General features: G+C 44.4%; 3 protein-coding genes across 4 annotated transcripts in view; 1 reads left to right on the top strand and 2 right to left on the bottom strand.

Annotated features, from left to right (window-relative positions):
• Positions 1 to 1055: 1055 nt before the first annotated feature.
• On the top strand, positions 1056 to 4970 carry metrn (meteorin, glial cell differentiation regulator). The gene is made up of 4 exons (XM_053637247.1): positions 1056 to 1605; positions 2351 to 2778; positions 3299 to 3358; positions 3479 to 4970. Exons 1-4 carry the CDS (start codon positions 1523 to 1525, stop codon positions 3787 to 3789), a joined length of 882 nt encoding a protein of 293 aa, XP_053493222.1. The 5' UTR covers positions 1056 to 1522; the 3' UTR covers positions 3790 to 4970.
• A 10759-nt stretch (positions 4971 to 15729) lies between these two features.
• On the bottom strand, positions 15730 to 28686 carry ccdc78 (coiled-coil domain containing 78). The gene is made up of 14 exons (XM_053637233.1): positions 27890 to 28686; positions 27248 to 27358; positions 24820 to 24906; positions 24287 to 24619; positions 24145 to 24195; positions 21816 to 21898; positions 21650 to 21728; positions 20825 to 20950; positions 17715 to 17896; positions 16708 to 16882; positions 16581 to 16609; positions 16397 to 16466; positions 16139 to 16239; positions 15730 to 15984 (listed from the first exon to the last, which is right to left on the bottom strand). The coding sequence occupies exons 1-14, from the start codon at positions 27959 to 27961 to the stop codon at positions 15867 to 15869; spliced, it is 1617 nt and encodes a 538-aa protein (XP_053493208.1). The 5' UTR covers positions 27962 to 28686; the 3' UTR covers positions 15730 to 15866.
• Positions 28687 to 44955: 16269 nt separating this feature from the next.
• ift140 (intraflagellar transport 140 homolog (Chlamydomonas)) overlaps positions 44956 to 61402 on the bottom strand; it is a 60855-nt gene continuing 44408 nt past the window's right edge. For both annotated transcript variants that reach the window (XM_053637073.1, XM_053637082.1), the window contains 11 exons: positions 60511 to 60688; positions 59578 to 59768; positions 59354 to 59449; positions 59058 to 59190; positions 58681 to 58953; positions 58081 to 58263; positions 57771 to 57977; positions 57264 to 57476; positions 56786 to 56952; positions 56536 to 56677; positions 44956 to 45548 (listed from right to left, as the gene is read on the bottom strand). In XM_053637073.1, the coding sequence (XP_053493048.1) occupies positions 45315 to 45548; positions 56536 to 56677; positions 56786 to 56952; positions 57264 to 57476; positions 57771 to 57977; positions 58081 to 58263; positions 58681 to 58953; positions 59058 to 59190; positions 59354 to 59449; positions 59578 to 59768; positions 60511 to 60688 (2017 nt within the window). In that variant the 3' untranslated portion in view covers positions 44956 to 45314. The remainder of the gene's footprint in view (positions 45549 to 56535; positions 56678 to 56785; positions 56953 to 57263; positions 57477 to 57770; positions 57978 to 58080; positions 58264 to 58680; positions 58954 to 59057; positions 59191 to 59353; positions 59450 to 59577; positions 59769 to 60510; positions 60689 to 61402) is intronic.

Raw genomic sequence — 61402 nt, 5'->3', positions numbered from 1 at the left:
AAAGTATTCGCCCTTAAGGTGATTAGGGCTGGTGGTCATGTCAAGGTCACCAAGCCAGTGACTCCAATACAACAATATTATCTCCATGTTTAGGATCCTGTTAACATTGTTCTAATTCAAATGATTTCCCTATCACATTCATTTTAAAATTACAGCAGTTTGTGGGAAAAAGTTGGAAAAAAGTGCTACAGTATGTGGTTATTTCAGTTTGGTACTGTATGTCATTATTTCCAGTTAATAACTAGTTATTTCAAAATATGTTGTAATTTCTGACTTAATATCTCATTATTCCAACACAGTATGTCACTGTTTTTAAATTAATATCTTGCCATTTCGACTTATTCTCTTAGTTTGAATTATACTTTTGTTATCTTGACCAAACCTGAACATATTTAAGTGAATAATCATTAATAGACTAAATAATATATCTTAATAGATTTTAGTTAAGCTGTTACGATGAAATAAGAAGATAATATGTCAAAAATAATGAGCTAACCATGCTGAAAAAAACCCAGAATCCATAACAGAAATTCTAATGGTTTCCACTACAAATACCATTACAAGCCATAACCTCACCATTAAAACTCTTACCATTACCAGTAATTAATGGTATCCACTAGACATAACATGCCACCAATAGAAGGCAACAAATTACCAGTAGAGACCCACAGACAGGGACCATTACAGCTTCCATTAAAACCAATACAATTCACATTATAACCATTAAAACCATTACAAATCCTGTGAAGGTTTCTATTGGGGGTTATTTCAGCAGGGAACTCAAAATAACATCATATTCTGAAAGAAAAATGACATTGAATTCACGTCATATTTCGAAATAAGAGTAATAATTTTCATGTTATTTTAACAGATTTTGCGTCAGGGTTTCCTTCTAAATTACACCAGTGAGAAAAAGTAAAAAGTTTATAAACTTAACTCATGAACACACCTTATTAAAACCAACCACCACATTGCCTCAGAATTTGGTGTTTTATAGACTTTTATTGTGCATTCGTGTGTTTATTCACCTTTACATCTTTAAAAATGAGTTTATTAATGAGTATGCTAACATGCTAACGTCCCTCGGGTTTTTATTTTTTTTTAACGATGAACCCCCACACATGACGTCACCGCGGGAGCGCTCTGAGGTGTCCTCGCGCACCCCCTCCCCCTACTTTGAGTGGTTTAAAGTTTCATCTCTCTGGCCGCTGATTGGTCCGCGCGCGCATTCCTCCGCACTGAAAAGTTGCAGCGCCGCTGTTTCGTCTCGCGCTCCGGTCCGCTCCAGCGGTTAGTGAGGAAGGCAGCGAGTAGCAGCGGGGATGCTGAGAAGAAACCGGCTTCGACACGTTTAATTAATGAAGTAAAACAGCGGGTCTGGCTGAAAAGTGGAGAATGGAGTCGGTAGAGTCGAGGAATATTAAGTGTAGGCGAGTTTTATTGTAATTGAGCTTCCTGTGGTGACGCTGAGGCGACTGAACCGTCCTGACTGGATTTATCTCAAGTTAGCTGTGTGGTAAAAATGGAGATTTTTGTGTGGATTTTTGTGTTAACGGCGGTGACTGGACCGAGCTATTCAGCCGATGAGTGCAGCTGGAGGGGAAGGTAAGATTTACTTTATTATTAGTCTGGTGTTAATCTCCTATTCAGGAAAAAGAAAACTTGAGGCTCGTCCCAAATCGCATACTATCACACTAGTTAGTGCGCCATGGTAGTGCGGACACTCCATTCACGCACGTGCACTACTTAGTGCACTAGTATGTGTTCTGGGACGGAGCCGTAGTGCGCACTGCTTTTCTCCCGTTTTCCACTAATAAAGATTAATCTTCGTTATTTTTTTATCGGTAGTAAGTACATTTCGCTTTATTTATAATGACTATATGTTAGAATTTGTGTTTTTAAAAGCGGTTAAATAATTAAATGCTTTACAAAAGGCTCGGATTCGTTAAAAAGTTCCGTTAAATTCCGCTACTCTCCACACGGGGTTTAAATAACCAGAAGTGCGCTCGCGCAGCAGAACGCTGACGCGCGCTCGTTTTGAACAGGGCCAGCGCGCACGCATGCGCATTTGTAAACAGCGCTAATGTTTAATTAGTAGATACTTTACTGGGTTTAAATGTAGTTTCTGTAATGTTCAGAGCTCAGTGCACGCAGAGGACGGTGCACTAACAGTGATGGCCTGTAGGTTAAACTGCAGGAGATGAATGAACGCCATTACAGTTACCATGTGGATCCAGTACTGACACCTTAACAGCTGTCAGGTTGTGATCACGTGTTTAGTTAAATGACTCTAAACTCTCTCTCTCTCTCTCTCTCTCTCTCTCTCTCTCTCTCTCTCTGTGCTGTGTAGCGGTCTCTCTCGGCCGGAGCAAGATGTCGAACAGGTGTTCCTGCGCTGCGCCGAAGGCTCCGTCGAGTTCCTGTACCCTACTGGAGCTCTGCGTCTCACACTCTTGCCCCGCCTACCCGGACACGGAGTGGGAGGGGCCAGCGGGACACCCTCGTCTGTCTGCGTCAAGCCGGAGCCTCAGTGGGGTGGAGCCCAGCTTTACCTGGAGAGAGGCGGAGTCCTGGAGCTATTAGTGAGTGACACAGCTGGTCCCTCCCATATTCGCTGTTTCACCATCACTTCTGGGGAAAGCCCCGCCCTGTTCCTGCAGGCCACGCCCCACAGCGACATCAGCAGGCGCATCGCGGCTTTCCGCTATGAGCTGAGAGGGGATTGGACGGCGCGGCTGTCCGTCAACTCCCTGGACGCTAATGTGGATAAGGAAGAAGGTGAGCGGCGCGAAACCGGAAAGTTCGGACGTCTAATTCTACGTTCTTTTAAGCAGTTAGGATGATCGCTAACATTTGTAATGGAGGATAAAAGGTTGTACAAGATGGCCGCCCCACAAGGTTTAATCATCTTCACCCAAACAGACCTCCATAAACCTGTTAATTACTGTAGCAACTACATTTTCCTTTAATCTACACACACACACACACACACACACACACACACACACACACACACTGTGGGAACAGGGAGAAAAAGAGAGAGAGAGAGACGGAGAGATTGATTGAGAGGGGGAGGGATGGAGAGGGAGAGAGTAGAGGACAAAAGCTCAGTATGGAGAGGGGACAAGTCCTTTCAACATACCGCATGAACGAGCCGTATCCGTGGTAACGGGGGGATGGTCAGCTGAGAGACAAGGCTTTTGTTCAGGAGCTAAACACACACACACACACACACACACACACACCGTGTGTGAAAGAAACTAAATGTTATTTCTCTTCCCCTGTGTGTGTGTGTTAGGAGTGTGCAGGCCGTGTAACGACACAGAGATGCTGATGGCAGTGTGCACCAGTGACTTTGGTGAGTCTCACACAATTTTACTTTTGCTCATGATCCAAGAACACAACACTCACTGAAAGCACACAGACACACAGACACACTCAAAGCAGATGAATAACACGTATCTCTGTGTGTGTGTAGTGGTGCGTGGGAATATCCGTGCGGTGGATACGGACTCGGAGCAGCGCGTGTCAGTGATCAGGGTGAGCGCGACGCGTGTGTACCGTCAGAAGTGGCCTCTGTTCTCCAGCGCGGGCCGCCTCACACACTCCGGAGAGATACGCACACTGCTGCGCTGCGGAGTCCGGGCCGGCTCCGGAAGCTTCCTCTTCACCGGACACGCCCACTTCGGGGAGGCCTGGCTCACCTGCGCACCCAGGTACAAGGACTTCCTGAGAGTGTACGAGCACGCCAAGCAGAACCTGCAGATCCCCTGCACCCTCCACACCTGACCCTCATACACTACAGGCAGAACAGAGTGAGACAGGACTTCCTGGTCCTCCTGGAGATACAGAGAGAGACACAGCAAAATCTTTATCTTCACGGAGAAAGACACACGATGAGATCTTCACAGAGAGAGGGACACGATGAGATCTTCACGGAGAGAGACACACGATGAGATCTTCACGGAGAGAGACACACGATGAGATCTTCATGGAGAGAGACACAATGAGATCTTCATGGAGAGAGAGACACAATGAGATCTTCATGGAGAGAGACACAATGAGATCTTCATGGAGACAAACACACAATCATGGAGAGAGACACAAAATGAGATCTGCATGGAGAGAGAGAGACAAAATCTTTATCTTCATGGAGAGAGATATACCATGAGATCCTCATGGAGAGAGAGAGAGACACAAAAGGAGATCCTCATGGAGAGAGACACAATGAGATCCTCACAGAGAGACTACCTAAGCGTGTATCTCCATGAAGCTGTGCAGTGAGACATGAGACCTCAGGACGTTGAGAGATGAGCTGTAAGTGAAGGAGGTGTAGTGTGATGTCAGTGTTCACACACGGGTTAAATATATCATATATACATTTGCACTGAGGAGGAGGGAGCTGAAACCAAATGAATGCAGACGATATGTAGCACACACACACACACACACCGGAGTGTTAACAGTAACGCCGTACACACCCTCGTTTACGAGGTGTGTTTCTATATGAAGCTAGCGTAAGTTCCATGCTAGCAGGCTAACGTTAAACCAGTAGAAAGGACCGGATCAGATGATGAAGCACTTTCACTGCACCTCCGTTAACTTCACACCACTTTAATACCTTTATTACAGCGGTGGTGGTGGTGTTGTTTATTGAAACTGAGCAGATGTTTATTTTTAAGCTGATTTTATTTACTGCACATTGCTTTGTGTTTAAATAAAGATGTGTAAGATGTCAGAGAAATATATTTAATACCCGAGCCGAGAGCACGCCCATAATCCGGGATATATATACACACCATACATCTCGATATTCATCTCTGTGTGTGTGTGTGTGTGTGTGTGTGTGTGTGTGTGTATTGTTGTAAATAAGATGTTTTAGAAGAGAGAATATTGTGTACACGTGACTGTGATTAAATACACATTTAAATGAATGAAGTCTCTTTGTGACATACGTATATAAAACACACCTCTCAGCCAATCAGAGACGAGTATTTCCCGGGGAGCTGCTACACAGCGTGCAAAAGTTTGCGTCCCCTCAGTTTCTGGATGAAAAGATATTTTTATAAAACACAGTTATATTTTAGTTATATTTGATATTTTTTATATTTTATTTTATATTTATTTTACAGTTTATCTATATATAAAACATTGTTACTGTTAATTCAGTGTTGTTTTCTGATTAAAACCTAATCACAGACTGAATATCACAGAACCAGAGGCTCATTAAGGAGGTTAATGACTTACAGCACATGTTTTACTCTGTTATTTAAAAAAAAAAAATCATTAAATATAGATCTTTCACAGAGAGAGAGAGAGAGAAGGAAATAAATAGATATCAGAGTGTTTGTGATCAGAAATGGGAGTGAAGTATCTGAGAGAAAGAAAAGAAAAAGCACCAGAGAGATTTATTTAAACTAAATGAGGAAATCAGAAAGGTCCTGAAAAAGAGGAATAAAAGAGAAATAAAAGTTTGTGTTTATATATCACATTCAAAAGAAATATTTACTTTTCACTATTAATAATAATAATAATAATAATAATTAAAAAAAAAAACTTATAACAAGTGAACATCAATAAAACTGAATTCATTTGTAAATGGAGGGTGTACAAACTTTTGCACTCAACTTTCTATTGTATACATTCTGTTGTATTGTTTTAAATGACATGACGTGTGTGTGTGTGTGTGTGTGTGTGTGTGAGAGAGAGAGATAACCCTGTAATCACCGTGGAGAACTCAGCCACCACAGGAACACCCTTTTTTTGTTCTTCAAGGGTCTGCAGATGGCCCTAATCCCCTAAAAATGCGGAGGGAAAACCTCTGTGTGTGTGTGTGTGTGTGTGTGTGTGTGTGTCATGGGGGGTCTTGAGGTGGCCATTCAGTGTTTCTCGTTTCCCGCCAAAATGGACAATGTGATAGAAGATTGAAGATGTAGAGGAGTGAACTTAATTGTCACTCCTGTGTCTTATGTCTCTCTCGCTCTCTCTCACACACACACCCACCCACCCACTCACACACACACACACACACACACAGTTAGGTTTTCCCTCTGCATTTTTAAGGGGATTTAGAATAAGTGGTGAAATCAGGCAACAAAGAAGAAACCGAAGAGTTGTGGAACTTTCCAGAAACGTCACAGTTCCTGGACGAGTTCCTGTTCTCACCACAGTGAAAATATCAGCCAGATCATTTCAGCTTGCAGTATTTAAACTAAGGACACCAATCAGGCATTAAAAAAACACATTTCGGTCTGTACCACATTTAGGAAATGTAACTTGATTAAAAAAAAATGTCTTTCATAACCTTCAGCACAAAATGATCAATAAATGAAGGCAGCATGATGTGAAGCACCGCACATTAATGTTTAAAGTCTGGTCCACAAAAAGCTACCGACTCAAAAGCACCGATCTGGTTTCTCCAGTGGAAATATGGCTGAAGTTCCTGCGTTCCAAAAAAAAGTTACTGTATTGGGAACATTATAGATCTAGTAGCTCGAGGACACACAGAGACACAGGAAATGGTGATTTTAAAGGCATCTAACATCAGGTTTTCTCTCACCTCTCAGACTGTAGCTATGATAGTAATGATCCCTGTGTGTGATGAGGTTACTCTTAAAATTCCAAGTTTTTTGCTCCAGTGCAACATTAAGGAAGAAAACGACCGGAAAAAAAACAAAACAAAAAAAAACATATCAATTGATTTACATTTATACAACAGAGCACTTGAGGGTTAGGGGCCTTACTCAGGGGCCCAGCAGTAGAAGCTTGGTAGTGCTGGGATTTGAACTCACAACCTTCTGATCAATAATACAACATTTTAACCACTGAGCTCCACTGAATGAGCGACTATATTTGGGGTAAAGGGACATTGTGTACATTTTACACGGCGTGATTTCGGAAGTGTTCATTATTAATTCACTGCAGCAACTAATATTAATGTTGAAGACTGTACAAGTGTTTGAGAAGAGCACATAACTTGTAATTCCCAACCCGGAAACCACGAAACGCCAAAGACGACGCCTCCTCAACCTTTTTACTTCACCTGGAGTTACTTCACAGTTTACGGAGTGACATCAAATCAGCGTAGCATCTGAAGTAGCACTTCTTACCTTTAAAGTACTGGCTTCATATCTATGACCATCTATAACACTACCTATAGAGGGCGCTGTATACATCACCATCACAGTTAGCTGGCTAGATTATTGCTAACAGAAGATGAAGACGAGGCGGCGATGTACTAAACGACGCCGTACTGACATGCGTGTTAGGAGGAGCTCAGTGGTTACGACACTCACTACTGATGGGAAGGTTATGAGTTCAAATCCCAGCACTACCACGTTCCTTAACCCTCAACTGCTCCGTTATATAAATGAGATGAATGTAGGTTGCTGTGGATGAAGGGGTCTGCTAAGTGCTGGAAATGTAATTTAATGTACACTGAATGCAGCGTAAAGACCTCATGAGTTAAAGACTATTGGAAGACGTTTCTAAACAGTGACATGGTACTGCTACTGATAATAATCAAACTGAACAACATTCAGGAGTGGACACACTGTAGATGCATATTCAGTAGTTGTGTGTGTGTGTGTGTGTGTGTGTCATCCAGGTGCCAACCGAAAGTACAGAAAGAGTTTCATCTCTCTCTCTCTCACACACACACACACAGAGTGGCTGCCAGGAGGGCTGACCGAAACTATCAGTCAGTTACACACACACACACACACACACACACACACAGAGTCAGGGGAAGATAGTGTGTCAGCCAGTGGAATGAGTGTATCAGTGTTTTTAAGCTCTGTGTGTGTGTGTAGGACAGGTGTGTGTTCGGGGTTGTTGGCCATTTTCCATGTGAAACCTCTGCATTGTTTCCTGACTGTAAAGGGTAAACACACACGGACACACACACGGACACACACACACGGACACACACACATGGACACACACACATGCAGACAAACACACAGGGTCCTTACCAGTTCCCCAACTCGTGTACACCTTATACTGATTCAGTACATACTGGACTAGGGGGAGCTGATCAAGACACACGCAGAGTCGGGTTACGCAGCTGCTTAAGTGGATTTTCTGAGCTCCACATTCAGATTATTAAAATCACCTGCCTGTAGTTCACACCTCCGTATTTTTCTAGAGTAGGATCGGGTTTCTACAACGCCCACAACAACACCCACAACAACGCCCACAACAATGCCTTAAAAAGTTTTTTTCTTTTTTGCTGTCTTTTGCTGTCAAATGTAATATGATTAACATAAAAACCAGAGACAATTTAAAAATGTAAAATGAAACACTAATGTGATGAGATGTGAATGAGATTTGAAGTAATTCTAGAAGAAGTCGAGTAAATCACCGATATATCACTGCAGGAGCAGTGCTAGGTGTAATGATCACATTAATCACTGGTTTAATTGAACAAAATGGCTTCCACACTCGTTATTCAGCGCAGAGAATAGAATAGCACTTGATCCAGCGCAGACTGTTATTTTACATTTTATTATTTATATCATGCTCTGACAGTTTGTAAAACTGAATGAAATCGTAATGCGTATGCGGGACGTAAACGATTTTATCATGCTTTTAATTTGCACTTTTGACTTGTTCAAATAAATACCATTGCCAATGTTATTGTTAATTTGATGTGCAGTGCTGTACAGGAAACGTGACCTAGTGCTCATCTGCTACGCTTACAGAGAACCTTCCTGAACAATTTGCATATTAATTGTTATAATTATTATGTGATCTTTACCCGTGTCCAAGATTTATTTTATAATGAAATTCTGGGTTCATGAGTTTGAACTTCTCTCGTGGACATGTCTCTCTATTTTTTCTTATTTCTTTGGTTTATAGTTTACTACATTACCCACAATGCCATGGGACTTCACCCAGGTGATAGCTTCACCTTTACTTAAAGAGAGCGATGCAGTGGTGCTTTAGTCCTTCAGTCTGTCCAGCTCTCTCACCTCCTCATCTCTACACTCTGCTCAAAGACTTCAGCTTCCATAGCTTCAACTTTCACACTAACACCTCTGTCATCACGATCGTCATCTCCTAGCAGTGCATTCTGGGACTTTCAGCCCAGCGTTTGCTCCATCTCCACTACTTCTACACCTGGAGCTAACAGTGAAACCCGACTGTGACATCATCATCATCGACAACAAATAATGAAAATATCGCAACAACCAACAAGCAGAATCACTAACCACATCACAGATACCTCACTACACCAGTCCACACTGCACAAAGTCGCTGCTCTTACAATTCAACCAGACGGAGTGTGTGCAGTGAGGAATAATCCCAGCAGCTGTACAGATGAAATCTCACTCACACACACACACACACACACACACACACACACACAGAACTACAGAACCAAAACAGTTTTCCCTCTGAGGATATTTTTTCTCTCCTCCTTGCTCCTGATCTGGAAACGACCCAAATCTCACTGTGTGTATATGTGTGTGTGTGTGTGTGTGTGTGTGTGTGTGTGTGTGGAGGAATTCACTCCTAATTGCGACACGGATTAAAGAGGAAAATCTCTGGGAACGGAGAGACTGTGGGAAACAACACCCCCACCCCCCCCCCCGCAACCACACACACACACAGACACTCACACATACACACACACACACGATCATTCAGCTTTCTCTAGCCCTTGTTCTCTTTCCAACTGAAACTCTCTGTCGGTCTCTCTCTCTCTCTCTCTCTCACACACACACACACACACACTCTCTCTCTCTCTCTCTCTCTCTCCATTCATCTTACACACTTTCATTTCTCTCTGAGTGGTTTTTGATTTGTATAATAATTTGATGCAGAAAATATTAGCAATGTTTGTATTAGCTGCAAAGTTCTCAGATTTAATGAGAGTTTATTATTAATGTGCATTATTTATGCCGTATGTCACACATCCTATTTATCAGGTTATCGGTGTACATACGCTGACTAATCCCATCATTAGGTTTAAATCTGTGTGTCTTTATCTGAATGCTTAAACTCTGTACTTGGATGTTATAGTGTGTGTTGCACTGCTATAACGCCTCTGACACCACAGCGGTGATGAGGTCTGGATTCTGATTGGTCAGAAGGGGTTGATTCATTTTCTATAACATTAACCTGTATGGAAGGAGTCTCCAGTGTCAGCACTGTGTAACAGTCAGAGGTGAAGCTGTAACTTTAAGTTTTCCCACATCTTCATCACAGAGGAGTTTCCACTTCTTTACTGTTTCACAGTAACACGACAAGAGGTATTTTTTTTTTGTCTTATTAATTTAAATTGAGGGAATAGAGATAGAGAATAGAGAGAGGGGATAAAGATAGAGAATAGAGAGAGAGGATAAAGAGAGAGAATAGAGAGAGGGAATAGAGTGAAGGAATAGAGAGAGAATAGAGAGAGAGAATGAAGAGAGGGAATAAAGAGAGGGAATAGAGAGAAGGAATAGAGAGAGAATAGAGAGAGAGAATGAAGAGAGGGGATAAAGAGAGGATGGTGAGGGAACGAGTGTTTATATCTGCTATAACGTAAGCGAGAAGAGGAACTAAGTTGTTTAATGGAAATATTAATCGTATCTATAAATAAATAAAGATTACAGTGTAATTGTTGGCACACTGCTGTGTTATAAGAGGAATAAAACACTCTGAATGTGTAACTCTGGTGTGTGTAGATAAAAATGTTTAAAAAGTCCTTAAACTTGATTGAAGTTTAAAGAAGTGTACAAAGTTCATATTACTATAATATTTCATCAGTTTTATCTGAACTCTCAAAGAAAAGTTCATTTTGTTAAATTTTTATAATTTCACAATAGAAGCTGTCAAAAAAGTGTGTGTGTGTGTGTGTGTGTGTGTGTGTGTGTGTGTAAATCAGCACTTTGTAATCTAAAACTCAGACATGCTGGCCCTGTTGGTCCCATAAAACCAGTGTGTGTGTTGGGGGGGGTAATGTAGGAATTAAAGTGGGGCGCACAGTGGGAAAACTTGGAGCTGAATGAGACAGGAATTCAGGGTACAGCACAGAGAGGAAGCACATCGCACACACACACACACACACACACACACACACACACACTGCGGACGTGAGAACTCCTCACCGCAGTGCTTTTGTTTTCCCCCAAAATTCTTGGCTGATGCAGGCTTAATGAGTGTGTAAGAGAGAGAGAGAGAGAGAGAGAGAGAGAGAGAGAGAAAGAGTGTGTGTGTGTGTAATTGGCACAGACAGGCCTTGTGAATGAGGTGCAGAAAGAGGGGAAGCTTTATGGGAAAAGAAAAGTGTGTGACAGGAATTTCTGTCTGTAGAAGTGACATGATCAAGACAGTGCACTGTGATGTCACACTTAGGCCCCGCCCATATGCACACAGATATTAAAGTTAAAAAATAAAAAACTAAAAAACTAAAAAACTAATGTTCTCAAAGCTGGAGAATTTTTTTAAACTACTGATGCCCATGTGTGTATTTAGCGTGTGTTTAGAGTGTGTTTAGAGTGTGTTTAGAGTGTGTTTAGCGTGTGTTTAGCGTGTGCTGTATATGTGCTAGGACTCGGTTCATCACGTCTGCTGATCAGGCCGTTACTCTGTAATTTCTTATTTGATAAGATGTTTATAGTTTAATTTCACCTTGTTTTGTTCTGACAATCAGTAGTCATAACACACACATCAGTCATAATGTCTTATCAGATTATAGTTCTAAAGTTTGTGCCCCCTCTATTGACTTTATTTTGATTAAAGGTTTGATTATTTCATATTTGTTTTATTGTTATTGTGAGAAATATTAGATTAAGTTAGATTAAATATTAGATTAAGTCTCCATGTCAAATATTTTCTCTTAATAATCATCTAAAACCTTTAAATCAGTTTCATTCATATTTCTGATTGTTGTTCATTGATGTGTAACTACATGTTTAAACTTGTTGCCATGGCTACATTTCAAATGGCTAGAGTGATATAGAACTAAACCTTTAGAGGAATCCGATCAGAATTGAGTAGTCTCTGTCTACCCAGATATTAGAGACTCCAGCATGTTCTTAGAGCATATAAACACTGCGTGTGTGTGTGTGTGTTTGTATGTGTGTGTGTGTGTGTGTGTGTAATGAGATTACTCTCGCCTGTAAGCGAGTTTTTCTTCTCTCTGATTCGTGAAATCAACTTGAGCTTTGCAAACATTCCACACATAGTTTCTCAAGAGTACACATCTCCTCTCTTACTCACACACACATACTCACACAGAGACTGTAATCAGAAAGACCTTTCATCCTGATGAGGTTCCTCTCCCTACACTTTGGCTGTGTCCCAAACCGACAAGCATGAAGTGGACCCTAGGGGGCGCTGCACTTAGCATAGGCATACACACCACACATTTAGCTCAAAAGTTGCTTAAAATAAACTAAACATGTTAAAAATGGACTCAGTAGCATAACACTGTGTTCACACTAGTGAAGGAGTCTCCAGTGTCAGTGTTTTGTAACATCTTCAGGATGAAGTTTACATGGTTTCCTTTTAAAGCTGTTTTAAATAAATAAAAAGAGGCCATTGAGGGATTGACTGTTTATAGCTGCTATAACGTAAGTGAGAGGAGGAGCTAACTTGTCAGTGGACATTAAATGCAACTATAAATAGATAAAATATTATGATGTTTAATAAAAAAAACTTGTAATCATTGCCAAATTGCTGCGTGTGGTTGCGGGGGCGTGGTTGAGCATTGGCTGTGGATGGAGAGGGGGCGGGTTGAACCAGCAGGTAGTAACGTATGATGATTCTCACCTGTGTGTTAATAGCCCAAGTTTACTTTTGTGTGTTTCTTTGTGCTTTCAGGACCCCCTGTAACAGGCAAGAGAGAGAGCGCTGAGCAGCACAGAGCCATGAATATGTGTGAGATAAAACCACCGAAAAGCAAAAGTAAAGAAAAGAGAAAAAAAGCCCATTGAGTTGTTCCAAGCCTGCCCTCCCAGTGCTTCCAGGCTCTGCTCCAAGTTCAGGCAGAGGACCAGTAGGTGGGTACTCTGGTAGGTGGGTACTCCGGCGGCCACAGGGTCCATGCCCCATGTCACTTGAAGATGGGACTGCAAGATGACCCTGAGGCATTTGTGAGGCTCTCGAAGCATAATGATAATGAGTCTTTATTGGTCACATATACAGTAGAGCACAGTGAAATTGTTTTCTTCGCATACCCCAGCCTGTCAGGAAGCTGGGGTCAGAGCGCAGGGTCAGCCATGATACGGCACCCCTGGAGCAGAGAGGGGCAGAGGAGATGATTATTGATTATGGGAGGAAGCAGGTGAGGAATTACAGCCCCACAGTTGAGAGGGTCTCCAACAGGGTGCTGAGGGCATTCTACACTGGGTCTGTAGAGTCTTCTCACATGTCTTCTCACAGAGTCTTCTCACAGAGATCATCACCACTTGGTTTGGTGGCACCATGGCCTTGCTCAAGGGCCCACCAGTAGCAGCTTGGCAGTGCTTGAACCCCCGACCTGCCGATCAGTAACCCAGAGCCTTAACCACTAAGCCACCACTGCCCCGTGAGGGAGAACTGCCCTCTCAATAGAAGTGCCCTCTTGAAGCATGCTACATGGGGCTGGTCAGCATCACAGTGTCTACACAGGTGGAATCATCCATGCCAACCAGGACCAGGGCAATGCCTGGGAAGGTTTGCAGGTGTGGTGGGGAAACTGGGCATTTCCAGAATTGCCGTTCCCTCAGGGAAAAGGGAATACTGATCCGGATCAATGATGCACTGCAGGCCTGCCCTGATCGAGCAGCAACATACCGCATGTCACTGGGACTGAACTATACCATCTGCCACTTCATCCTGGACTTCCTAACCAGATGCCTCAAGTAGTCAGGATGGGGAACCACACCTCCTAGGCCTCCTCACTAATAACAAGGAGGCCTACTTAGAGGAAGTGAATGTCCTCTCCACATGGTGTCACAAGAACAATCTCTCTCTGAATGTCACCAAGACTACAGAGATGATTATTGATTATGGATGGAAGCAGGTGAGGAATTACAGCCCCACAGTTGAGAGGGTCTCCAACAGGGTGTTGAGGGCATTCTACACTGGGTCTGTAGAGTCTTCTCACAGGTATCATCACCACTTGGTTTGGTGGCACCGTGGCCCAGGACCAAAAGGCAGTGTCCAGAGTGATGATCAGCTCTCTCTTTCTTGCATGTTATGGGGTGGCCATCAGGACTTCTCTCCCCTGCATCACAAACATCTACACCCAGAGATGCAGGACCAGGGCCAGAAGAATTGTCAAAGACTTTCACTACCCTGGACATTGTCTCTTCTCAGTGCCCCATCAGGGAAGTGTTACCAAATCCAGAGGACCAACACAGAGGAGTTTCAACTAAAAGAGTTTCTACTGGCTACTGAAGGAGGACACTTGAGGGAGTCTGCATGTTCCTCCCTCACACACAGACACAAACAGTTTGCACTATAGGGAAAAATGGCGCACTGTATAGTTTCTGTATACACAGTACCATTATATTCTATTTTATTCACATTACATTTCTCTACAGTCTACTATATTTTATTATATTCTATTTTTATTGTGTGTGTATATCCTTAGTTTGTTGATGGTTCTGTTTGTTGTATGTAGGATGAGGAACTAATCGAAAACATTTCACTACATCACATGTAGAAGACTGATTCAGTGAGGGGCATTTGGAAATGCATGATTGATGAAGGTGTGGAGTGTGTACTGGGATGTTCACGGATATCTGCGTGTGCCAGTCAGTATTAAATTTCCAGCTTTGGCCGGGGAGGCTTTGCCTGGGCCGTCAATGTCAGCTGTGCTTCAGGAAGACAAGGAGCAGACACGTGACAAAACCCTCAGGTACTTTTACCAAGTAAAAGTGGTTGATGGCCATTGAGTTCAGGACAACATTGCACTGTCCTTCCCTTACTTCACAATTACTAAAGACAAGTTATATCGAGTGACACAGGACACTCAAACTAAGGAAGAAACGACGCAGTTGTTAGTGCTGAAGAGCCGTAGGGAACTCCTGTTCCATGCGGCTCATCATAATCCCATGTCTGGGTATTTGGGGCAGGATAAAACACTGAACCGTTTCATGGCCTGTCTCTGTTGGCCAGGCATTCGTGGTGATACTCGCCAGTGGTGATGCTCGCCGGTGGTGTGCGGCATGTCACGAATGTCAGCTAGTGGATATGCTGGCCACCCCAAAAAGCCCTATTGCATCCCTTCCATTAATCGAGGTTCCCTTTGAAATAATTGCCATGGATGTAGTCGGGCCATTAGAAAGGTGCACATGAGGATATTACTTTGTGTTAGTCCTGGAGGATTATGCGATGCGACATCTGGAAGCAGGGCATCTGTGCTACATCTCAACATATAGTGTTGCGGAGACACTCTTCCCTCTAGAGTTGACCCTCTAGAGTTTATTGTTTTTTTTATTTTTTATTTGTTTCATGTTCTTTTCTCAGATTGAGCTCCCTGACACTCCTGGCTCTTAAGCAATGTCATGTGTGACTCACGAATGAATGTTGAATACATGCTGTTCATGTATGTCTTCTTTAGTCTATTGCCTATTTAGGCAATTTAGTTATGGTCTATTTACACATTTTGCACTTACGGCGGCGTCTTGTGTAGACTGTTTACATATTTGTGTACATTTTATGTACTGGTGTTATTGTTGAATACATATTTCTAAAATTGTATTATGTTTTTGTTGAGTTTTTATTACGCGATACTTTTTCTGGCTTTGCCAATAACCCATATTACAAAAGACTAAAATATATATATTTTATATATAACCTAAAAATTCACACTGGTTTAATTCGCTAATAAATATTCTTTTAACACTTTTTATTGCCTTTTGTATTTTATATTGTGTCTATAATTCTTAGCTGGTCTTATTGAGTGACTGGTGTAGAGGGCGGAGCTTAGGTGATTCAGCGCTCTGTGATCGCCCCGCCTCCAACTGCAGCATCCTCCTCAACCGAGTGACTTCCAGCTTGTACCTCAACGCACACACACACACACACACACACACACACACAGAGTAATATATATACAAATCTCACACTTAGCTTAGCTAGTTAACACCAACACCTATTGTTTATCAAAAGTATGTACCTATGAAGGAAACAGAACTCTGTGTTTGTGTGTGTTTACCTGCCCAGGTGATTATCGACATACTCCTGCAGCTCCCTCACCTGCTCCTCGGCAACCGTTGCCCTGGTGATGAGCTGTGCACGCTCTCTCTCATGCGTCTCCTGGTGACATGATATAAGAGCATAAGATGTGTATAAGAGTGTTTCATACAAACCTTTACCTGGATGATACCACTGTAAGGGGAGGGGCTGTTGCTATGACTACATAGCAGCATGTCAGCTACCTATGTGATGGTGATGTGGTGGTTGTCGTGGTTACCTGTGCAGTGACTACAATCTCTCTGAGTTGCTTCCTGATATCGGCCCAGGCTTCCTCAGTGAGCGTTACACTGCAGAGCAATTATATAAACAATAAATAAACAAACAATAAATAAATACAATAAAAAAAGAAATGCAAATGAAGTACAAAGATGCAAAAATTTTTTAGACTGTTTACAACTCACTTCTGAGATGGCTGTGACAGCAGAGATGCCTACAACAATAACAATAATCATAATATTACAGCTCATTACCAATCAGATCTCTCTCTGTCTCACACACACACACACACACACACACACACACACACACCTGTTCTTGTGCGATTCTGAGTTGTGTCTCCAAGCGAGATTTGTCCTCTCTCAGCCTCTGTAGTTCTCTCTGAGGCTCTCCTCTAAGCTCCGCCTCTGCAGGGCTGAAGTGTGCTTCGGGTGGCCCCGCCTCCAGAGCGTGCCCAGTGTGTGCCAGAATCTGCTCACGCTGCATTCTGGGAAAACATAATAAGTAATAAACACTGTGTCTGATTGTGTTACAGTCAATTACTGAGTGATGGTGTGGTGTGATGTTACCACCCTGAAGTTGATTATTTTCCACAGCAACTTGCCAACAAATACAGTTTGTTTTCTTAAAGAACAACACAACATACTTTTTAAAAAACCCATAAATTTACAGTTACATGAAATGTTGTGGAATGTCGGTGAAAAAAGTTAGTTCCTGTTGTCGCTTACGTTATAGATTCTATAAACACAGTCATTCCCTCACCAGTGTTTCTTTTCTGTCTCTTGAATTTAATAAGACACAAAAATGCAGCATGTCACGTTACTGAGAAAGCGCAAAGTGTAAACTCCTGTCTCCTGAAGATGTCAGAACACAGCGCGAGTCCTGGACTGACCACCAGAGGGCACTCATACTGGATGTATAATGGATGGACGTGTACAGACTGCCATCTACTGGAGAATCCAAACAGTGCACCCAAGGGACTATTGTGAATTTTGGTATTTTATATGGGGAATTTAACTGATTACTGACTGCAGGACGTTGCCCTTAGAAAAGCCGGCATGAGTGACAATCATCTACACACAGAGTACCACAAGGCTTGGGAAGATGTGATGAGATATCATGGAGTTGGCCATGTGCCGATGTGCCTGAACTTCTTTACAGAACATCAGAATGCAATGAACAACACCATGTATGAGCTGAAACACACGCAGAGGCTCTCCATCACCATCTGCAGAATCACTGAGGGTCTCCTGAGGAAGTCCATACAGCCATGAGAACTCTGTGTGTATGTGTGTGTGTGTGTGTGTGTGTGTGTGTACCTGTATGCAGTGAGCAGTAGTTGGTGTGTGTTGCTAAGGTTCTGGAGGCGTTTGCGGTAGTTTCTCAGTGTGCTGGTCAGCTGCTCCTCTCTGGAGCGATAAGTTACTCTAACCTCCTTCAACATGGAGTCCACATACTCCTTCAGCTGCATGCTGGCATCACTTTCTCTGCGCACACACTTCTGTACACAAACACACACACACGAAAACACACATAAAAAGGCTGTAAAAAATTGTCTTTATCTTTGTTAAATATAGGTGTGCAACAATTATTGGCACCCTTTCAATCAATACTTTGTGTTAGCTCCCTTTGCCAAGATAACAGCTCTGAGTCTTCTCCTATAATGCCTGATGAGGTTGGAGAACACATGACGAGGGATCTGAGACCATTCCTCCATACAGAATCTCTCCAGATCCTTCACATTTCGAGGTCCCTGCAGGTGGACTCTCCTCTTCAATTCACCCCACAGGTTTTCTATGGGGTTCAGGACAGCAGACTGGGATGGCCATTGTAGGACCATGATTCTGTGGTCAGTAAACCATTTGTGTGTTGATTTTGATGTATGTTTTGGATCATTGTCCTGCTGGAAGAGCCAACCACGGCTCATTTGAAGCTTTCTGGCAAAGGCAGTCAGGTTTTCATTTAATATCTGTTGATATTTGATAGAGTCCATGATGCCATGTATCCTAACAAAATGTCCAGGTCCTCTGGTGGAAAAACATCCCCAAAACATTAAAGATCCACCACCATATTTAACTGTGGGCATGAGGTACTTTTCCATATGGCTACCTCTCTGTGTGCTCCAAAACCACCTCTGGTGTTTATTACCAAAAAACTCTATTTTGGTTTCATCCGACCATAGAACCCAATCCCACTTGAAGTTCCAGTAGTGTCTGGTAAACTGAAGACGCTCGAGTTTGTTTTTGGATGAGAGTAGAGGCTTTTTTCTTCAAACCCTTCCAAACAACTTGTGGTGATGTAGGTGACTTCAGATTGTAGTTTTGGAGACTTTCTGACCCCAAGTCACAACTAACTTCTGCAATTCTCCAGCTGTGATCCTTGGAGATTTTTTGTCCACTCGAACCGTCCTCTTCACAGTGCGTTGAGACGATATAGACGCACGTCCAATTCCAGGTCAATTCATAACATTTCCAGTCGACTGAAACTTCTTAATTATTGCCCTGATGGTGGAAATGGGCATTTTCAATGCTTGTGCTATTTTCTTATAGACACGCCCCATTTTGTGAAGCTCAACAACCTTTTGCTGCACATCACAGCTATATTCCTTGGTGTTACCCATTGTTATGAATGACTAAAGGAATTTGGCCTGTGTGTTACCTCATATTTATACCTCTTTGAAAGAGGAAGTCATGGACAATTGAACAATTCCCTGTTCCTAGTCACCCAGGTGTACTAAAAATAAAACAAAACAAAACAAAACCGTAAAATATCAATGGGAAAACACTTCAAATATATTTTTCCTTATATATGAATTCATAGGGGTGCCAATAATTGTTGCACACCTATACTTAAAGATAATTTTTTGATAAACCTGTGTTTTGTTTGCAATTGTTTGATGTCAATGAGATCAGAGCAGTTCTGTGAATTTCTGTGAACAAAAGATCAAAAGGTTAAACAATAAAGACAATTTTTCACAGCCTTCTTTGCTCATATTTACCAAGGGTGCCAATATTAATGGAGAGCACTGTAAATAGCCTGTCTGTGATACCTACATTTAATATAGTTATTACAGTTTTTAATGTTCTTACAATTTAGTACAGTTTGGTATGTTATCTACTCTGCACTAACAGTTTAGAAGAGTTTATACCTCTAACACTGCACTAAATACTGGGTTAAATATGTAGCTGTAACGAACTCTCACATGTGATCTACTGACTTCACTCCCATTTGTAGTGGTTGTGTGAAGACACTCCAAATTTGCATAAAGTTAAACATTTCACAACTTTGTTGCCTTCTGGACATGCCAACATCTAGTTGCCAATGGCCGCTGTTGCTCATGTCACCAGAAGTCACCAGCTCTCATTGAAAATGAATGGTCTCCGGTCGCTTTGTTGCTGAATGTGTGAGCATAGATTCTTCCTTGTGAAGAAGAGTGATGGAGGATTGTGACCTTGTATCAATTATTGTGGTCTAAACCAAGTGACTAAGAAGTCCCATTACCCCCTACCTTTGGTGCCAGGTGCATGGAGCTTGCGTTTTTACCATAAAGAACCTACAACCAGGACTCCCATCAATGAACTTATCCCCTTGATTCATCAGCCCCTTCAAGATCCTACAAAACATTAATGAGGTAACATGTCTTCTCTCCTTAGGATATCACTTCCAGTCACTAACAATTCAACAACTTCTGGACTCCTGTAGGAAAGGAGAACAGCTCCAGTACTTGGTGGATTGGTAGGGTTATGGTCTGGAGGAACTTTCATGGGTTCCAGCTGATGATGTTCTAGATCCCCTTCATTAAAGACAATTTCCATCAACTTCCAGCATAAATAGGGTATAGCCACCAGGCCACATGGTCTTCTATCACCTCAGGAGCAGCTCATGGAAGGGGGGTTCTGTAACAAACTCCATTTCCCAGATTGACTTTCAGCCTCAAACAAGCCTGGCAACACCCACCCAGCACTCCACTTCAGCACTCCAATTTAGCATATTCGTTAACATTTAGTTTTCATTAGCATTAGCTAAGTTTATTTCTTCAACCTGGTTTGTGATCGTTCTAGATTTTGGTTCTGATTTTATTTGTTTAGTTCTATGATTTATTGTTTTAGGTGTTTAGTTTAACCTGTTTTAGACATATTCAATTTAAGTGTAACAAACCCTGCATTCATGCTAATTGCTTGTTTTCTGGTGTCTATCTTGTTACAGTAGTCTGCCTGTGACACACACAGTTTAGTACATTGACTACACTACACTTATAGTTTGGTACAGTTTATTACTCTAACACTGCTGTACTAAAGAATGGCTTAAATCAGGAGTCCATCTGTGGTACATAATGACCATGTAGTGTTTAGAGTACATGAACTAGGCAGTTTGTGTGTGTGTGTGTGTGTGTGTGTGTGTGTGTGTGTGTGTGTGTGCACTCGTGTACCGTGATGTCGTATATGTAGTGTGTGAGGCGTGCTCTGTACTCCTGATTAAGCTCCTTCAGTTGATTCTGTAGTTTAGAGTTTTCAGCCTCCACCTCCTTTAGCTGGTGCTGAGAGACAAGCAGTGACTACACACACACACACACACACACACACACACACACACACACACTTAGTGACAGAAGACAGCTGTGCTTATTTTGTGTTTTGAATGGACTGAAAGATGATAATTTGGAGCATCCAATTATTATACTAATAATATAATCATGTAACAATATAAATAATATAATTATTATTATTATGTATGTTTAACATCACAATCTACACCATGACCAATGAAAATACTAATTTCTGATTGGCTTGGCTAGGTGTTAAAGTATGTATAAATCAACCTAAAACTCCACTTCCCAGAACACATCACAGCCTACAAACATGTCCACCACGAACTATAATACTCACACAACACTTCACCAACACATTCACAGTCACACCCGCACCTACATAAACAAACTTTGGACATTCATCCAGTTGCCAAGTGACGCTCAGTGTGCCCTAAACTGACTTACCAAGCCTTGCATTTTGTATCTTGCCATTCTGGTTTTTGCCAGTGTCCTTTAATAAAAACGCTAACCTGCACTCCGTCACGTGACAAAAATCCTGACTTAAGAAAATAACACACACCTGCCAGTGAATCACATATGGTTTCTTGGGGGAGAAAAGTCCCCAAAAGGAGAGGAATTTGGCTGGTCCCCATGAGGCTGCTTTAATTATCATGTCAGTGTAAGGTCCTTACAAGGACAGTAAGACAAATGTGTGTGCACTCTTACAGCTGACTGCTGTGAAAGCTCGTGTTGTGTGTTGTGGATGGCTCTCTTATTCTCCTGCTGCTCCTTTCCCATAACCACACTGAGAACACACACACACACACCAGTGGATTTACTCTGGTCATATTAACATTTGAACTTTAAGCTTTCGTTCTTGTGTGTGGCTCACATTTTCTCCTCCATTCGCTGTTGTTGCTCTTCGTAACTCTTTCTCATTTTCTCGAGCTCCTCCCTCAGCTCGTACTGGGCCCTCTACACACACACACACACACACACACACACACACACAGAAGTAATGCTAAAGAATGGCAGTAATGTTCAACACAGATTTGTGTTATTATTATATTATGAGTCAAAATTCACACAATTCATTCATTTGCTGTATGTATGCTTCGTTTGTTACATTTTGAAAAAATAAACCAATACCTAAAGCAAACTCAATTTACAATGTAATGAACAAAGCTTGCATACAATGTCCCACTTCCTCTGATATAAACAGCACAGTGCTTCCGAGTTGGGTTGTATCATGAGAACGTCCACTCTTGCGTCAACACAACTTATATATACAGTATCTCACAAAAGTGAGTACACCCCTCAAATTTTTGTAAATATTTGATTATATCTTTTCATGTGACAACACTGAAGAAATGACACTTTGCTACAATGTAAAGTAGTGAGTGTACAGCTTGTGTAACAGTGTAAATTTGCTGTCCCCTCAAAATAGCTCAACACACACCCATTAATGTCTAAACCACTGGCAACAAAAATGAGTACACCCCTAAGTGAAAATGTACAAATTGGGCCCAAAGTGTCAATATTTTGTGTCAATATATTATTTTTCAGCACTGCCTTAACCCTCTTGGGCATGGAGTTCACCAGAGCTTCACAGGTTGCCACTGGAGTCCTCTTCCACTCCTCCGTGACGACATCACTGAGCTGGTGGATGTTAGAGACCTTGTGCTCCTCCACCTTCCATTTGAGGATGCCCCACAGATGCTCAATAGGGTTTAAGTCTGGAGACATGCTTGGCCAGTCCATCACCTTCACCCTCAGCTTCTTTAGCAAGGCAGTGGTTGTCTTGGAGGTGTGTTTGGGGTCGTTATCATGCTGGAATACTACATACTGATCATGCTCTGCTTCAGTATATCACAGTACATGTTGGCATTCATGGTTCCATCAATGAATAGACATATGAGTGCTTCCAACATTGCTGCAGAGGTTGAAGGGGTGGGGGGTCAGCCTGTCAGTGTTCAGGCCATACGCCGCACACTGCATCAAATTGGTCTGCATGGCTGTCGTCCCAGAAGGAAGCCTCTTCTAAAGATGATGCACAAGAAAGCCGGCAAACAGTTTGCTGGAGACAAACAGACTAAGGACATGGATTACTGGAACCAAGATAAACTTATCTGGTTCAGGTGGTGTCAAACATGTTTGGCTGCAACCAGGTGAGGAGTACAAAGACAAGTGTGTCTTGCCTAAAGTCAAGCATGGTGGTGGGAGTGTCATGGTCTGGGGCTGCATGAGTGCTGCCGGCACTGGGGAGCTACAGTTCATTGAGGGAACCATGAATGCCAACATGTACTGTGACATACAGAAGCAGATCATGATCCCCTCCCTTCAGAGACTGGGCCGCAGGGCAGTATTCCAGCATGATAATGACCCCAAACACACCTCCAAGAAGACTACTGCCTTGCTAAAGAAGCTGAGGGTGAAGGTGATGGACTAAACTGTATTGAGCATCTGTGGGGCATCCTCAAACGGAAGGTGGAGGAGCACAATGTCTCTAACATCCACCAGCTCCGTGATGTCATCATGGAGGATTGGAAGAGGACTCCAGTGGCAAACTGTGAAGGTCTGCTGAACTCCATGCCCAAGAGGGTTAAGGCAGTGCTGGAAAATAATGGTGGCCACACAAAATATTGACACTTTGGGCCCAATTTGGACATTTTCACTTAGGGGTGTACTCACTTTTGTTGCCAGTGGTTTAGACATTAATGGCTGTGTGTTGAGTTATTTTGAGGGAACAACAAATTTACACTGTTACACAAGCTGTACACTCACTACTTTACATTGTAGCAAAGTGTCATTTCTTCAGTGTTGTCACATGAAAAGATATCATCAAATATTTACAAAAATGTGAGGGGTGTACTCACTTTTGTGGGATACTGTATGTCGTGATTCCCTCGTAAACGTGTGTCAGAGACCTGTGTGGAATGTATCTATATCTTCATTTGTGTTCCAAAGATGAACGAACCTCTTATGGGTTTGGAAAGACATGAGGGTGAGTAATTGATGTCAGAATTTTTTGGGTGAACTATCCTTTAAGGACTCAGGCTCAAGTCCAAATCGGCCCCCTTTGGAATGAAACCCAGACGTGATTAGTAAGGACTTAGTCTTGAATTGGACTTGTCGAAGGTAGACTTGGACCCAACACTAAAACAAACACACACACACACACACACACACACACACAGTACATATATGAAAAGTGTCCTCACGTGTGTGCATCTGTCCCCAATAGCATTGCATCCTCGGCTCAGTTCCTCTGGCTAAAACAGGACACACATATAGGATCAAAGGTCAGAGTGTGTGTGTGTGTGTGTGTGTGTGTGTGTGTGTGTGGGTGTGTGTGTGTCTCACCCTGATTCTACTGTGGGACACTCTGCTCAGAAGAGCTCTGACCCTCTCCAGCTCAAGTGTGTGAGTGTGTTCTCGCTCCTTCTCGTGCAGCAGTGTGTCATGTGTGTGTGCGAGTGTCAGCAGCTCATCGCTCAGCTCCTGTGAGTGTGTAATCTCACGCTCCAGACCTTCACTCACAGCCAGGTAGTTACTCTTCAGGGCTGCGTACTCCTCCGCCATGTCCCGCTCCTTATCCTCGGCAATCTGTAACCGTGATGATGCTATCTCGGTCTCCCGCTTCAGCCGGCCAAGCTCTGCCTCCAGATTCGACACCAAACCTTCCTGACACAACACCTGAGGGGGCGGGACAGAGATGATGGACAAGACAGGTGTGTTCCTGAATCTGCTAGTTAGCAGTTAGCATATGAAATTAGCCCTCATTCTGTTGTTGCATTGTTATTATCAATAGCTAATTAATTAGCAGTTTGCATATGAAGTAGAAAAACACATTTGGAAACACTCTACAATGTATACACATAGTGTGCATGTTTTACCTTATTCTGCAGCTCAAATATCTCTGCCTCATATTTCTCTCTCAATTTGTTGGCTTCAATCTGCACTTCCACAAGATCTTTGGAGATCTAAACACACACACACACACACACACACACACACACACACACACACACATGCGTGTCTTTAATAAACACTCCCTTATATAGGTTAGCTTGGTCAGGGATTACGAGTGCTAAAAAGTGCTTTGTGAATAGGTAGGTCTTTAGTTGGTGTTTGAAGACAGCCAGTGACTCAGTTGTTTGGACAACTAGGGGACATTTACTCTACCACCTTAGTGCCAGGACTGAGAAGAGTCTTGATGCTTGCCTTCCTTGTACCCTGAGTGGTGGTGGGTCCAGTTGAGCAGTGCTAGAGATCTGGAATCAGTGTGGTGCAGTGCGGGGTGTGATAAGTGTTTTATTGTAAGTGGGCTTTGGCCCATATTTGGCTTTGTAGGCAAGCATCAATGTTTTAAATTTGATGCGGGCAGCTACAAGAAGCCAATGGAGGGAGCATAGCAAAAGGCATGGGTAGGAGAACTTGGGAAGGTTGAAAACAAGTTGTGCAGCTGCATTATGGATCATTTGGAAAGGTCAGATGCTGTCAGGATCAAGTTACAGTAGTTCAATCTCAAAATGACAATGGACCGAACAAGCACCTGAGTGACCTCTGTGGATAGAAATGGACAAAACCTCATGTTGTAAAGGAATAACTGGCATAAGCATGCATGTTTAGTGATGTGAGGTGAGAACAGTTTGCTGTCCATGGTAACCCCAAGCATGTGTGCAGTGACAGATGGTGAGATTGTCTAGGGAGATCACAAGGTCTTGACATGGGGATCAATCTCCAAGGCTGTATAGCAGTTTTAATTTGGCTGGGATTAAGTTGAGTTCCCATCCATGACAAGACACTGAGGTCGGTGCAGAAACTGAGGAAGGATAGGACAGGGTGAGTTGAATGTCATCAGCATAGCAATAATATGAAAACCCATGTTAGGAAATCAAGAAATTGGGTATAGAGGACCTTACAGAGAGTTACCCAAGAGACGTCATATGGGAGAGAGGGTATAGAGGAAGAACAGCAGTGGACCCAGCACTGAGCCTTGTGGGACATCAGTAGAGGTTCTGCATGGAGCATATGTGGATCCCCTACAGGACTGTTTTTTTCAGGATGGGTATAGCCCCTCTTGAATTAAATCTTAAATGCAGTTGGTACATGACCATATGTGATGGCATTAATAATCATAAAATAAATGAAGGGGAGCAGGTCTTGTGAGATGGTCTGGAGTATTGTGGAAGGGATGGGATTCAGCAGGCAGATGGGGGGGGATTTCAAGACAGGATAATTTGCAAGATCTCTTCTGTTGATATAGAATGAGGAGGGAAATCCTGAACATGTAGAAGAGTCCAGTTAGGAGTGAAGTTTGGGTGTAGTTCTTTCTATTTTCTCATCAAAGAAGATCAGCCATCTTGAAGGGGGCATGAAAAGTTAAAAAGTTAAGAAAATTCATTTTCAAGTTTGCGACGATCCTGTGCAGTGGCTACCAGCTTTCCCTTGTTGAAGGAGATATTAGCAGCTCTCAAATCAGATCAAATCAGAACTTGGGCAGGCGAGAGCAATATGAGGGGAGATTATATAAGTTATGATTTCTTCCACTTTCACCTGCTCTTAATTCTCTTCTATTTCTGTGCAACACATCAGACAGCCAAAGAGCATGGTAAGAAGACTTCCTAAGTTGATCAGACAGAAGATAGATAGTGAAGATAGGAAATTGTTGGTGGCTAATTCCAGTAGTAGAGAGAAGGAGTTGATAGGGTGCATGGAGCTACAGAGGAAGTAGCGATAGAGTAGAGGTTGCTGAGAGTGGGGGAGCAGGATGATTATTTGATGATGTCAGGCAGAGCAGTGACGGTGATGGAGAAGGACACTAAGTGATGGTGTGAGATGTAGAGTTGGCCAGCATTGATGTCTATCGCTTTGTCAGAGGGGAGGTTGAAGTAACAGAGGAGAGTGAGGGGATCATTAATGAATAGATTGAGGGGCATATCCATTTCTTCAAGAAAGTTTCCTAGGAGACCAGAAGAGCAGTAGATGACAATAATGAGAACGTTGTTCGCAGAGGTAACAGTAACAGCATGGAATTGAAAGGATAAGATATTGACAAAACAAATCTGAACCACCACTCCTGCCAGTTTCTCATGGACTGTGACAGAAAGCATAGGTAGAAGACAGAGCAGCCATGAATTAGGATCATGCTATACTCGCCTTATAAAATAGCACTAACAGAATGTGTTTATAAAAGGTGAATCAACTGAACCAGGATTCTAGATGGCTGCTTGCAAGCCTTAACTGCTGGTTAGCCAACTAAAATGTAAAATGCAGCTAAAGGAGTATATTAGATGGAAAATGGATAACGTCATGCTCAACCTTCAATTTGTCTTGTTCACTCTGCACCAGTCTGGAGCTCAGGTCCCGGTTGGAAGCGGCATGTTGAGCCGCTCTGCTTTGTGTGGAGCCCAGTTTACTGCTCAGATGGTCCTAACACACACACACACACACACACACACACACACACACACACACACACACACTGTAATGCACGTCTTTGTTTCTGTGTATGCATCAGGAACATTATCATTGAGTAACACACCCAATGAAAACAGATGCTAGTGACTTCTTGTATATGAATTATCTATTGACCGAGGACACACAGATGCTAATCACAGATAACATAGTTATAAAATTGCCCTTCATTTCATTACTCACTTATCTGAATGGTACATTTCCCTGTTTGCAATGCACTGTGGGTAATACAGACTGGGAGCACCACCATGCAGACAATTAATATATAAATAACCAGCATTTCCATAAAATTACGTTCTATTACGAATCCTAAATAACATGAATGTTAACATATGAGACAAATCCAATATGGACATAACATGTATCAGAAACCAGCAGTTTAGCATTTTAGATCTCCTTCAGAGCCTTTGGGTGAAATTATTTACCCATTACCTACCTAATTACAAATAAGAACAGTGATTTTTATCAATTAAGCTAAATTCTTACGTTCTCATCAGTCAGAAAGCGAATTTTCTCCTTTAGCTCGTCTGATGAACTCTCTTTTCTCTCCTCAGCCATTCTCTAAAGCAGACAAACTTCAGTGTGTGGAACACTTGTCTCACAGTGTCTCCATAAACACAACAGTGCTGCCATGGGTTACACACACACACACACACACACACACACTCACTCTGATGTGTGCTGTTTCAACATTACAGTTTTTCCCAACTGGTTACACATATTTCCCACAACTACAACCACAAATCTCAGTATCCCACACACACAATTCTGGAACTTTTACATTCAGAACTCTAAACACATGCCTGATATCCAAATAATCCACTCAGAATCACAAACACACAACGCAGATATGTGCACACACCAACCACCAAGCTAATCATTGTATTTCAAAAGACAAAGACCACAAAAGCTTCCACTGAAGAATGAATTTAATGTACATTTCACTCTTCACAAATCTAATTCCCTTACAAAATGAGATGAGCTACAAAACATTTCTCAAAAGCTGCTCAAAAGTATTGCAGAAACAGATGGAAAATGTAATATTTGTTCTCTGTATGAAGTTTACATACACAAAAACAAACAAAAATACAAAACTTAGGCATCATCTTGTAGGTTATGAGGATTTGGCCACAAGACCCCATCTACATCACAACTAATGTTCTCCCTGGCCAACCAGCAGGTGAAGAAGCACCTAGAGGGACAGATCCACCCTTGACATGACTCTGCAGTGATAACTTCACAGGCTCCATGCATTGTCTCGAGAAGACTCACTTTTTGATATGGGTTCTGATCATATACCTTCCACCACCACACTGAAAAAGTTCCTCAATTGGACTGAGGAATTAGGAATGTGGTGGAAGGAACATCTGGATGTGTGAATGTGGTGAACCGTTCTTGTATGTCATGTGCACAGTGGAAACTGACATGGTCCAATATAACAACATAGGTGGTGATATCTGCAGCCAATGTGATGACACAAATGCGGTTGTACTCGCCATCCGGCTTCCCTCATGCTCATTCCATGGCTGATTACACGATCAACCAGAATTGCTCAAATGTCATTGGGAATATTTCTTTGTCTTCCCCGTCCTCTTCAGCTTCCTCTGCCTCTTCCTCTCTGTTGTCTTTCTTCCCCCATTTAGTGTTTGTTTTTCCTGAACCAGTGTTCCTGGGCAATTAGGAAAACTGAGTGGATAAATTACGGTGAATTGAGCTTTCACAGGTGAGAGGTGGTTTCATTCATTAGCACACTGAGTTTAGATTGGTGATTCCAGTGTTTAGGAAAATGAAACAGCTGTGTTCCCGATGAGAAGTACACAGTGTGTTGAGAAGTGTGCGTAGAACTTTACTAAATTAATTCAGCAGAACTGCAAACTATGTTGAATCAATGAGAAAGTGTTTATTGTTTGTGAGGGAATATTTTGTGATTATGGGATTTTAACTTGAGGAAACAGTTATTTGGTGAATTCATTCAGTTACAGTGTGTATCCTAATGAGGAAAACTATAAAACCACACAAGACAGCGTCATATCTAGCTGTATTATGTGTCACAGGAGTGATGGAGAGTAATGACAATTACAGGATCTGTTATGTCGCCCTCCAATGGTTATCCAAAGCTATTACACCAGGCAATATTAAACAGTAGTCTAATAGACTACAATGTGAAACAGCTAGCAAACGCAAATTAACCGTTTAAATGTCATTTTAAACCATCAATAATAATGCTCGAGCCATAGTAAATAATAAAGCCCTCGCACGAATCACGTCAGCATGGTGTTGGCTTCGCTGTGAAGAACTCGCTTGTACCCTTCATCGAGCCACCGTCATCAGGCACAGAAAGAATCCTCTCCCTCCATTTGTCTACAGACTCGGACCCAGCCAACATCATCAGCGCATACGCCCCAACACTATGCTCAACTCCAGATAAAAAGGACCAGTTCTACAAGGCCTTACATGTAGTGATTTCCAGGATACCCAGTACTGAAAGCCTTTATCTGCTTGGGGACTTTAATGCTAGGGTGGGAGCTGATCATGAGGCCTGGCCCATCTGCCTTGGTTCTCACGGATTTGGAAAGATCAACGAAAATGGTCAGCGACTGCTAGAATTGTGCTGCTTCCATGGCCTCTGCATCACAAATACCTTCTTCAAGTGTAAGGAGATTCACAAGGTGTCTTGGGGCACCCATGCACTCGCTATTGGCACCAGTTAGGTTTAGTCATCACCAGGCGTTCGGACCTTGCAAGCGTTCTCCTCACCCGTAGCTATCACAGTGCAGATTGCAACACTGACCACTCCCTCGTGGCTACCCAGGTGCGTGTATTGCCAAAGAAACTGCACCATTCCAAGAAGAAAGGTCGCCCTCGCATTAACACCTACTGTATAAACAATCCAGAAAAATCTGAGAGGTACATCAGTAAGCTGCAGGAAGCCCTCGCTGAGAAGTCACCTGACTCCAAATGGACATACGTCCGTGAAGCTGTGTACAACTCGGCAATCAACGCTTACGGTAAGAAGGAGCAGAAAAGTGCCAACTGGTACAAAGCCCACTGGGAGGATATGGAGTCTGTAACCAATGCGAAGAGGAAAGCTCTTCTGGCATTCTGCCGATACCGGGGATGCAAAAGCAATGTACGAAGGCATCAAGAAGGCGACTGGACCCTCTATCATCAAGACTGCCCCACTTAAGTCCAAGACAGGAGAAGTAATCATGGATCAGGGGAAGCAACTGCAGCGCTGGGTTGAGCATTACCTCGAGTTGTACTCAAATCAAAACGTTGTTACAAAGACTTCTCTGGATGTCATCCCAGACCTACCAACCATGTAAGAGCTCAGAACAGCCATCGACTGCCTCGCCTGTGGTAAGGCTCCAGGGAGCGACGGCATCCCATCAGAAATCTTGAAATGCGGGAAACCTGCACTACTCCAGCCCCTGCACGAACTTCTATGCTTGTGTTGGGAACAGGGATACATCCCGCATGACATGCGAGACGCAAACATCGTCACGGTATATAAAACCAAAGGGGACCGCAGCGACTGCAACAGCTATTGGGACATCTCCCTACTGAGCGTAATTGGAAAGGTGTTTGCCCGGGTTGTCCTGATACGTCTGCAGATCCTAGCCTCTTGAGTCTACCCAGAGTCTCAGTGTGGCTTCCGAGCTGGCCGTTCAACCGTAGACATGATATTCTCACTACGCCAGCTTCAGGAGAAATGTGAAAAGCAGCAGATGCCCCTCTTTATCGCCTTTATTGATTTGACCAAGGCGTTTGACCTGGTTTGCCGGAGTGGACTTTTCAAACTACTGAAGAAGATCGGATGTCCACCACAACTTCTGGCAGTCATCACCAAATTCCACAAGGACATGCACAGCACAGTCTGCTTCAACCGTGCAACGTCTGGTGCTTTTCCAGTTAGCAGTGGAGTGAAACAAGGTTGTGTCCTTGCGCCCACACTTTTTGGTATTTTCTTCTCCATGCTCCTCCAATATGCCTTCAGACACTGCAGTGAGGGAGTCTACATACACACCAGGTCTGATGGCAAGCTCTTCAACATCTCTCACCTTCGTGCCAAGACCAAAGATGTTGAGTTACTCCTACGCGAGATGCTTTTTGCGAATGACGCAGCCCTGATCTCACATAAGGAGGAAGGTTTGCAGCAGCTTGTCAGTCGCCTCTCCCACACCTGCAAGGAGTTTGGGCTGACCATTAGCCTCAAGAAGACCAACGTCATGGCTCAGGGCACAGACCATCCTCCCAGCATCGCCATAGATGGATGCAACCTGGAGGTTGTGGAGAGCTTCACCTACCTCGGTTCAACAATATCCTGTTCACTCTCCACCGATGCAGAGGTAAATTGTAGGATTGCCAAGGCTGCAGGAGTCATGGCCAGACTAAATCATAGGGTGTGGCAAAACTCCAACCTTACTGTGAAAAACAAGCTGCGTGTCTACCAGGCCTGTGTTTTAAGCACACTCCTCTATGGTAGTGAGACTTGGACTTCCTACGCTAGGCATGAGAAGAAGCTCAACAGCTTTCACCTGAGGTGCCTGCGATGCATCCTCCATGTACAGTGGCAGGACATGGTACCCGATACAGAAGTTCTGGAATGTGCCAACACAAGCAGCATGTTTGCCATCCTCTGTGAGAAGCATCTCCGTTGGCTTGGCCACGTTAGAAGAATGGATCCAGGTCGCATTCCCAAAGATCTTCTGTATGGTGAGCTGGCTGAGGGTTCACGGCTAACTGGACACCCCCGACTGCGATTCAAAGGTGTCTGCAAGAAGGACATGAGATTATCAACCCTAGTTCATGGGAATCCAGCACTGAAGACCGTACAGCCTGGCATTTTTTCATTAGACGGGGCACTCAGAACGTGGAGAAGGACAGGTTTAAGCACCTTGCTGACAAGAGAGACAGGAGGAAGGCATGGCAATTTCAGCCACAGCATGTGACTCGAGAGTGCAACTCTCGTCTGCACTCTCCAGACTTACCCCGACTATTTCCTGAAACCACAAACTTCGTTTGTCCGATTCAGTGGGCCCTAGATGAACAGATAACAACAGCTTCTAGAGAGGAACCCGCTTTGCCGGGAGGTCCAGAGGGTCATATGCATGTTCCATCTGCCCTGAGTCCATTACGCTCATGGACTCAGTTCACTCATCTCCGGGATCCGAGCACCCAGGTAACCAGCAAACCCTCTCACTCCTCCGTCAATGCTATTGGTGGCCCGGTATGACCTAGGACATCCAGCATTTTGTTCAAGGGTGCCCAATATGTGCCATCTCCAAGACCCCGAGACATCTCCCGGACGGCAAGCTTGTACATGTATATATGTGGATATAGTTTAAGTGTTACCACTACTGTTTTATCTCATTTCTTTCTCTCTGATCTCTGTCCAGCTGACCAATGCCCTCATTCATCTCTCGGCTGCTCAATCTCTCAGGCCTGGGTGAATATTTTCATCATCAGCTGGTACATTTGGCAGTGGATGTTACAGCTCTGCTGGAACGCCTCTGCTCTTCACCTGTACCCCCAGGGTTTCCTCATCCTCCTGCTTATCATATCATTCCATTGGTGACCTATGCTCATGCTTTCACTCAAACTGAGGCTCATCTGTCTCCAATCACCTCTGTGGAGGGCCCATTTATTCTTTCCTCTGATGATAGTAGCTTTGCTACTAAACACACCACCATATTACCCATTACCTACTGATTATTCTCCGACAAGTCCTGTTCCCTCCCCAGTGAATGATAGTGATTCTCAATAAACTACATACTCTTTTGCCCTTGTGTTTTCCTGTGTCTTAAATTTATTCCCACATTCCCCCCTTTGAGACTCTCTAAGCCTCACTCTTCTCTTAATTTAAGGGATACCTATGTATAAATACTGCCTTTTTCACCCTTCGGCCATCATGAGTCAACTGTTTTATTGTTACTTTTATATAACCTGCTTGCACTCAGTCCAATCTCTCCAGCCCTACATCATCCACAGCAGAGGAGACCTCTACAATTGCCTGACCTGGGTGTCTCTCAAGCAAATTTCGAGCTATCAGAGGTTAAAAAAAAAAAAAAAAAAAAAAAAAAAATCCACCCTTTTACTGCTGTTCCATTCAAAATAACACGGCAACTGTGAAACTGGACGTAATGACCTAGTACCAGGCTGAGCATGACATACATACCAATACACTGCCGTGGTTCCTACTTGTATAGATAACTAATTCAAGGTGCTCAGGTAATTGGCTGATGTGAGTTGATACCATTTTGTTGAGTACTGAATACCAACTGATACAATTGATTATATTCTATACTTCAAGCAATAATAATTCTCCTAATGCATCATGCAATGGGACGTGTCATACACACAGCTATAGTGACGGCAATGCTGAGGCGGGTCAACGTGGATGCCCAATCTGTGAAGAAAAACCAAGACAACCATGAAGGCCAATGGGGGGTAAAACCTGTGTTATGGACATGTTCCTCCCACAGTTGTTTAAGCTGGGTCAGGACCTTGGTGAGGGCACCACGTGTTCCTATATGCAAGGATATAATGGCACAACATTCAGCCCCAACCATGGTGCACACTCCTTCATCCAGGGCATGCACTGATCAATAGCCAAGCAGTTCTGAACAGCAATAAAAAAGTAGCATGCAGTTGTCATTGGAACAGACCCAAAGCATTGAGCAAATAGTTAATGAAACGCTGTTTCATTATTTTACCACTCCCTAGTTCACACACGGAAGTCAGAACCCTGATTTCTGTAAATTGTGCTGAGCAGGGTTGGGGTAAAGAGACCTCCATTACTGTAATAAACAAAAGTGGATCCAACCTAGCCTCTATGACAGTAAATCCAGCATTATTCCCTGTATCGGCTCGAAAATACGACCCATCTTCAAAGAACACATGCTGTGCATTTGACAAGGGCTGATTCTCTAAGTCGGCATGTGCTTTAAGGAACTTCTATAATTCAGACACGCGCTCATGGGGCAAAACGTCTTGTGGAGTGACCATTTTGTCAGCGAGGTTGACTGTGTTACACCTTTCTATGGTTAACTCCAGGTCTGACAGAATGGCACTGTACCCTGTGCGTCGTGAGTTGGTAATGATGAAAGCGTGACTGGTTAATAATGCATGCAATGCATGTGTTGTGTACAGCGTAACTGGATGCCCCATAATTGAGGATGCCTTTTGGATGCGAATGTGGCTGCTGCCAAGGCCTGATAACACGGTGACATTCTCTTCTCAACGTTATCCAATACAGCAGATGCAAAGCCCCATTTTTATGAAATATACAAGTGAAACGGTTTGCCAGTGCAGGTGCCAATGTCAATGTGGCTTTGAGTGATTCAAATGTAGCTAATACCCCAGGGGTCCAGGTAAGAGGAGCATTTGGCTGCATTTGGTCTGTGCTTTTGATTAAATCAAGAAAAGGTTGAATTATGAGCGCAAAGTTACAGACCCATGGTCTGCTAAAACCTGTCATTCCTAACAATGCCAACATTTGTTGTCCGGTTTGTGGTTGGGGCACTTTCCTAATGGCTTCCACGTGTTTTGGGGAAATTTTGCGGCTTGCCTCCTCTAGGGCACGTCCCAAGTACTCTACTTTAGGTTTACAAAACTGAAGTTTTTCTCTACTCACTTTGTGGCCATTTTCGGCCAGCATAGTCAACACCTTTACTGAGTCTTCCTGACACTGTTCCTTAGTCAGGCTACAAAGCAGAAGGTCATCCACGTACTGCAACAGGGTGCTACGACAATTCAGAGTATCAAGGTCACCAGCTAGAACCTGGTTAAATTTAGAGGGGCTTTCACAATATCCCTGAGGGAGTCACATGTATGTGTATTGTTGTCCAGCATAAGTGAAAGCCAATAGATACTGTGAATCTGGGTGGAGAAGTACACTAAAAAATGCAAAGCATTTTTGGGTCTGGAACAATTGGTGTTTCAAGTACCACTATTTGTTTTATAGTGCTCAAAGCATGTACCAACCTCCATTTATCTGAATCAGGCTTCTTGACAAGAAAGATTGGAGTGTTCAAAGGCTCCTGGTGGGGATAAATATACCTGCTTCATTTAGCCCTTGTATGGTTGGTCTTATGGTTGGTATATACATTATACCTTCAGCAGACATGCTCTGTCTGGTTGGTCCCTACATTGGGGCTCCACATAAGAACCCTCTTCCCTGGCCAATGTTCCGAGGCACCAGTCCTTGAAATCGGTAATTCTAAGGAGCTTGGGCCTTCCCATATACATTCAACAGGTTCCAGCAGTATAGCAGATATCTGTACAGGAGCATATGTTACTTGTGCTTGCGTCGGTGCCACCACTGGGACAGGGGCCACAATTGCCTGCTCTTGAGGTGCAGTGGCTTGAGGCGTCACCATCAGTGCAGCTTGTTTGGCACCCTCTTTCTTCTTTTCCTTCTCTTCTTGCTTTGCGATTACCATTTCTCACAGCTGTGCCTTGTACAGTTGGGTCATCAATGCCTCAGCTGCTTCTTTAGTTTCCTTTTTCCTGTACTGATCCACGTGATGTGTTAGGTGTGTAATGAATGTGTTCTATTCTATTATGTTCAGTCCCACTAAGCCTTCCAATTTTTCTTGCACTTCCTTGGGTAGGGCCTTCTTTAGCATCATCCTGAAGAGTCCTGCACTGGCAGAGGACTCATCCCAATTGCCTCCTATCTCGTCTCTCCATTTGTCATGAAACTCTTGCATGAATTTGGTTATATTGCCTTCCTCTTTCAGCTGGATAGTTTCTAGCTGACCTGGATCTAACTTTGTGAGGTACATTCTTCGTATTGCTCCCGATACAACAACATTCTGCCTCAGGCCAAACGGCATTGGATCACACCTGGGGTCATACATTTATTTCTCCAAGTCAACCATCTCCATTATTTCTTCAGTTCAGCCTTTGCCCACAGTCTGGCACAATATGGCTTTTATGTCCCCAATGGCCAACAAAACTTCTCCTCAAACATATTAGCTCATCTTTTTCACCCATATTGATAAGGAAACTGTCCCTTTCACTGCCTCCTTCAGTTTTTCTTGGATTTTCTGCCCTCTCTGTCTGTTTGACATCATGCCTTTACTGACTATATAACATTCATATAATATAACAGGGTTACTTGCATGTCTGGAAATTTAATGAACTTGACTAGCTAGTACTTATCAACACATTCCCTCCCAATCAATTTGTAAACTACCAGCGATAAGCATATAAAATGTTGATAATATTACAAAGGTTAGCAGAAGAGCTAGTGGTTTCAGCATACCCATGTGCCTGTTGAAGCGAGACACATCGTGAATGCATCATGACAACAAGAGTATCTAACTGCAGACTCGAGTCTGCTTTGTGCACACTCATTAATTTGGATTCAAATGCTTTTTACACAATATAATTGTTTATTAATTAATGTTGGGAGGGGCACTTTTAAATAATTTCGAAAAATGGCAGCGGCCCAAGCCCCCAGAGCACCCCCTTCTGCACGTCCCTGCTCACAACTCAAGGAAAGATTTTGGATTGTAAATGTAAATTGTAATGTAAATTTTAAATGCCTACTCTGCTGCTCGCAAAGTCAGATCCAAATGTGTGGCGTGCAGACGTATCAGAGGAAAAACTGGGGAACAGAAGATAGCTGGCCTAACCCTAACCCTTGATGATGAAAGTCTACACACTCTTCTTTGTGAAGTAGAGGCCAAACTAAATAACAATCCTGTCAGCACAGTGTGAGAATACAAACAAGATCCTGAGCTGCTAACTCTAACCATATTCTTCTTCTGAAATCACATCCTGCACTTCCACCAGATGTCAGACACCTATATAAGACAGAGATGGAAACAAGATGTTATATCTCCCTCCTGTGGTCATCCAAAGCTATTACACCAGGCAATATTAAACAGTAGTCTAATACAGGGGTTCTCAAGCCTGTCCTGGAGGACCCCCGGCATGGCACGTTTTGTAAGTCTCCCTTATCTGATGCACCCAATCCAGGTTTTGCAATCTGTACTAATGAGCTGATGAGTTAAATCAGGTGTGTTAGATGAGGAAGACATACAAAATGTGCAGTGCTGGGGGTCCTCCAGGACAGGTTTCAGAAGCACTGGTATAATAGACTACAATGTGAAACAGCTAGCAAAAAAAGACGTCTCAAAGACGCTTCGAGAAAATAACATGCTGATCAATAATCAGTATATCAATGTTTTATGGCCTCCCTAATACACATTGGCAATACCATCCACCTACATACTGTATGGAGTGGGGCGTGGTCGGTCACTAAGACGAAGTGCCGACCGGCCAGGTAGTACCGTAGTTCCTCGATGGCCCATTTGATGGCTAGGGCCTCTCTCTCCATGGCCGCATATCTCCTCTCAGCTGGGGATATCTTTTGACTAATGTAGAGGACCCGGTGCTCCTCACCATCGAAGGTCTGTGAGAGGACCGCGCCCAGCCCAGTCTCGGATGCATCTGTGTGCACGGTGAATGGGAGGGGGAAGTCCGGGTTTTTGACGCAGGCCGAGGGTAACCCTTTACGGCTTCAATTTTCTTCGCCTGGGGCTTGAGCAAGCCCCGGCCAATACGGTACCCGAAATACTGTGCCTCGGTCAGCCCCAAGTGACACTTTTTGGGGTTGGCGGTCAGCCCGGCCTTCCGGAGCTCCTTCATAACTTCCTCCAGGTGGAACAGGTGGTCCGACCAGGTGGAGGAGTGAATGACCACATCGTCTAGGTAGGTGGCTGCGAAGGTGCGATGGGGTCGCAGGACAATGTCCATTAGTCGCTGGAATGTCGCGGGCGCTCCGTGCAGCCCAAAGGGGAGGACCCGGTATTGCCAGTGGCCGTTCGCCATGCTGAAGGCCATCTTTGGTCTCGCCTCTGGGGCTAGGGTGACTTGCCAGTATCCCTTGGTCAGGTCCAGGGTGGATATGAAGCGGGCCCTCCCCAACCGCTCCACTAGGTCATCCACTCAAGGGAGGGGATAGCTGTCAAATTCCAATACCTGGTTCGGCTTCCGGAAGTCATCGCATAGCCGCATGCTTCCGTCGGGCTTCGGTACGACCGAAGTGGGCCAGGTGCATCAGTGTTTGGGTTTTTGACTTGGGCACTACGAGGAGATCCACCTGCTACCCTTGGTGGCAGGCCCGTTGGTAGAGGAGGCCACCCCGGATGAGGAAGTAGGAGGAGGGAAGCCTCAGGTTAGGGTCCTGGTCAATTCCCTCTATCACTCGCACCTGGGCCCAGCAGTGTTTCAGGCGGTCGTCCTCCTTCTGCTCCAGTCCAAAATTCCCCTGCCAGTTAACCTGGTGAAATACAGATGACATTGGGTTAGAGTGTGTGTGCGGCTTACCTTCCGCGGTGGCGTCCCCATCGTCCTGTGCCAAGTAGGCCTGCCGGGCTCGGCTCTCCTTCGTGCGCTGAGGTGTCTTGCCGGATCCTAGCGCTGGGCCTGTCGGGAACCCTGGCCAGTCTCTTCTGAGGAGCAGGGGCACCGGGAGATTGGGAATAACGCCAACTTGGAGGGGCCAGACCCCAGCTTTACTCCGGATCTGTACCTCGGCCGCAGGGACTTCCCGGGTATTCCCATGGATGCAGGTTACGGTGACGGCCCGGTTCCAGCCGAGTACTTTGGGCAGGATTGTCGGTTGGGCGAGGGTCACGGTGCTCCCGGTGTCCAGCAGGGCAGTGACCGGGTTCCCCTCGACCCACACCATCAGGGTAGGGGCTTTTGGCAGGTGCGGTGAATGGAGGGTGCACCCCGCCAACCACGGCTTTCGGACCTTCTTGGTTAGCCCTAGTTCCGGCTCTGTGGGCATAGGTTCATCCATGGGTGTCTCACGGACAGGTGAATTCCGGAGGGTCCTCCAGGTGCCTGGACAGTGCTGGCGGTCGGGCCGGTGGGGCAAGACCCCTAGGGCCGGGCTGCGGGTTCGCCGTTCTTCCTGGCCGAGTTCTAGGGTGGCCAACGCGCACTCCAGGGCGGTTAGGAGCTCCTGGGGTGTTTCTGGCGAATGTACACCCACAACCTGGAGCTCCGTTGGTGGTAAAGCCCTTAGGAACCGGTCCATGGCCACTTTTTCCACCACCTCGGTAGCAGTGAGTATGTCCGGCTGGAGCCACCTCTTGGTTGTGCGGATGAGGGTGTTCAGCTGTCCGCGTGGTCTGGCCCCCAGCTGATAAGCCCATCGATGGAACTCCGCCATGGCCTGGTGGGGAGTTCGCCCACACCACGCCAGGACTCCCTTTTTCATTCCTCTGTAATCAGCTGCTTCCTCCGTCGTGAGGGTGTAATAGGCCATGCGCGCCTCCCCCGAGAGCAGCGGGCCAAGGATGCGGGGCCAATCGTCGTGGTCCCACTCTTCGCGGCGGGCGATACCTTCAAAGGTCTCAAAGTAGGCCTCGAGATCTTCTTCAGGGGTTAGAAGGGGAAGCAGGTGGTGGACCTCGCGGCCCGGATCCGGGAGAGGTGTGGTGGCGGCGGGAGTCGCTGTCCTCAGGGCCAATAGCTCCTCGGTTGTGGCTTGTAGGCTGTGGGCGAGCTGCTGCGTGATGGTCTGTTGCTGGATGCTGACCTCCAGAAGGCGTTGTAGCACAAGATCCATGTTTCCCAATGACCGTAAGTGGGATGGGAAGAATAGAGGAAGAGAGGGGAAAAAAGAAAAAAAAAAATGAAGAAAAAATCTCCCCCTGCCCCCCTCCCCCGGTGGGCAGGTCTGTGCTCATGCCCGCATCCTCCACAAGTGTAGGGAAATAGCCCATGAGGGGCGGAGCACAGACACACAGGAGGCCGTTTGTCAGGCGGTCAGAGAAGTTTGCTTTTATTTTCTTTCCTCTTCCTTTTAGGGTTGAGGAGGTGTGTGTGTGTGTGTGTGTGTGTGTGTGTGTGTGGCTGGCATTGCAGAGTTCTTCCGGGGTCGTGTCGGAGCTTCCCGGAAGCGTGAGTGCTTTCTCGTGCAGTCAGGCAACGCCGCGTGTGTGTTCAGAGAGCAGAGGCCTCGTCTGGAAGAGAGGAGAAAAAAAGAAAGGGAGCGATTAATAAATGCCAAAGTCAAACTAATGACGAGTATTGGGAGAAGCAATGCGCACAGGTCACAAGAGATACTTCTCTCCGAACGAGCGGAAGAGTGGCCTCTTATACTCTTCCCTCGTCTGCTGGATGGTGGATTTTTTCCGATCGGTGTACCAATCACTGGCCGGAGGTGTGTCGGCAGCTCCGCCCCACCGTCACGTGCTTTCTGGTTGCCGTCGGTTTTGACGCGGGGCTGTCCCTTCCGTGCCCGCGTGGTAGTCAGGGAAGGAGCGATTTTAATAGCTTGCGCGCCGGCTGTCGGTCCGTTGCGACAATACACACACACATACACACACACAGAGTACATTCTTACACACAGTCATGAACACCTGTTCATTCAAATACTCTCCTACACACAACACAGACATAAACACTCTGCATGTGTCATGGAATCTCTTCAGCAAAAATAAAAACTCAGGGTTTTTGATGATAAAAATAATAGACTTTATTACTGAAGCAATATAGCCAAGTCGGTTTACCAAGCCATTGCTGGACTCCATCTTCATACACTCTTTTATACAGGTGAGGGACAGGGAGTGGCCACATCACACATGCACGTGCTCGCACAAACACACACCATTATACTACATGTACAGGGACCTCCATTAATATTGGCACCCTTGGTAAATATGAGCAAAGAAGGCTGTGAATATTTGTCTACTGTTTAGCCTTTTGATCTTTTGTTAAAAAGTTCACAAAAACACTCTTCTCTCATGGATATCAAACAATTGTTGCAAACAGAACGTCTGTGTTACACATGTGATGTAACCTGAGAAGGGAACGAGGCGCTGCGTTATCTTAACAATACACAATGCACTCAACCCCAACATCTGGAGCATAAATGTTTATAAATAAAACAAAACAACCCTTTTAATCTCTGTTTTAACTACTAACAGTCGCCCCTGATTATTTCCTGTGTACAAAATATTACCTCTTGTTGCTGGAGAAAAGAAACAGGGTCTCTGCTGTTCCTCCACCATGTAGTCCACTCCACTTCATTATCTACACCTCTGTATGTTTGTGTATGACTGTAATGTGCTTCCTTATGCGAAACCGCTTCTTTTCACTTGCAGTGTTTCTTTCTTTCTTTCGTTCGTTCGTGTTCTCTCTCTCTCTCTCTCTCTCTCTTTACTCCAGTGCAACATGTATGTGTTAAATCTAACACTGTATCATCACACGGTTCACTTACAGTAAAATCAAGTCCAACATTAAACTGTGTAACTTATAACTTCAATAGAAATCAACTGAACTGTTCTTCATCTAGTGTAGATTCATAACATTCACATATTATAGCTTTAGATTTAGATACTTACTGTGTTCTTCTCCTGAGAACGGTTTAAAAATAGAGGTTCACATTTACTTCAACCGGAACTGGTTTAATCCACAGAGGAGGAAGTGCAGGAGGCGGAGTCAAGGAATACGCACACGCACACACACACATACATACACACAGGCACACATATAATACCTTATAAAACCTTCTTATAATACGAACTCAAACACACACACACAGAGAGTAATGAATATGTTCATGTATGAGCCCAAATACTTTCAGTTTATATCTACAGTACATGGTGTTGTGTGTCTACATTTTATATACAGTATTGTGTGAATGTAAATATTTAAGATAACTTATACACACAACATGTACACTTATCTCTAATTATAGTCATTTTAGACACTTACAAAAAACTAAATACACACTCACACAGATGCACAGGTTAAATGTTATAAAGTTGGATTCGGAATTCGATGGAGTAGGACGCGAAGTTGGAGGCTCCTGCTGATTTCGATTAAAATTGTAATTAATTTGCGCTTTTTGGTCATATAATATATTTTGACTTATTCTACTCTGTTTCCTTGTTTGCAATTTTAACTTTGTGGTACGTTGAAATGTCTGGAAAGAACACGAAAACCTGTGGTACCATTCAGACACAACTGAGGCCAAGTGTGCGCGCCGTGAGCAAGTCCCCTTCTCCCCCTGAATCCACGTCCCTGAGCAGTGACCCTGACTTCGCCGCACTCAGGCTTGAGCTGCTGGCTTTACTGAGGAAGGACATCGCCGATATTTTTAAAAAGGAGCTCCAGGAGACTCTCTGGGATGCACTGTCTACTATCCAGCTTGACCTGCAGGCCATGAAAACACCGCTGGCTAGTGATAAAGTCGCTACCGAGGCCACCATATCAACACTGAAAGGTACTGTTGGGGAAATGGGGCACGCGCTCTCCGGTTGCACCGATGACATAGTTCATATGAAGACTACTATTGAGTCTCTCACTGCGACCGTGACTCAATTAGAGAATAAATGTGAGGATTTGGAGTCGAGGTCACGGCGCAATAACGTTAGGATAGTCGGAGTTCCAGAGGGCCCTGACACCTGTACAACCGCTGCTGTAGTGGCCTTGTTAAAAGAGGCGTTTGGTCTGGAGAAAGAGCCGGTTTTGGACCGGTCCCACCGGACCCTTCAGCCGAAGCCCAAGCCTAGTGAACGACCACGAGCTATTGTGTGCAGATTCCACTATTACAGTGACTGTGTTGACATTTTACGCCATGCGAGAGAGCTCCAGCGGATTAAAGTGAGGGATTTGACCATCTCCGTTTTCCCTGACTACACAGCCAAGACCGCCCGGGCCCAGGCTGCGTTTAACGAGGTTCGGTGTCAACTTCGTGGTATTGAGGGCGCTCACTATGGAATACTTCATCCAGCTCGGCTTACATGGTTAACGGTGTTCAGAAGGACTTTATTTCAGCGGAGGAAGCAGGAGACTATGTTAAACTCTTGATATCGGGGTGAACTGCATCACCTACACAGCGGAGTCTTTTTCGCTCTTCTATTATTTTTATTTTTTGCACTCGGCCTTCCAGCTCTACAGAATTCGGATTCTTATTGAAGATATTGTCGTTGCATTACTTCACCTAGATTTTGTGGACTTACTCCTCTTAAAATGTACTTCTGTATTAATGTGCTTCTCTGTTTTGATGCTCTGACCGGGTTAGAGTTTCTGTTTATTTAATTTTATTAGTGTTATCTCCTCGGCTTTAAGTGCTACACTGTTATATTATTTGTTACAAGTCTTTAAAAGGTAAGGACATTATATTTATTATTGTGTGCAGACTGTTTATCAGTCTTGGTAATTTTGTTGGTTAGTTCAGTTTACTCTCCGAGTTGTTTTCACATTGTGGACAACGTTCGGTTTTTGTAGGATACACTGCTGTCTCATTTGTTTATGGAGACTTTGGGTGTGTGGGTGTTTGGAGGATTGTGAGAGTAAGCAGAACATGCCAATGCTTTGAAGGATGTAATGTTATTTAATTGCGAATCTGTTTTTAGAGGATTTAAACCTAACATGGTGAACAAATTATATTATAGAATTCAAGCAATTTTACTGGGGTTATCTCATACAGTGTAGCAAGTAATAATCTGGAAAGACCTTTGTAATATCACAGTCTAAAACTGGATTTAAAGAGAAGCAAATTAGTAAATGAATCACATGTAAATGAATCATACGTAAATGAATCACATGAAAATGTATCACATGAAAATGTATCACTTGAATATGAATCTCATGAATATGAATCTCATGAAAATGAATCACATGTAAATGAATCACATGTAAATGAACCATATGAAAATGAATAAATAAATTAAAGACGAAATGTTATAAAGTTAAACATGTTAAATCTTAAAATGTTAAAGTTACTTAGGGGGGAATTTAGTTCAGGGGTGTAGTAGCCTGTGCTCACTGTATAGCCCTTATTTCTTAATAGCACTTTTCAGTGTGAATCAAATCAGGATGTTGGTAGAAATTTATTCTGGTGTTCAGTGTGTTATCCCAGGTGTAGTGAGTGTAGTTAGGCAGTTGATATGAAATCACAGCTGGTTTAATGCTGTGTTCAGTGTTGGTTTTGTACCCCAGGAGCTTGCAGGGGTGTTTATAGGTGCTTGTTATAATGCAGCTGTGGAATCTCAGCTGTTGATAACGTATTCCAGGTGATTGTGACGTTGTATCTACGGACATTATGACTAAACAACAAATCCTTGTATACAACAGCCTCAAGACACTAAGTAACTTGTTTTAGGGACAATACGCCATAACTAACCGCTTGTACTTGTACAGAGGGAGGTTCACATAAACGGATTGAAAAAATGAATGTAATCATTGATATGATGAAGTTTTCTATAAAGTGACATTTATTTATTATTGATGGAAGGAGTCTCCAGTGTCAGAGCTTTGTACAAAAACTGTAACTAAGTTTTGGAACATCTTCAGGACAGATGAGTTTTACACTTTGACAAGCCACTGTTTTGTGTTAATAACTTTAAGAGAGAGAAGTTTTTTTTCCAATAAGGGAATTTTTTTCCTATTAACTCTCTTCTTATGTAAATAAATGATATTTATGTAATGATTACTTATGTAACCAGGATAAAGTGCTTAACTGAATGTGGGTGAGAACTGAATGAAATTAAATATACTGACTCGTAATAAACTCAGATCAGGAGTTAAAAACTTTTATTAAAATAGAGGGAATATTCTACACAGGGAATAATACAAAACATTACAGAGAGTGTGTGTCCCATAAATAGTGTGTAAAATCTATAAAATAGGCACAAGTAAATAAAAACAAAAACAACTTACACACACAATCCAAACCACAGTGTGTGTGTGTGTGTGTGTGTGTGTGTGTGTGTGTGTGTGTGTGTGTGTGAGAGAGGTGTGCCGGTAATGTCCATTCCTGAAGGCAACACACACAAGCCATTGTGTTTAAGGCTCAGGATTGATCACACATTCACACACTCTTTGATGAAGCATGTGTGTGTATGTGTGTGTATTCTGTAATAAGCACATCTCAGTCATTCAGGTTCTCGTCCTCCTCCACTTCATCCTCATCCTCTCCGTCACTGTGTGTGCATGTGTTTGTGTTGTCCATGTCACGGTGGTGTGTGTTAGTGTGTGTGGTGTCTCCATGGTTGAGTCTTACTCCGATGGCATTCTGCAGAGCGTCCAGACTGCGAGCACTTATGTACACACTCACGTTCACCGAGGGATGCAAACGTCTCAGCTCCTCCAGCTTCATCCATGCCTGTAACACAACAACACACAACTTATGTGACCTTTGACCCGGAGACACATTCTGCCTTCAACTTGAGACTTTCATCTTTGTTTCCAAATACAATGACTTCTGTTTTGTTGTTGTTTAACTGAAGGAAGTTTTGGCACATCCAACTGTTAATTTCATCAAGGCACTGGCACAGGGAGTGTACGGGGTGGTAATCATTATGTGACAGGGCTAGGTAGATCTGAGTGTCACCTGCATAGCTTTGGTATTTTATATCAGTGCCTTTGGTTCCTCTTTATATCTTCATATCAGTGGCTAAATAACAACAGTGTGGTCCTCACCAACTTCTATAAACAAAAAAAAAAACCTCAGGTGACAAGAGATTTCAACATGTACTCTTTTTTTCTCCAAAAAGTAAACCAACATTCAGAAACCAAGTGGGAAACAAATAAGTACACCCTTCCTACATCTACAATCATTAAACCTTGTTTGTATTATGCCTGTAAATCAGTTACATCGTCTAAAAAAGGACATATTTTAATGAAAAATGGAAGATAACAGAGTGGAGTAAGGTGGGCCTGCTTAAAATATGATGAAGACACAGGCAAGTTTTGCGCTATCTGTTCCACTGAAGAAAGAAACTCCTACAGCTTGAGGGTGAGTAAATAATGACAGAATTTTCATTATCTATTTACATAAGTGCATACATGCAAGGTATTGCACGTAAAGGGAAAGGATTGATGTGTTCTTATGTATTATACATTCTGTACAATACATATATTGAATAGCTGTGTTTTACTTATTTGAATTTAATGAATGCATGTGTGTGTCACGTACCGGGACGTAATGGAGTTGAGGACAGATGCAAATGCAGATAAAGACGTTTATTAAAGAGAGAGGCAGGCAGACAATTCCAAAACAGTAATCAAAGCGTGGTCTAATAACATTCCAAATGGTCAGGCGATTGGCAAACGGGCATAAACAGGGCTAGGCTGGAATCAACACGAGGAACGAGAAACAAGGTCATGAACATGAAACGAGAAACAAGGTAAATAACATGAAATGAGAAACAACCGCTTAGTAGAGATGTAAACTCAATACTGCGCAATTTGCACAGAGACACGAGGGGTTTAAATGACTAACATAATAATGGGTAAACACGGACAGCTGGAAACAATATTGACACACCTTCGGAAAACAACCAATGACTAAACGGGGGCGGAGACAGAACATAATCATAACAAACGCACATGTGCACAATAAACAAAGTCACGGTCATTAAAAACCGAAAAGTGTGCGTTCGCTGAGCGCTCATGCACCTGGCTCATGCACGCGCATGCACTTCGGTTTTCCGATCATACTGCAAACTGCAGCGCTGTCTCAAGGGGAAATCGTGACAGACTCGGCATGAACAGAACTTGGTTGTCCGTGTCAGCAGACTCAGGTGTGATCAGAACTTGGTTGTTCATGATGTTGGCTTCAGGCATAAGGAGATCTTGGTCGTCTGTGTCAACAGACTCTGGCGTGAGCATAACCTGGTTGGTTGTGACCTCGGCTCAGACTGGAACATGGCGTTGAAGGTCACATCGTCGATCTCAGACAGGAACTGGGTTTGAGAGGTCGCCTCTTCAGCCTCTGACATGAACTTGGCTTGAGAGGTCATCTCTTCGACCTCGAACAGGAACTTGGTGTGAGAGGTCGTCTCTTCGACCTCGTACAGGAACTTGGCTTGAGAGGTCACCTCTTTGAACTCGGACATGAACATGGCACGTTGACCTCTAGCAGGAACTTGACTTTATGCTGGAGCTCTGGGGATGAGACCCACTAGTGGATCTCAAACTGGAGCTCTGGAGCTGAGGTCGCTACCTTGACCTCTCAACCCCAAAAGATCCTCCAGGACTGCCCTGGATTCTGGATCACCGCACATCATCATCGCTACGTTGACCTCTGGCAGGAGCTCAGCAGGTGAGACCACCTCGTGGGTCTCAAGCTGGAGCTCTGAGGTCGCCACGTTGACCTCCAGCTGGAGCTCGGCAGGTGAGACCACCTCATGGGTCTCAGGTTCGAGCTCTGGGGATGAGGTCGCCATGTTGACCTCTGCCTGTAGCTCTGCAGGTGAGACCATTTCGTGAGTCGCATGTTGGCGCTCTGAGTAGGAGGTCACCCAGTTAGCCTGCTCATAATATGCAGTGAACGGCACGTCAGGTTCATCTCTGAGGCAGGGCTACCCCAAGAGATCCCCCAGGACTGCCCTGGATTCTGGATCGCCGCACATCATCATAAATAGTCTCACTAAGTGAATTACGTTCTCCAGTCCCCTGGATTCCATGGCTGCTAGATGTCTTGCCCACTGGCAGGCTGAGCCACAAATCCGGGACAACATGAACCTTATCCATTGCTGCTCGCTGGGTTTGGGGTCCGCTAGGCGAGAAAAATAGATCTGGCAGTCCACAAGAAAATATTCAGGATCGCCTGACAAGCCATCATACTGCTCTGGGACATTTATTACAGTCCACTGCAGAAACTGGATCGAATCCACAGCTGGGACGGTTCGCTTGGTTTTCCTCATGTGATGTCTCCTCCGTCTTCCTGCTGCATCCATGTTATAGGCATTAAGGTGATAACATGGATGTTAATGGATAAGTATTCTGTCATGTTGCAGGACGTAATGGAGTTGAGAATGGATGCAAATGCAGATAAAAACGTTTATTAAAGAGAGAGGCAGGCAGACAATTGGCTCTTGGCGCATGAACTTCGATTTTCCGAGCATACTGCAAACTGCAGCGCTGTCTCAAGGGGAAATCGTGATAGTGTGCAGATGACTTTTTATAATGACTTTAAAATTAAAAAAGAACTTCTTGTTTGTATCAATTATATAATTTTAATGAATATTGTTAGTTTCTGTTTTTGTGAGGTGGCCGGTAAAAAAACCCCAAATGACCAGCCACTGCAGCGGGTGGAGAAAGTGGAAAGTCATTTCAGACCCTGCCCAGCAAGGATCATGCTCTTTGGGCATTTTTTTGACATGAACGTATCCTTTTCAATATTTTGCTGCACATTTTTTCCTCATCAGAGCATAACTGATTACAACATTGTCCAGATGCTTGTATATCATGGCCATGTTCTTGCTCAATGAGTTTGTAAATAGAGGGTGGAGCCGGGAAAGTGAATGGTAAAGACCTACACCCATGTGGGATTTTTCTAATGAGGGTTCTGTGTTTCAGTGAACTGCAGCAAGGCTAAAATTGGGAGAGACAAATGCCATGGGAGAGTGAGCTGAGCAGCATAGAGCCATGCATGTGTGTATATATGTGCCTAGTGAGATAAAATTGCTAAAAAGAGCCCCCTTTTGAGTTGTACCAAGCCTGCATCTCGTCTTCCCATTTCCACTCAAACCTGTAAGAGTGTCACACTGATGCCAAATGCAGGAACCCAGCACTTCCAGGCCCTGAGTGAGGATCGGCAGGTGCTACAGGGCCTGGTCCAGCTGGCAGGCACTCCAGCAGAAGCCCCAGTGGCTGCCACAGCCATGCCCCACATCACACTCAACATGGGACCAGAGGACGACCTCGAAGCGTTTGTTAAGCTCTTTGGCTGTGCCGCGGAAGCATGGGACAGGCCAGACTCACAGTGGGTGGTCTGCTTGCTGCCACTACTGTCAGGGGAAGCCCAGCTTGTGGACCAACAGCTTCCTGTCATGATCCTGCCGGACCTGATGTGGGCTATTTTGCAATGGGTTGGCTGCACCCCCAAAACGCACCATCAGAGCTTTCGTTTGCTGATGCTCAGGGAGCTTGGTCGCCTGTTCACATTCACCCAACAGCTCTGAGACAACTGTAAAAGGTGGCTGCTGCCAGAGGAGCACGGTGCCAAAGACATAGTTGACGTAGTGGTGCTGGAGCAGTTCATTGTCTGGCTACCGGAGGGGATGGTGGAATGGGTCCAGTGCCACCATCCAAAATCGCTAGAAGAGATGGTCCAAATGATGGAGAACCACTTGGCGACATATCCGGGGGAAGGTGAGCCCCCACCTTCAACCTCTCTCTTGTTCTTCCCCTGTTTCTCCCCACCCTTCCCAGTCCCTGCACTCCGGAAATGGGGCAATTTCTCCCAAAGCCAGTTCTGTGAAATGCAGTTTTTCTTACCCTTCCTCTCCACTTGTTTTTGTCTCTTGGTGACCCTGGGGCCACAGGTCTGGGAGTAAAGCCCTTGATGGTCTGCTGGCGTTGTGAGGAACCTGGGCAATTCCAGGACCAATGGCATGTGATGGATTTGGGGGCATAGGTCTGGCTCCCAGACACACCACAAGCCACCCATGATCGAGCTGGGACATACCGTATACCGCTGAGTATTCAAGGGGGGTACATACCACACATTGTTGGATTTGGGCTGTAATCAAACCTCAATTCACCAATGCCTGGTTCAAGGTGAGGCATTTGATACAGCACGCCAGGTAACAGTGACATGGGGTACATGGGGATGTGCACAAAAATCCCCTAGTGGCCATAATGATTTCTGGTCACAAAGAAGCAGCGATTAGTTCTCTCCTCACCCATCCACTGATTTTGGGGACAAATGCCAAGCATTTCAGACATTGTTAAGGGGAATGCGTGTGGATGCACCCTGCAACAGTGTAGCATGGTGTGAGATGTACATAGCATTGGCTGGGGCGGCGTTGCCTGGGCCATGGGGATTTTAGCTCCAAATCAGGAAGACACAAAGGGTAGGGAGGGCCCAGATTTGCCCAAATTCACCCTTTGGGGAATTCCCCCTTGGGTATATACCACGCATTGGTGGATTCAGGGGATTTCCCCTTGGAGCAGACAAGATGAAACCTGAAGGCATGCCTTCAACCAAGTTAAAGTAATTGATGGTCAGAGTCAAGTCAAGTGGGTTTTTATTGTCATTCCTCTATAAAACTTTTATAAATTGGAACAAAATGACACAGCTTCAGGACCATGGTGCAACAAGGAACAGTACACAAGACTACATAAAGTGCAAACATCCAACAATTTGAGACAAGTTCATAACAATAAATACACAGAACAAAACAATAAATACACAGAACACTAAATACACAGGACAATAGACATATAGAACATGGACTGTAAACTGTAAGCTACTGTGTAATGTAGCAGCACAAGAATAGCAGCAATACTTACAGCAAATATTAGTTCTGTAGTATAAAGTGACTGATGCAGCTATGCATAGTGCAATGTGCAGTAGTACTGAGTCTTACTGGGTTAGGTGTTCAGCTAGCCCAGGTGAGTGTTGGGAGGCTGCAAGGTGTTGTTATCTGACTGCCCCAGGGAAAAAACTGTTGCAGAGTCTGCTGGTGGTGGTGGCACGGATGCTCCTGTACCTTCTGCCAGATGGCCGGGGCATGAATAGCCCATGAGTGTGAATAGTCCTTCGCAGATGCAGCGGTTTCTGAAGGAGATGTCAATGGTGGGTAGAGAGACCCCAATGATCTTTTCAGCTGTCCTCACAATTCGCTGTAAGGTCTTGCGGTTGGAAGCTGTGCAGTTCCCGTGCCACACAGTGAGACAGCTGGTCAGGATGCTCTCAATCATCCCTCTGCAGAAGGAGGTGAGTATGGGAGGGGGAAGTTTGGCTCTCTTCAGCCTCAGCAGGAAGTAGACACGCTGCTGGGCCTTCTTGACTAAGCAGGTGGTGTTGAGAGTGCTGGAGAGATCCTCAGTCATGTGCACACAAAGAAACTTCGAGCATTTGACTCTTTCCACAGTTGTTCCATTGGTGTACAGTGGTCCACTTGGGTTCTCCTGAAGTTGAAAATCATCTCTTTAGTCTTATCAACATTAAGAGATACATTGTTGTCTCTACACCATTCTGCAAGCTGGTTCATATCCTCCCTGCTAACTCATCATTGTTGCTGTTGAGGCCCACAACTGTAGTGTCATCAGTAAACTTGAAGATGTGATTAGAACTGAACTTTGCAGCACTGTCATGAGTCAGCAAGGTAAACAGCAGTGGACTGAGCACACAGGCCTGGGGAGCACCAGTGTTCAGTCTGGTGGTGCTGGACGTGGAGTTGCTGATCCTGATGAACTGGGGTCTCCCGGTTAGAAACTCCAGGATTCAGTTATAAAGGGAGGTGTTTAAACCCAGAAGGCTCAACTTTTTTGTAAGTTGTTGTGGGATGATGGTGTTGAATGCTGAACTGAAGTCCATGAACACCTTATGTAATTGTCCTGTTTATCCAGATGGGTCAGAGACAGATGGATGGTAGCAGATACGGTGTCCTCTGTGGATTGGTTGGGATGGTATGCATACTGAAATGGGTCCAGTGTGGTGGGAAGACTGCTCTTTATGTGTTTCATGACTAGCCGCTCGAAATACTTCATGATGGTAGGTGGGAGTGCAACAGGCCGGTAGTCATTCAGGCAGGACACAGATGATTTCTTCGGCACAGGGATGATGAAGCACACAGAGACAACTGCTTGGCTCAAGGAAATGTTAAAGATTGCCTGAATGCCTTGCCACATATGCCTTGTGCTGTTGGTGTTTGTGAAGTGACTGTGGATTCTTTCTGCGTAGTTGTGCTTTGCCTCTCTGATAACCTGGGACAGATTGGCCCTTGCTGTGCAGAGGGCTGCCTTGTCATCAGACCTGTAGGCAGAATCTCAGGTTTTAAACAGTGAGCACACTTAAGCGGTTATCCACAGTTTCTGGTTTTCACTTGTGGTGATGGTCTTGAAGGAAGTTACATCATCTATGCATGTGCTGATGTAGCCAGTCACTGATGCTGTGTATTCATCCAAATCTGTGTTGTTGTGGTATGCAGCAGCCTCTATGAACATATTCCAGTTTGTGTGTTCAAAACAGTCCAGGAGTGCTGAGATGGCTCCCTCAGACTAGGTTCTCACCTGTTTCAGAACCGGCTTGGCATGTTACAGAAGTGGTCTCTATGCTGGGATTAGCATAGCAGAGATGTGGCCCGAGCCACCAAAGTGGTGGTGGGGTACAGCCTTGTAATCACCATGAATGTTGGTGTAAACAAGATTCAAAGTGTTTGTACCACGAATCGCAAAATCAACATGCTGGTAGAATTTTGCTAGCAGTGATTTCGGATTAGCATGGTTAAAATCTCTGGTGTCAATGAAAAATCCATCGGGGTGCATTGTCTGTAAGTTACTGATAGCCCCGTTGAGTTCACTTAGAGCTTCCTATGCATTAGCACTGGATGGAATGTACACTGCGACAATGAGCATGGTGGTGAACGCTATGGCATGTAATATGGTCGGCATTTCACAGTCATAAACCCCACCAGTGATGAATAGTAGCTTGAAACCACAACGGCCTTCCTGCACCATTCATTGTTTGTGTAAACGCACAGACCACCACCATCTTACGAGTCTTACCGGACAGTACTGCTATCCTGTTGGCATGATGTGCAGTTAGCCTGGCTAGCTGAAAGGCTGCATCCGGAATGCTGTCATTGAGCCATGTTTCCGAAAAATGGAAACAAAGCATACCCTGATTTCATGTTGGGTAGTTAAGCTGTAGTTTGAGTAGGTCCAGTTTATTGTCAAAAGAGCGAACATTGGCAAGGAGAATGGATGGTAGAGCTAGACGGCGTGGGTTAGCCTTTAGCCTAGTACAGATGCTGGCTCGCTTTTCGCACTTCCGCTGCCTTGCCCACCCTTTCTAGAGCCCTCTCTTCCGGCCAGCACCATCAGGCAATCCGCGGTCCCAGGGCCTGTTTCGCGTAGTAGCCTGAGGTTGTGTAGCTCATCTTGCACTCCATTGTTTATTCCTCCTGAGCTTTGTTCTCCAATGTTCAGCACAATTTGGCAATGGTAGACATGTACACCTGTGCTTCCGATGATCTGTTTAAAATTTTCCAAATTGGTGTAAGCTACACATAACATGCACCATATTAGTGGACCCGAAGTGGCCGCTGCATGCTACCATGAAGCCATCTGGATTTCCAGATTTAGCCCAATATTGTGTGCTCTTTCTCCATTTCATGATTATTATACCAAGTGACACAGGACACTCAGACAAAAGAAGGAAATGTTATTCATAATTTTATGGCAGGGTATTCAGGTCAGGACAAAACACTGAACTGTCTTAAAGTCCGCTTCTATTGGCCGGACATTCATGGGGATGTTTGCTGGTGGTGTTTCAGCATGTCACGAATGTCAGCTCATGAACTAGTCAGCCAAACCAAAAGTGCTGTTGTGCCCTCTTCCATTAATCGAGGTCCCCTTCAAAAGAATTGGTATAGACCTCATCAGGCTATTGGAATGGAGTGCATGGGGCATCGCTTTGTGGATTATGCAATGAAATGCCCCAACGCCATGCCTCTTTTCAACATCTCAGCACGCAGTGTTGCAGAGGCACTCTTTAAAATTATCTCCCAGGTTGGAAAAAGAGATCGTGACTGATCAAGGAACAAAATTTATGTCACGTAACCTACACAAACTATACAAACTCTTAGGGATTAAATCAACTTGGATCAGCGTTTACCATCCTCAGATGGATGGCCTGGTTGAGTGGTTTAATCAAACCCCTAAAAGTATGATTTGGACGTTTGCACACAAGGACGTTCAGAATCAGGATGAGTGGCTTATATCCCTGTTTGAATTACTATACGGGTGCAAGACTCGCTGCGTCCAAGATGTTGTCAGAGAAAACTGGGAGGAAGGACCTTTGGAGAGCAAGAGTAAAATTCAGAATGTTCTCAAGCGGACAGCAAAAGTCCACACATTGGGGCAACTGACACAGGAGAATTTGCTACAGAAGAAGCAGGCTCGGGGACATTGACTATATCAGGTAAAGCGAATGGATAGAGGTGGGGCGCAACAGATATACCACCTCAATGTCCTTAAACCATGGAGAGACGTGGTCCCTGTGGCTTTGGCGACAGTCCAGAGAGGGATTAGATAGGACCAGAAGTGAATCTAAAATGGGCAGCTCAATCCAACCCAGTTCTCTGTAGAGACCACTTCTCACCATCGTAAATCACAGAGGTTGAAAAGTTAAGAAATGGAATTTTACCAAAGTGTAACATAGAACACCCCAGGGGTGGTGGTACACAGCCATCCCTATCATTTGCCCGAACACAAAAAACAAGTGGCAAATGGTCTGCCCTTATATAGCGCTGTTTATAAACTTAGCGGTTCTACAAAGCGCTGTTTCTCATTCACCCATTCCCACACACACCAATGATACCAATGTTAGCAGAGCTGCCATGGAAAGCGCTAGCTTGCCATCAGGAGCAACTTGTGGTTTAGTGTCTTGCCCAATGACACTTCGGCATGTGGAACCATGTGGGCTGGGAATCGAACCATCAACCCTACAATTAGTGGACAACCCACTCAACCACCTGGGCAACAGCTGCCCCAGTGGTGTGGGAGGAGCTCACAGCCATGCTCAATATGGGGGTAATCGAGGAGTCCCACAGTGGCTGGTCCAGTCCGGTGATCCTTGTTCCCAAGGCAGACAGTTCAGTCTGTTTCTGAGTGGACTTTAGAAAAGTCAACACAATGTCTAAATTTGATATGTATTTAATGCCCCACATGGATGAACTGCTCGATCGGTTAGATGTGACTCGCTTTAATTCAACTTGATTTTTATATCTCCTGAGAAAACTGTCTTTTCCACTCTGTTTGGTTTACACCAATTTGTGACCCTTCCTTTTGGGTTGTTTTAAGCCCCAGCAATGTTCCAACAACTCATGCACAGAATCCTCCATCCATGCACTGCCTACACCGGTGCTTATCTGGATGACATTATAATTTATAGTAATGACGTTTGGCATCTAAGAGCTCTCCTGAGATTTTTGAGACAGACAAGTCTCACAGCAAACCCAAAGAAGTGTGCAATTGGACGGCTGGCTATTATCGTAGATTTGTGCCTAATTATTAGAATTATTTTGTTGAACCGATCTCTCTAAAAAGTCAGTGCCAGATCCAATCCACTGGACAGAGCCATGACAACAGGCTTTTATTCAGGTAAAAACTGCAGACCACGCTTACATTTTCCTGACTTCTGTTTCCTCTGTTTTTGGAGCCTGATGCATCGGACAGAGGGCTGAGGGCTGTGTTGTCACAGGTGGTGGAGGGGGAAGAGTGCCCCGTACTGTACATCAGCCACAAGCTCTCAGTTCGAGAGAGTAAGTAGAGCATGATTGAGAAAGAGTGTTTGGCCATCAAGTGGGCAGTCCTCACTGTCCGGTACTGATCTGATACTGGTCTGTTGGAATGAACCTTCACCCTCTGTTCGGAGCATGCCCCGCTCCAGTGACTCCACTGTATGAAGGATGCCAACGTGCGGATCACTCATTGGTATCTGGCACTTCAGCCATTTAAGTTTTAGGTGGTCCATGGGCTGGGGGTGCAGATGGCTGTGGCAGATTTGTGAATGGAAGGTGGAGCAGGGAAAACTGAGTGGTAAGGACCTACACATGTGTAGGATTTTTTTTAACAAGTCTTCTGTGTTTCAGAAAAGTGGAGAGACAAAAGCCATGGGGGAGAGAGTAGAGCAGTACAGAGCCGTGTGTGTGTGTGTATATGCGATTGTGTATATATATGCCTGGTGAGATAAAATCGCTGAAAAGCGAAGGAAAAGTAAAACAGAAAAATAAAGAGCCCCCCTTTGAGTTGTCCCAAGCCTGCCTCCTGTCTCCTCACTTCCATGCAAACCCGTAAGGGTGTCACCATGTAGAAATATTGCAACCTTGTGACAGCTTCCCGATCCAGCCATGAGAATGATTTCAATATGTTCTTTTCTGTCAAAGGCATTCTTAAAGGCTAAACTAAGTATGAAATTTTTTGGACGACATTTTGCTAAAAAGTGTTAATTTCCCCCATGTATGGAGATTTTTGGGACACCCTGTACAGTGAGAAGGACTGTTCACAAAAGGAGAGCCTTCAAGACAGATGGCAATCTTCCCATTAGTGGGAATCACAGGAAAAGTGTTATTGCTGAGTGTGTTTGGGTTCTGATGAGTGTGTAAACAGCACTGTGGTGTGTGTTGGCTGACCTTCTGGTAGCTGGCGTGTTGACAGTGATGCTCGATGATGAAGCCAAAGACGTCTCCTACTCTCACGGCAGGGTCCAGATCACACTCCTCTAACAAACACTCACACTCTGATAGAGCTGCTGCAGGGTCCTGCTCATACAGCCTATACACACACACACACAGTTTGTGTGTATTGCATGAATCTGTATGTGATTAAATGTGTGCATGTGTTTGCTCTGTGTGTGTGTGTGTGTGTGTGTGTGTGTGTTACCTGCGTGCCTGTATGAATCTCTTGATGAGTGTTAGATGGTGTGTGAGTTGTGCGAGTCGCTCGTCTGTCTCGTCTCCATGGCGACTCTTGGCTTTGGACAGACACTTATAGGATTCAGTTAAGGCACCATATGCCTTCTCATAGTCCTGATAATCATCAATCTCTACCTGCACACACACGTGCACACACACACACACACCCCCCACAGCATGGTCACACCATAGTGTCCTTATTTTTTCAAATGCATAATTTTGAAAGTAGATCGCACAGCCTTCCCTCTGAATAACCACAATGCACCACAAGCTAATAAATTAACAATGATCCCTAGAATACCCATAATGCACTATGGTGCTGAAAGAACTTGCCTGGCCTAGGCTTGGTGTGTGGTTTGGGACATGGCCACAGTAGACTGACGATGGTGTGTGTGCCCTACATAGTGAATAGGGTGTGCGGTTTGAGACACATCCACATACTGTACCTGTGCACAGGCCTGGTAGAAGCCGGCAAGCAGCTCCAGTGCACGTCCTTTGGTGTAGAAGCTGATGATGTTCTTCATGATTTCCGGATCTTTCCTCCAGTCCAGAGACTGCAGGTAATTCCCCGCCATCACGTAGATCTCTTTCTGCCGAGACACACCTGCGAAGAACACGATCTTCTCCGTATCACCCGACTTCAGCAGCGCTCGCATCGCCTATAGAGAAAACACACACACGCACAAAAAAACATACACATGGATATAAAAAGAACAGTATAACATAATATAAAAAAAATTTATATTATACTATCAGCTAGAACTAAATCCCAGCAACACTGAGCTGCTGTACATCCCTCATGTCAAGATCTTGTGATATTGTGAGAACCATCAGATCTCCAGATCTCACCACCCATCACTGCACCCAAACACAATTACCCTTCCTACCTCACTCTGCTAAAGTGAGTCGGTCATGCAGGGTTCTGCTGTATTCTAACACAATGCCTCACAAACCTTGATCTTTTTCCCAGCTTGTGTGTATTTCTTGGTTGCTAGGTGATAATTGCCCTGGCGCATGCAGCAGTCTGCGATTCGCTCCAGCAGTTCCTTACGCTCCTCCTCTGAGAGGTGGGCAGAGCTTTGTGACACGGTCATGCTCTCAGCCAGATCCTCGGTGATGGTCAGGTTCTGGTCCAAACACAACTGCAGCGCCTCGTGATACTGCGAGCATACACACACACACATTTCAAAAACACTTATCTTTATAAATCTGTATGTATTTCTGTGAATGTGTGTGTGTGAGTGTGTGTGTGTGTGTGTGTACCTTCTTGGCAGCCACCAGCAGCTGCACGGCTTTGTGGTAGTGTGTGTGTTTGATGAAGAAGTCGGAGCAGCGTGTGAGCACGGCCGGGTCGCTGTTCTCATTCAGTTCCTCTGCAATCAGCTGCAGTGCTCCAAACTGCTCCGTACTGAACGCCAACTCCAGAGCTTTAGACACACGACCTGCCTACAGAGAGACAGCCCGAGAGAGAGACAAGTAGAGAGAGAGAGAGAGAGAGAGAGAGAGAGAGAGAGACAGAGAGAGACAGACAGAGAGAGAGACAGACAGACAGAGAGAGAGAGAGACACACACATGGGGAGTGAAAGAGAGAGAGACCGACAGAGAGAGAGACACACAGAGAGAGAGACAGACACATAGGGAGTGAAAGAGAGAGAGACAAACAGACAAAGAGAGAGACAAACACAGAGAGAGAGACAGAGAGAGAGAGCGAGTGAGGCAGACAATAAAGTATTAGAATGATATTAGTGACCTCTAGTGGGGAGATCAGTAACTGCACAAAGTTTTAATTTGTGAATGGAGCACTGACACTGATTTTGTGTGTGTGTGTGTTTGTGTGTGTATGTGTATGTGTGTGTGTGAGACCTTGTGATACAGCATCACGGCTCGGTCCATGTGCTCTCCCCTCTCCTCATAGTAGGCGGCCGTGTCCATCATGTCCTCCGCGTTGCTGAGCAGCGCCAAGTTCATCAGCTGCTCGTCCATATGGTTCTCCTTACACAGTCGGATGGCGTTGTTGTACGCCTGCGCACGCGTGTAGAAATGCACTGATTGGCTGATCTGATCCTGACTCTCGTATTGTCGCGCCACGTGATAGGACGCCGCTCGGTTGCCTGTCTCGTTGGCAATCTCGCTCGCCTGGAATAAATAAACATTTCTCTCGAGGCGGGGCTTATTATAAACACAATATTATGACACTAGCCTTTCTCTTCACTTGGTCAGATAACAGGACATAGTATTACCTTCTGGATGTTCCCCAGGTAGCAATGCACACGCACTTGAGACAGGTAATCCTGAGCGTAGTCATAGTAACGCAGCGCAGACTCCATCTCTGATTGGCTCTCCAGATAATGACCCCACCACTTATACAGGCACCTGTCCGGGGAACCATATCAGAGCAAAGATTATAATCCAGCCTTATAATCTGGTAATATTCTGACTGAGAGCTCAATCAGAATAAAACATGTTAATAAAACACATCTCAAACCGGTGAGGCCAATCTGAATGAACTCAGAACCAATCAGAGCTCAGCACTCACTTGTCCTTCATCTTGTTGATGTAGAGCTCCAGAGACACACTGTCCTCCATCAGCATACGGGGAACCTCGAACCGGTGTGTATCAGAACGCTCGTAACTAAGAGAAAGAAAGACAGAATAATTCATAATAATTAATAATAGTAGTTAGCTATGTCATAGAATCAATGCAAAGCTAAAGTGTGTGTGTGTGTGTGTGTGTGTGTGTGTGTGTGTGTGTGTGCTCACTAGGTAAGGCCCAGGTTCTTGTCGCCCGTGTTCTCCAGGTGTTGTGCGTAGCTGTAGTAGGTGCTACGCAGGTGGATGCGGTCATGACTCTCAGCCGTTTCGATGGCTGTCTGCCAATCACCACGCGCCTGATAAAACTTATTCAACAGGTCGAACCTCCCGCAGGAACGATACAGAGCCTCAGCTTCATCCTACACACACACACACACACACACACACAATGATACCTGAACTTTGTAGGTGAATAATTAGAGACGGTATCCCATCTGTTGCTCTGCACAAAGTATTGGCACCCCTCTACCCCCATCCATCAATGGACCACGAACACAACTGAGCAGATATTATTTGGACGGGCGCTTTATTCTTAGTCTAGCAGTAACACTGACATGGTAGAGTGTGTGTGTGTGTGTGGTGCAGGTACGAGTGTATCACGTACATTAACACAGATTTGATTCTCTCTACCACTCTAAGCCTAGCTGGTCTCGGATATAAAACAAGCTTTAAAACAGGTTTTACAGATGATGAATAAGTGGCACAGTCATGTGGTAGAGAAGACATACTTAAGTAGAGTTAAGGAACAGATTCATGGCCGTTTGCTTCAGTGGAAGCTCTAAAAGTTTACGAAAAGGTCCCGAAACATGCCTAAAATAAATGTTGCACTACTGGGATAAGAAACGGTTTTGTTTTTAAAACACGTCTTACAACAGATATTGTCAGAAAGCAGTTTTACAGAAGTCCAGATGAGGATTTAGATCTCTAGTGAACAGGTGAGATCCAGATGCGTTTCAGTCTGTAACTGAACACTGACCCAAAGAGTAGGAGTGTGTAATAGTGTGAAAACACAGAAGGTAGACCTGATAAACTGGCTGATAAAGTGGTGATTCAGTGTATATATAGTGGTTGTGTGTGTATTTGTGTGTGTGTGTGTCTCACCAGCATGCCGAGTTGTGTAGCGAGCACTGCAACTCGTGCCTCCAACTCCGGCTCTTTCTCCGCCTCTCTGAGAGCGCGAGCTGCTCGGGCGTTCCCCATGTTCCCCAGACACACACGCGCCACGTCCAGACGGCAAGTCTTCACACACATACGAGCCATGTTTTCCCACACGGCCTCACTGAAACACACACACACACACACACACACACAACAAAAAACACTTTTTAGCTTGCTAAGATGGAAGCCCCCTTTATTAATCCTTATTCATCAAGACCTGCTGAAGAACTTTACAGGAGGGTGTCATATGGCGCAAGTTTAAACCATGCAACACGCGTTAGACAGGGAATTTTGGGGAGAACCATCCGGAAGAAAGTAAGTACTGTGGAGGCAAATGAATACCTGAAAGAAAATACAGTGGTGCTTGAAAGTTTGTGAACCCTTTAGAATTTTCTATATATCTGCATAATTATGACCTAAAACAACATCAGATCTTCACACAACTCCTAAAAGTAGATAAAGAGAACCTAATTAAACAAATGAGACAAAAATATTATACTTGGTCGTTTATTTATTGAGGAAAATGATCCTATATTACATTTCTGTGAGTGGGAAAAGTATGTGAACGTCTAGGATTAGCAGTTAATGTGAAGGTGAAATTGGAGTCAGGTGTTTTCAGTCAGTGGTATGATGATCAGGTGTGAGTGAGTGAGCGCCCTGTTTTATTAAAAGAACCGGGATCTATCAGAGTCTGATTTTCACAACACATGTTTGTGGAAGTGCATCATGGCACAAACAAAGGAGATTTCTGAGAACCTCCAAAAAAGAGTTGTTGAAGCTCATCAGGCTGGACAAGGTTATAAAACCATCTCTAAAGAGTTTGGACTCCACCAAT

Source organism: Ictalurus furcatus, chromosome 1 (assembly GCF_023375685.1).
Source record: "Ictalurus furcatus strain D&B chromosome 1, Billie_1.0, whole genome shotgun sequence".
NCBI classification, from domain to species: domain Eukaryota; kingdom Metazoa; phylum Chordata; class Actinopteri; order Siluriformes; family Ictaluridae; genus Ictalurus; species Ictalurus furcatus.
This window is presented reverse-complemented; position numbering and strand designations above follow the sequence as displayed.

Bases quoted from the DNA above. Each gene is read 5' to 3' on its own strand.
- metrn (XM_053637247.1), top strand. From the start codon at position 1,523: ATGGAGATTTTTGTGTGGATTTTTGTGTTAACGGCGGTGACTGGACCG. The intron at 2,779-3,298 runs GTGAGCGGCGCG...TGTGTGTGTTAG, and splicing joins TAATGTGGATAAGGAAGAAG to GAGTGTGCAGGCCGTGTAAC. The intron at 3,359-3,478 runs GTGAGTCTCACA...GTGTGTGTGTAG, and splicing joins AGTGTGCACCAGTGACTTTG to TGGTGCGTGGGAATATCCGT.
- ccdc78 (XM_053637233.1), bottom strand. From the start codon at position 27,961: ATGGCTGAGGAGAGAAAAGAGAGTTCATCAGACGAGCTAAAGGAGAAA. The intron at 16,240-16,396 runs GTAACCACGACA...TCATGTCACCAG, and splicing joins AGATTGTAGTCACTGCACAG to GAGACGCATGAGAGAGAGCG. The intron at 15,985-16,138 runs GTAAACACACAC...GTGTGCGTTGAG, and splicing joins GTCGATAATCACCTGGGCAG to GTACAAGCTGGAAGTCACTC.